Source organism: Aedes albopictus, chromosome 2, assembly GCF_035046485.1.
Source record: "Aedes albopictus strain Foshan chromosome 2, AalbF5, whole genome shotgun sequence".
NCBI lineage: Eukaryota > Metazoa > Arthropoda > Insecta > Diptera > Culicidae > Aedes > Aedes albopictus.
The window spans coordinates 431,628,052-431,700,140 of NC_085137.1; the positions used below are offsets into that span (position 1 = coordinate 431,628,052).

Sequence of the window (72,089 nt, forward strand, 5' to 3'; positions counted from 1 at the left end):
TGCCCGCTCAAGCTTCCTGAAATGCTATGTAACTTCCCGAAATCTACTGAAATGCCTTGAAACCCATGTGAATAGCTTTTGAAACTGCCAAAAGCCCCTGTAAACTACTTTTAAACTTTTCTAAAGCCCGCTGACACTCTTCGATACTCTTTGAAACGCCCCTATGACCCCCGTAAACATCTTTTAAAGTCTCTCAACCTTCCGGCAGTCACGCGGTTGGCCACTACCGCCAGCACCGCGCTAATGCGAAGTACAAAAAGCTTGATTTTTTCATCGTGTTGTACAAAATACAACAGCGCGATCGCTCGTGGGTTAAAATCCTCTGGAGCCAGCTGTAAAACTATGAAACCTTTATGAACCCCAAAACCCTTTTAATTTCTATCAAACTCTCACAAATCCTCTGAATGTCCCCGAAACCTCACCCAACCCACTGAAACGCCTTGCAGCCCCTCTGAAACCCCTTTTAAGCCCACTGAATATTGCTGAAACCTCCCTGGAACGCCTTCAAAATCACTCTGAAACTCCCTTTGAATCCATCTGAAACTCTGCCGATATTACTTCAAAATTTCCTAGCCATTTACTCTCCTTTAACTTATTTGTAAGTATGAAATTCAATAAGGTATTGTATTTTTCAATCATTGATAGACTTTCTAGCAAATCTTCGAAGAGAAAAAAAAAAATAAATAATCACACGTCAGTTTGCATGACAGTTAGCAGCTGAACGAACCATGAATACATGGTTACATGCACCAATTAAGAGTGTTCTTTCAATGTTGCTTTCGTTAGCGGTAGCAAAACTCAACCTATGGCAAAAGCGGTGTGAGAATATTTTGGTGGGAACAAATGTTTCAGGTGTGAATCTATTACATACGAGGTAAAATTACGAATAAAATTAGAGAATGAGCCTACACAAATGAATTTGTGTTCTTTCGACCCATTACCAAAATGAAGGTTTAAGTGTATTCTCGGACTTCCACACCGCGGTTTTTGAACTTCATCGAACGATATTTTCGGGATCCTGCTGTCGATTTTGATTCTTTTTGCACAAAAATGAAGATAATTACTTATATTCTTCTACTCGAAACTTTGAAAAATCTTTCGGAAAAGTAGTAGATTTCTTGACAATCAGTCAAAATTTGTCACTTTTTGCGGTGGTGTCCCGTTACGCGGTATTTTTTATTTTTGTTTTTCGATGTAAAAAGGATCAATTCCCAAGTAGAAATCATAAATTAATTCTTCTATTAAAATCTGATCTACACAACAATTTTTGGAAACAAACGTTTGATTCTTGTGCAAAACGTAACGCGTGGAGTGTGTCATATGGTTTTCAAAGGTTTCTAAAAGTATATTTATTGATAATCCTTTTATGATTTCTTTATCGAATCAGACTGTTGCAGAGAAACCATCCATTGAAAATTTCAATTTGATTCTCCAGTATCAGTCCAGGAGGTGGTATTGAAGGATCTCTCAAAATTACTCAAAGAATTTACAGTACTGTTCCTAAAGATATACATAAAGATATTCTAGCACAATACGTCAGTTGTCCAAAGCTCCAAATCTGTTGAACAAAAAAACAAAACCAAAATAATCCTTAGCGATGTTTCTTATTAAACACCGAAATAAAAATTTGAAAGTCCCAACAACACTCATGTGAATATTTCAAGTAGTTCCTGAATAGATGATGTACAAGGCATTCAAAATTCATGGTTTCGGTATACTACTTACTTGATACTTGGTGGACTACAACTCGTAGCGGTGAGTCCACGCCGAATAACAGATTCTCCTCCACTGGTCTCCATCCAGGACCAATCGCAGTTGCCCTGAACAATCAAGGTCCTCAGGTCTCAACTACAAAAAGCTAACGTATGAGCGGCCTTCAACTAACCCGACGCGACGGCCCCTGCCTGATGGTTGTCATGGTTTTAGCCCACTGCAGCCTACCAAAACGTAGTTCATGCAACGCCGCGCCGCCAGATACCGTCCTCCAGTTTATCTCCGAGTATTGTTCGCGGCATATGAGAGCATCCAACCAACTAACAGAGGCCCTGTTCCACATCTTGAAAATGGCTTTTTCAGTCTCGACAAAATTCAAATACTGCTATTTAATTTCGTCCAACGGTTCGGTCGCATATAGGACCTTCATCGAAGACCGCAAAACAATTGGATGCTTGTGGAAAAAGTTATTGCTTTATTACCGATTAGTGATCCAACGAACGGCTTTTTGTTTTGTTTTATCAGCAGCACTGCAGCTGCTGCCTTGGCTGCTGCTGTTTCTGGGGTGGTGATGCCGAAGGAAAGTTTCACAAATGATGTTTCTACAAGAAGCGCTGATCGATTTGAATTAAGGAGACAAGGAGCGACCTCTGGGATTTTTTGTTTGAAAGTGTAACTTTTCCCATAGTAAATCCTATGTAAACTTTGAACCGCTTGCGCTAAATTATAGTTTCACCGATTGCGCTGAAATTTTGTACTGTTCATATGGAACCTAAATGGGATCGAAAAAGTCAACTGGAGTGAGAATTTGATGTTTGTCCCATACTAATGCTCAGTCGGAAGATCGTTCTTCCCAGCAGCCCTGTTGATCTCGTCGCGTTGGAGGTTCCAGCCACAGCTTGTCCGTCGTTGTTGAGTCGAATTCTGTCCCACCGTTCAACAATGTCTCGAAGTGCTCACTTTTCTTGGCTGCTACCATTGTTTTATTTGTCAGCAAGTGACACATGGGGTCATTGTGCATGACGGAAGAAGGCGCAGTTTTTCTCCGCGTACCATTGACACTTTTAAAAAAAACCTCCGCATATCATTCTGTTCCATCCTCTCTTGCACCTGAGCAATCAAATTTTTCTCATACTATCTTTTCTTTTTACGGTGGATTCGTTATTCGACCACATCGCTCCTGGCTCTGCCGGTTCCATGACACTGGCGCGGCATCCGGCTTCTGGCAGCATTTTTCTCCTGCGGTACCTACTATCGAACACTCCTCGTCGAACCACTTGTTCCTAAAGTCGTCTATAAGCAGCACCTAAGTCCTCCAGCGCTGCTCTACTCATAGCTTCGTGGATAGACTCGCACAGAGTGTTGAGATTATCGCTCTAGTTGATCTAATGTATCCACTCGTCCAGTTGGATATCCTAAGTCAGCTACCCAACCGTCTGCTGAATGTTGAACCGCACGATCGCCCAGTTCCTAAAATCCGACACAGGTAATAATCAAGCTTGAATCTTACTAACTAGGATATAGTTATCTGAGGCTATGTTGGGGCCCCTAAAAGTTCTAACGTCAATGACGTCCGAGAATTCGACCAGCCCTTGGTTGATTTGGTTGCAAACTTTACCGTTTGGATTGGCCGCAGGTTTGTACTTGTAGGTATCCCTGCGTGCAAAGAAGGTAAGAAGGTGAAATCTCTTTTTATGCATGTTTTTTTATATACTTTTAATTTATGCACCTTTTTATGTCCTGCATAAAAAGAGGAAAATCTACTCAGAACCAATATTGTGCATAAGAATATTCAATAATGACGGAAACTATTGCAACGGTGGCCAGAGGGTGTTTATAGTGGAGTGCAAAGGAAGGTTATAGGGGCGTTGAGGGGGTCTCAAGGGGTTTCAGCAGGGTACCAGGAGATCAGGAGAGTTTTCAAGGGTTTTCGGAGGAGTTTTCGGGGATTTCGGAGCCTCTCAGGTGCGTTACATGGAGTCCGAGGGGGTTTAAGTTTAAGGAGGATTTTGGAGGCATTTCAGGATGTTTCAGAGCATTTTCGGATTCAGAGGCGTTACGAAAGCGTTACGGAGGAGTTTTTGGGGTTTCGGAGTCTCTCAGGTGCATTGAATGGGGTGCGAAGGAGTTTAAGGGGGATTTCAGAGGCATTTCAGGAAGTTTCAGAGCATTTTTGGCGTGCTTCAAAGGTGTTACGGAAGCTTTACGCATGTGCTTTCGGGGGTTTCGGAGCCTCTCAGGTGCGATACATGGGGTCCGAGGGGTTCAAAGGGTCATATTTCACGCCTGATATGGTTGTCAGGAAAATCACACGTATAAGAATTCCTCCACTTTCTCGATGATATATTTATCTATCACGACCTTGAACGTGATACTACTTCTTGGAGGAATCCTGTCGTGCTCGGTTCCTCAGGTCATCAGCATGTGCATAAGGTACTTTATTTTTTACTCATTAACCTCCAGTCTGACAATTCATTGCTCTTTAGAGTTTCAGGCGAATGTGTAGTTCTGTAACCGTTTCAAATGTCCTGGCGATGAATTCGTCCGCAAAGTAAATAAATCGACCGGATTCCGGGAAAATCGTACACCGATGTTGAGCCCTGCTCGATGCACTACACCTTCCAGTGAGATGGGGCAAGATGGAGCCAGACATGTCCAAACACTGCACTGCACGAGGAGTCGATGCTCAAACACACCACCGTGGGTGCCAAGCCACCACCTAGCTCTCCGTGTTTCAGAACGAACACGCACCGTGTCTGGCTCAACACCGGTGTCGGTGGCGGTGCTCAGGCACTGGGCACGGTGTTTGACGCTTCGGGTAACACGGAGCCCGAGTGTTTCCGATTATGCAAAACACTCGTGCGAGTTCAAGCGCTCGGTGCCGTTCATTCTCCAGCACCAGTTGCAAATGCTGTTGGTCGACGACGAGAGTGAAGTACTTGGCGGCTCCTTTTGTGTCTTTCTCGTCCCTTCTGACTCAGTGGCTCTGATGCAGCCAAGCTACCAGGCACTGTGGCCAAGCTCACTGCCTCGGTGTTTCATACAATCGGAAACACTCGGCCTCCGTGTCCAACCAAAACTGAAACACGGGGCCGAAACTGAGGCTCGAGTTATAACACCGACACGAGTGTTTCGCCAGTCGCACTGCGTGTTCATCAGTAGAAGCTGAACGAATGTGGTGATATGAACACACACGGTGGTGTGTTTACGGGCAAACACGCCACCGGTGCGGCACGGTTTGGTGTTTTGCCCATGTCTGACCTAAGGTGGCAGCCTCTCCAACGCGATGTAGGCAGCGCGACCCCGGTAAGGTAGCCACCACGAAAAATGAAGATAACAGAAGAAAATGCGAACGATACTTTCAGAATTCGAAATTACCATCGTGAGGCGAAATTACCATTGTTAGAAAGAGAGGAAAGATACTTAAAATAGGCGTCCCGTATCACCTTAAGGTTCTTCCATTAACCCTCCTAGGATGTAAGGTTTGGTGCACCTCGCTGGCGTAGTGCACACCCAGCGTACCCCAACATCTTAATAGGGTTAAAAATCATACGGGCCGTTTTCAAAGTATCTCATACAGCTAAGTGGATCTAATCAGTAAGCATAGGCCTGCTCAAACTTTTTCCTGTTTCACTTCTTGATTTATGAATGAACGTGGGCTCAACGTGTCATCTTCTGCGTTGCCATTTCCAACGTCATCATGGGATGTAATTTTGTTTCAACTGCGTGGTATTTGCCTTTTTCCCGCTCTCGATGACTGACTTGAACGTACCTTTCTCATGGTGGCAACTTTTAAGAAAGCCGTCCGCCGGCCAAATAAATATTGGCTGAAAAGTCTGGAAACTCTCACGGCGCGCGTCTTGATGAACTCCAAAACCGACGACGACGACGGTGACGTTCAGTCAGAACTCGACCGCGCCGCGTGGCGGCACGTGACATCGGTGGATGGGCAATAACCGTTGGTTCCGTTGGGCAGGGATGGCAGGCTGCTGGATAACAGTGAGGGAACGTCTCCAGACAAGCTGGGATACTTTGCTCGCTTGTTTGTTTGTTTGCTGTGTAATAATACAGCGCAATGTACCGCGAATAACTCTCGGCGAGTCAAGTCGAGTGAGTGAGTGCACCTACATGGTGTGCAGACTGTAGGTAAAAGAAATGGATCTTCGAAGTCGAGAAACAGCGAGAGAGAGCGGGACACGAGGCAAACAACACGAAATATGCAATTTCATAAATCTGAAACTTTAAATTGGACGAGTATCTGTTTCCATGAACTTGATATCAGAGCAGCAGAACCGGGATGGTGGCCGGCCATGCTACAGAGCGGTTGTTTGTTGGCAGTAAACGGCAGGATGATCGTGATGGACTGTTATTCACCGGAGGGCAATCACGGGTTGGGAAACTTTCCTCCAACTATAACAAGATGATGGGATCAAACATTCTTTATGGCATTGCTGTGCTATTACGAAAAAATGGAACCCATGTAAAACTCTTTTTAACTGTCACGTGCGATGTATTTGCTAATCATATGATTGCTAACGATTTTTACCTTTCTCGCACACTAACTTTTTTTAAATAAATATTAAGGGACATTTGTTTTGAGATTTCCAGAATCAATTTGTAAAAAAAATCTGAAATTTTGCAATAAAACATAGGGTGAATTTTCTAAAGACTTATGGAATAGGAATCATTTCTACAGTACCGCTATGCAAGAACACTAATAAATATGAACAGAAAATTAAATGTCTAAATTAACAAATCACCATACCTGTAATTTGTTACCGTTCACTTGTTCGATTGGAAAAACAATCTCATATGGGGCGGCTAATGACAACGCAACAGCAGCCTCTCTCGGGTCGTCGGGCGAGTGTCAGGCCAGCGTGTGTCGGTCGCAACAAATTGGTACACTAAGGTCTTTTTTTACACGGGGGATACGTCCCGTGTAAAAAAAAACCGTGTAAAAAAAAACCGTGTTAATTCGCGAATCCGTGTAAAAAAAAACCGTGTTAATTCGCGAATCCGTGTAAAAAAAACCGTGTTAATTCGCGAAACCGTGTAAAAAAATACCGTGCTAATTCGGGAATCCGTGTAAAAAAAAACTGAGGGAAATCTGAAAATATTTGAAATGTCCTCACCTTCAGATATCCGAGGTTTGTTTTAGAGAGTAATAAGAAAAGGGGGGGGGGGTAGTAGTAAGGGTTGAATCTAGGGGTTAGTGGGGAAGGAGACAAGGGATGGGCTATGGGGAGCAGAGTGCATACTGTTTCCAAGAAAGATCGTAGAGGATATTTTGATAAGGACTGTCTAGACGGACGAAACGAAGGATCAAGGAGACTGTCAACACTCTACAGGTCCACGGAGCTAGGTGGTGTAGAGAAACATGTTCCAGGACACTCAGGGACTTTCGCGAGTAAAGGCTTTGATATCTACGAGCGTAATCGATTGATTGTTGTTACATCGCTGATACTGTTCTACATCCTACAGGTATACGGAGCATTGTTCTGTAAATAAATCATTTTCAAACATGACCTCCAATTTTGATCTCCAAGAACTTCCGCGAGTAAAGGCCAGAAGATCCACAAACATAGCCAATAATTTCTTGCTACATGCGTTGTAATATCCCAAAGGTCCATTGAGCGTTGTACTGAAGAGTATTCATTTCTAAAGACATACTAGGTCTTCCTTGAACTTCCGCGAGTAAAGGCCTTAAGATCTATAAGCGTACTCAATGAATTGTTGTTACATTTCTAATACGTTGTTACATGCTACAGGTCCAAGAACAATTTTTCTGTAAGGAACTAATTGTCATAGATGTTCTAGGTCCTCCAAGAACTTCCACGAGTAAAGTCCTGAAGATCTACAATCGTTGTCAATGGTTTGTTGTCACATTACTGATACAGTGTAGCGTCCTACAGGTCCAGGGAGCATAGTTGTGTAGAGAAATAATTTCCACAGATGATCTAGGACCTCCAAGAACTTCCGCGAGTAAAGGCCTTAAGATCTACAAGCGTTATCAATGGTTTGTTGCCACATTACTGATATAGTGTAGCGTCCTACAGGTCAAGGGAGCATAGTTCTATAGAGAAATAATTTCCACAGATGATCTAGTACCTCCAAGAACTTCCGCTAGTGAAGGCCTTAAGATCTACAAGCGTAATCAATGGATTGTTGTTACATTTCTAATACGTTGTAACATGCTACAAGTCCATGAACCATTTTTCTGTATAGAAATAATTTCCACAGATGTTCTAGGTCCTCCAAGAACTTCCATGAGTAAAGACCTGAATATCTACAAGCGTTATTAATGTTTTGTTGTCACAATACTAATACATTGTAGCGTCCTACAGGTCCAGGGAGCCTAGTTCTGTAGAGAAATAATTTCCAATGATAATCTAGGACCTCCAAGAACTTCCGCGAGTAAAGGCCTTAAGATCTACAAACGTTATCAATGGTGTGTTGCCACATTACTGTTACAGTGTAGCGTCCTACAGGTCCAGGGAGCATAGTTCTGTAGAGAAATAAATTCCAAAGATAATCTAGAAGGTCCAAGAACTTCCGCGAGTAAAGGCCTTAAGATCTACAAGCGTAATCAATGGATTGTTGTTACATTTCTTATACGTTGTAACATGCTACAGGTCCATGAACCATTTTTCTGTAAAGAATTAATTTCCACAGATGTTCTAGGTCCTCCAAGAACTTCCATGAGTAAAGACCTAAGATTTATAAGCGCAATCAATACAAGTTACCAAGACCTTCCGCGAGTTTAGACCTGAAGATCTACAAGCGTTATCAATGGTTTGTTGTCACATTACTGATACAGTATAGCGTCCTAAAGGTCCAGGGAGCATAGTTCTGTTGAGAAATAATTGCCAAACATCTTCTAGGTACTCCAAGAACTTCCATGAGCCGCAAGAGTACTTGGAAGACATAAAGCATTCTTGGAAATCAAGACTCTACAGAACTGTCTTCCATGGACCTGTAGGATGTTGCACCGCATCAGTAATGCAACAGAAGGCCATTGATAATGCTTATTGATCTTAAGGCCTTAACTCGTGAAAGATCTTGGATTAACTAGAAAATCTTTGAAAATAACTTCTCTATAGAACCGTGATCCATAAATCTGTATAACATCATATAAGTAATGTAAAAGCAATTGATTAATTACGCTAGTAGATTCAGGCCTTTACTTGCGGAAGTTCTGGATGACCTAGAACACGTTAACGGAATCTTGCGCCAAGGACCTGTAGTAGACGTGTGCGCCGAAGCAATTTTCACCGGCGGCGGCGTGTATAGTAATTCGAGGCAGCGGCGGCGCACGCCGTTCGTCCTATACGGCGGCGGCGGCGGCGGCGTAATCGGCGTGACCAAAATTTTAAATTATTTTTTTTAGTAAAGAGCAAATTCTAGTCATTAAAAAACGTCAATACAGAACAATTTCTTTCTTGTATCTAAATTACAATTTTCATCTATTTTGTGTAAACGGTTTAAACGTATGTCAATCAGAGGTTTCAATAAAAACTATCCTCATAAGAACTATGCTATAAATTTCAGATAGTACCCTTGAGGACGTTTACCAGGAAATTTATAAAGGATTCCTCTAGATAGAAATTCACAACATCGCACGTCTCGTCTAAGGATATTCTTTAATAAAACTCATTTTAGACCAGTATAGTCATGGTAAAATTCGAAATGTTTGTAGGTGTTCTGTTAGGGTGCTTTTCAGGAATTACTCCAGGGATTCTATTAGGAGTTTCTCCAAAAAATTCTGAATAGGGTTCCTCTAAGGGGCTTCCTAGAAGATCCTTAGATATTCCTCCACAAGTGGGATCGTAAACTTCTCTAGAGATTTTTAGAAACCTTTCTTCAGGGATTCTTTAGAATTCACTTCAGGATTTATTTCTTAACGTTTCTCCAAGAATATCTTCAGAAATTCTTTTCGGAATTATTGCACAGAATTCTCCAAATTTCAGAGACTCCTTGAAAAAAAAAATAACAATTTTAGAAAATTCTTTGGTGATTCCCTTACGAATACTTCACGAGCTCCTCTATTTAGAAGTATGTCCATGAGTTCTTTCAGGGTTTGTTCCAAATCACCCTTCAAAAAATCATTAGGAGATTTATTTAAGAATTCTTCTAGTATTTTTGTCTGTAATTTCTTTATGGATTTCCGAAGATTTTTTTCAAAGATTCTTTCAGAAACTTATCAGAGGTGTCCTTTAGAAATGCCTTCAAGGATTTTTAGAAAGTTCTTCAGTATATTTTCCTTGATTTTTCCCAAAAATTTCTCATAAAATTCTACTTAAAAATCCTCTAAATCCATCTCAGGACTTTTTTTTCCTACCCCTCTATTGGGGAAATTAAGCCACTTCGTCCAATTAACTGAACTTTTGTGTCGAATCTCAGGAGTTCCTCCAGGTATTCCCCAAGGACTTCTCCAGGAGCTATAAACGATTGATTCTAAAATAGTTTCAATAAAATTTAATCTCATCAGAAATTTATTTAAATATTTCCTTCAGGTAACCCTCGAAGAGTAACTCCAACATGATTTATGTTATTTCATAAAATAATTCTGTAAAAATCTGTGGAGGAATATCTCAAACCGCTGAGAATTCTTCGAAAATTCTGAAAATGAAAATAACAAAAAATCCATGGAAAAGGTAATCTTTTACTGAAAATTATGGAAAACGCTTAAACTACTGAAGGAGTCTCAAGTAATATTTCAAAAGGAATTCCTTAGTAAGATTTAAATGGAGTTCATGGAAGAATTTCTGAAAAAAACCCTTGGAGGAATTTCTGAATAAATTGTCTTTCTAATTCTTGAAGAAATCCCAGAAAATATTCTTGAGCCCTTCAAGATTATGTGAAACTATCTTAGGGATTTTTCTGAAATGGTTCTAGAAAGATTTGCTAAAGAAAATGCTGAAAACTCTCCCTCGGAAACCCATGATTGAACTCCTACAAGGATTTATTAAAAAATATATAGAAACATTCCAAGAGAAATGTCTTACCAAAATTCATGGAGGATGTTCTGAAAGAATTCCAGGAGGAGTTCATGAACATATTTTTAAAGGGATTCCTAAAAGACTGTCTGAAGAAAAACTTGAACAGTAAAGGAAATTTCCAAAGAAATTACCTATGTAACAACAATTGATTGAATACGCTAGAAAATGTAACAACACTTGATTGAATACGCTAGTAGATCTTCAGGCCTATACTCGCGGAAGTTCTTGGAGGTCCTACAATATCTTGGAAAAGTACGTCTCTACAGAACTATGCTCTAAAGACCGTATCAGTAATGTAACTACAATCCATCGATCACGCTTGTAGATCTTATTAAGGCCACTACTCGCGGAAATTCTTGGATGCCCTAAGATATCCTTGAAAATTACTTATCTTCAGAACTATGTTCCATGGACCTGTAGGATGTTACACCGTATCAGTAATTTTACAAAAATCCATTTATTACGGTTGTAGATCTTGAATTCTTTATTCGCGGAAATTGCTTGGATGACCTAGAGCATATTTGGGGAGTTTTTTTTCTACAGAATTATGCTCCATGGACCTGTAGGATAAAACACCGCATCAATAATATAGCAAAAATAATTGATTACGCTCGTAGATTTTCAGGCCTGTATTCTCGGAAGTTCTTGGAGGTCCTAGAATATCTTTGAAAACTACGTCTCTACAGAACTATACTCTAAGGACCTGTAGAATGTTGCACCGTATTAGTAATATGACTACAATCCATCGATTACGCTTGAAGATCTTAAGGTCTTTATTCGCGGAAGTTCTTGGATGCCCTAGAATATCCTTGAAAACAACATCTCTTCAGAACTATGCTGCATAGACATGTAGGATGTTACACCGTATCAGTAATGTAACTGCAATCCAAAGATTACGCTTGTAGATCTTAAGGCCACTACTAGCGAAAGTTCTTAGATGCCCTAAGATATCCTTGGAAATAACTTCTCTTCAGAACTATGCTCCATGGACCTGTAGGATGTTACACCGTATCAGTAATTTAACAAAAATCCATTCATTACGGTTGTAGATCTTGAATTCTTTATTCGTGGAAATTCTTGGATGACCTAGAGCATATTTGGGAAGTTTCTTTTCCACAGAACTATGCTCCATGGATCAGTAGGATATTACACCGCATCAATAATATAGAACAAATAATTGATTACGCTCGTAGATTTTCAGGCCTGAACTTTCGGAAGTTCTTGGAGGTCCTAGAATATCTTTGAAAACTACGTCTCTATAGAACTATGCTCTAAGGACCTGTAAGATGTTGCACCGTATTAGTAATGTGACTACAGTCCAACGATTACGCTTGTAGATCTTAAGGTCTTTATTCGCGGAAGTTCTTGGATGCCCAAGAATATCCTTGAAAACAACATCTCTTCAGAACTGTGCTGCATAGACATGTAGGATGTTACACCGTATCAGTAATGTAACTGCAATCCATAGATTACGCCTGTAGATCTTAAGGCCACTACTCGCGGAAGTTCTTGGATGCCCTAAGATATCCTTGAAAATAACATCTCTTCAGAACTATACTCCATGGACCTGTAGGATGTTACACCGTATCAGTAATTTAACAAAAACCCATTTTTTTGCGGTTGTAGATCTTGAATTCTTTATTCGTGGAAATTCTTGGATGACCTAGAGCATATTTGGGAAGTTTCTTTTCCACAGAACTATACTCCATGGATCTGTAGGATATTATACCGCATCAATAATATAGCAAAAATAATTGATTACGCTCGTAGATTTTCAGGCCTGAACTTTCGGAAGTTCTTGGAGGTCCTAGAATATCTTTGAAAACTACGTCTCTACAGAACTATGCTCTAAGGACCTGTAAGATGTTGCACCGTATTAGTAATGTGACTACAGTCCAACGATTACGCTTGTAGATCTTAAGGTATTTATTCGCGGAAGTTCTTGGATGCCCTAGAATATCCTTGAAAACAACATCTCTTCAGAACTATGCTGCATGGACATGTAGGATGTTACACCGTATCAGTAATGTAACTACAATCCATCGATTACGCTTGTAGATCTTAAGGCCACTACTCGCGGAAGTTCTTAGATGCCCTAAGATATCCTTGGAAATAACTTCTCTTCAGAACTATGCTCCATGGACCTGTAGGATGTTACACCCCATCAATAATATAGCAAAAATTAATTGATAACGCTCGTAGATTTTCAGGCCTGAACTCTCGGAAGTTCTTGGAGGTCCTAGAATATCTTTAAAAACTACGTCTCTACAGAACTAGACTCTAAAGACCTGTATGATGTTGCACCGTATCAGTAATGTAGCTAATTACGCTTGTAGATCTGAAGGCCTTTATTCGCGGAAGTTCTTGGATGCCCTAGAATATCCTTGAAAACAATATCTCTTCAGAACTATGCTCCATGGACATGTAGGATGTTGCACCGTATCAGTAATGTGACTACAATCCATCGATTACGCTTGTAGATCTTAAGGTCTTTATTCGCGAAAGTTCTTGGATGCCCTAGAATATCCTTGAAAACAACATCTCTTTAGAACTATGCTTCATGGACATGTAGGATGTTGCACCGTATTAGTAATGTGACTACAATCTATCGATTACGCTTGTAGATCTTAAGGTCTTTATTCGCAAAAGTTCTTGGATGCCCTAGAATATCCTTGAAAACAACATCTCTTCAGAACTATGCTGCATGGACCTGTAGGGTGTTACACCGCATCAATAATATAGAAACAATTAATTGATTACGCTCGTAGATTTTCAGGCCTGAACTCTCGGAAGTTCTAGGAGGTCCTAGAATATCTAGAAACTACGTCTCTACAGAACTTTGCTCTGAGGACCTTTAGGATGTTGCACCGTATCAGTAATGTGACTACAACCCATCCATTACGCTTATAGATCTTAAGGCCTTTATTTGCGGAAGTTCTTGGATGCCTTAGAATATCCTTGAATAAAATTACTTCTCTTCAGAACTATGTTCCATGGACCTGTAGGACGCTGAACCATACTCCAAAAATCACCTTTAGGAAACCTCCCATTTAACCCCTCCTAGCCCCCCATATATTAACCCCCCCCCCCCTCCTTCAAGAAACAGACCCCCCACACATCCCTTTCCAGCAGACCTCTTACATCATCATCCGCCTTCACCTCATACCACTTTTCAACTCCCTTGCAACCCTTTCCCATAAATCCCATTTCTTCCTTATAGTAAAAGTTCCCTTCTAGACACTTAGCGCGAGAAAGTTGAAAAAACCGTGTTAATTCGCGAATCCGTGTAAAAAAAAACCGTGTTAATTCGCGAAACCGTGTAAAAAAAGCCGTGTAAAAAAAACCGTGTAAAAAAAAACCGTGTAAAAAAAGACCTTAGTGTATTCCGGCGTCGGCCGTTCAATTACGCCACCGGAGGAATTAATAAATTTAAACACATGTAACCAATCAAAACTCCTGCCAGATTGGTTCCATCGCCACCCGCCATCCATTCATTGCGTCGTCGTCGTCGGCTAGGGCCTAGAGGCCGTAAATCACTCCCGCCTTTGATTCCAATAAACATTTACTATTATTATAACTGAACCTCGTTAAATCTATTTTCCTTCGCGCGGCTACGGCGTGCCCTTTTTTCCTGGGCCCATTTCGGTACAACCGGCTACAAGTTGGCAGCCGCCGCAGCGGACAGTGGGCAATTCAATAGAAGCGGGCATTACGTGCTACAACTGTTATTATTGTTATTGCGCTACACACAGCACAACACATCCATAAAATACGCGCGAGCGATCGTCATCATCGAGTGATGCTGGGACCAGCCGAGCCGAATCCCTGACAAGAATGCTGCTACTTCCATAGGTTAGGTAAATGTATGGATACAGATAGCTTCAACGACCAGTTTCAGTACTAAGTTCCTAGGACCCTGAGTTACATTTGCCACACAGAGGTCCAGTTGGCTTGAAAACTTATTGAACACATATTATTATTATCATTATTAATATAATCTGTCATCAACTGTACGGTACCGATGATCGCCTCAGCATGACCTAGGGCAACTGAAGTCAGGATATATGTAAGACGGGTATACAGATAGCATGGTCGTGTGCGTGGCCGACGGCTGGTGAATTTTCCCGTTTTTCGGTGAACTTTCTGAGTTTCTTATTCTTTTTCTGTTCTTTCGGTTCACGATTGGAATTTATTATGGAAACTTTTTGCACCATAAAACAGAAAATTTCTTTAAATGTGCAAATAAATCAGGAAATTGCAGGGCAATTACTAGCAAGTATCCCTCTGATGCGATCTGGTAGCAAATACTGTCGATGTTTGCTACTTTTCAGTGATGTTTCGACACTTTCAGAAAACTCACCAGCAGCCGACTCGGTTTGCTATAAGAAATTTCGGCTCAACTTCGGGTCTCTTCGGGTAAACTTGTTCCGTTGCTAACGAAAAAATTCTCACTCATACGCGAACGTTCGTGTACATCTTCCCCCCCTGAACTGAAGTACCGTCTACCCCCGTTGGTTTGACCGCATGTAATCTGAACACTTTTTAGTTTGACCCCCTCTAATCTGCACATCGTTCAAACTAAAAATGGTACAAACGTCATTCTGCTAATGGAACGGTGTGAAACGGAACGAAGAATCAAAACAAAACACCAAATCAGGTTGCCAGTAGTGTGTTTTTCAATGCAAACAGGGTTGCTGAAAGTTCAAATTAAAAATGAACCCCGTTGGTTTGCATGAGGTGTCGTTCAAACCAACGGGGGTAGACGGTAACCGGATTTCGCCTTAACATACGCACAGATGCTAGGAGCACCGTCGATCGGACACGTGGAACGGAGTCATAAAGATTTACGGTGAACCACTCCATCGGAGTGCTCCATCCAGACATGGGCAAAACACCAAACCGTGCCGCACCGGTGGCGTGTTTGCCCGTAAACACACCACCGTGTGTGTTCATATCACCACATTCGTTCAGCTTCTACTGATGAACACGCAGTGCGACTGGCGAAACACTCGTGTCGGTGTTATAATTCGAGCCTCAGTTTCGGCCCCGTGTTTCAGTTTTGGTTGGACACGGAGGCCGAGTGTTTCCGATTGTATGAAACACCGAGGCAGTGAGCTTGGCCACAGTGCCTGGTAGCTTGGCTGCATCAGAGCCACTGAGTCAGAAGGGACGAGAAAGACACAAAAGGAGCCGCCAAGTACTTCACTCTCGTCGTCGACCAACAGCCAGGGGGGGAAGATGTACACGAACGTTCGCGTATGAGTGAGAATTTTTTCGTTAGCAACGGAACAAGTTTACCCGAAGAGACCCGAAGTTGAGCCGAAATTTCTTATAGCAAACCGAGTCGGCTGCTGGTGAGTTTTCTGAAAGTGTCGAAACATCACTGAAAAGTAGCAAACATCGACAGTATTTGCTACCAGATCGCATCAGAGGGATACTTGCTAGTAATTGCCCTGCAATTTCCTGATTTATTTGCACATTTAAAGAAATTTTCTGTTTTATGGTGCAAAAAGTTTCCATAATAAATTCCAATCGTGAACCGAAAGAACAGAAAAAGAATAAGAAACTCAGAAAGTTCACCGAAAAACGGGAAAATTCACCAGCCGTCGGCCACGCACACGACCATGCTATCTGTATACCCGTCTTACATATATCCTGACCAACAGCATTTGCAACTGGTGCTGGAGAATGAACGGCACCGAGCGCTTGAACTCGCACGAGTGTTTTGCATAATCGGAAACACTCGGGCTCCGTGTTACCCGAAGCGTCAAACACCGTGCCCAGTGCCTGAGCACCGCCCAGGGGGGGAAGATGTACACGAACGTTCGCGTATGAGTGAGAATTTTTTCGTTAGCAACGGAACAAGTTTACCCGAAGAGACCCGAAGTTGAGCCGAAATTTCTTATAGCAAACCGAGTCGGCTGCTGGTGAGTTTTCTGAAAGTGTCGAAACATCACTGAAAAGTAGCAAACATCGACAGTATTTGCTACCAGATCGCATCAGAGGGATACTTGCTAGTAATTGCCCTGCAATTTCCTGATTTATTTGCACATTTAAAGAAATTTTCTGTTTTATGGTGCAAAAAGTTTCCATAATAAATTCCAATCGTGAACCGAAAGAACAGAAAAAGAATAAGAAACTCAGAAAGTTCACCGAAAAACGGGAAAATTCACCAGCCGTCGGCCACGCACACGACCATGCTATCTGTATACCCGTCTTACATATATCCTGAGCACCGCCACCGACACCGGTGTTGAGCCAGACACGGTGCGTGTTCGTTCTGAAACACGGAGAGCTAGGTGGTGGCTTGGCACCCACGGTGGTGTGTTTGAGCATCGACTCCTCGTGCAGTGCAGTGTTTGGACATGTCTGCCTTAGGTATAGCTGACGTGATACAGTGTTTAGCCGCTGGATGCCAGAGCAGCCGCACCTCCTTGGTGAACAGACGCTTGGGACGTACCTCCTCAATCTAGCTGAAGTCAGAAGGACAACAGTGCCCAGGCTGCACTACCAGCTAAGCACACAACTCTTAGCTGGCTGTCTTTTTCATCGATTGACCCGTGGAAGCATGAGGTAGGAACTTGTGAGGGTCAGAGCTATGTTAGACGCTCTCCTTATCGACTCACCGTTTTGCAGCCCATGGTCTCATTTGCCCTCTATACAAAAAAGGGCATCGACGGGAGTACGCGAATTACAGAGGAATAACACTTCTCAATTCAGCGTACAAAGTTTTGTCCGGAATTTTGTTTAACAGGCTGAGGCCGATTGAGGAGTCCTTCGTCGGCGAATATCAGGCGGGTTTTCGTGAGGGCCGATCAACGACGAATCAGATGTTCACCCTGCGGCAGATTCTCGATAAATTTCGGGAGTACAACTTGCAGACCCATCATCTGCTTATTGATTTCAAGGCGGCGTACGATTCAGTGAAGAGTGAAACGAGTTATGGCAGATTATGATCGAACATGGTTTTCCGGCGAAGCTGATTAGACTGATTCGTGCGACGCATGACGGTTCGAAATCAAGTTTACGGGTTGCGGATGAAATTTCGTCATCGTTCGTAACCATAGACGGGCTGAAGCAGGGCAATGCTCTTTCGAACTTACTGTTCAACATCGCGCTGGAAGGAGCGATAAGGAGAGCTGGTGTGCAAAGGAGCGGAACCATTGTCACGAGGTCGCATATGCTCCTGGGCTTCGCGGATGATATCGATTTCAACGGGAGCGACCGTCAGGCCGTGGAAGAGGTGTTCATACCTTTTAAAGGGGAGACTGCGAAGATTGGACTAACAATTAACACCACAAAGACCAAGTACATGATTGCTGGTGGTCAACGTCGGTCCAGGTCCAGGTCCGGTCGTGGTAGTGGTGACGAAGTGGTGCTAGGTGGTGCTAGGTGGTAAAAAGTTGAAGTGGACGAATTTGTTTATCTTGGTACTCTAGTAACGTACGTAACCAAAAGTTCAGATAAAAAGGTACTTCATAAGCTAAGCAGCTTGTTCGAGGTTGCTCATTAGCCTTCTAAGCAGCTTCATTTTTAAGTAATTTTGGAACTTGAAAGTTCACATAAGCACGCCGGATAGCCTTCTAAGCAGCTTCTGACAGAGCTTTGACAAAATTCATGCAGAAACAAAAATGTGTTTTTCAGAATCACAACCCTGTTGGTGAATTTGTGATTCATGGTCTGGAAATTGCTTCTTATAATTATATTTTCACATATGTAGCTGCTATGTAGAATTGAACTGGATCCTCCTGCATGAGGATTCGCTACTGTACAAATGTGCAAAACTAACTGCCGACTTAACGCTGCGCTGCTGAAGACACTTGACAAAGTCAAGCTAATTCCACTACTGTACAAATGTGCAAAACTAGCTGCCGACAGAAAATCGATTCAAGTCAGACTTTACCTGCTGTTCATTCAATCGCAACTGTAGTACTGTGGTAGAGTGTAGGGTTTCCACACAGCGACTATCCGTTCGAATCCGATGGGCGTCAACTTTTTTTTCTCAAGCCTAGTATTCATTGATTTGATAAATTCATATTTGTCATTTATTCGTGTATGCTTAAACAGTTGTTTTCTGTGAAAGAAATAAATTTAATGTTCATTGAAACACAATGCTACTGAACTGAACTTCTATGAACTTGAAAGTTCCGACAAGCAGCTTTAAAGTTCCGCAAAGTTCAGATAAAGTTCCGAATGGAACTTTCTGGCTGCTTAAGAAGCTAACAATGAGCCTTGCTGGAACTTGTGACCGAAGTTCCAGCAAGGCTCATCGTTAGCACCTTAAGCAGCCAGAACGTTCCATTTGGAATTTTATCTGAACTTCGCGGAACTTGAAAGTGTATTTTGTCATGGGAAGCAGGACTTTTGGTTACTTGGGATGCGATCGGGCCTTTTTCGGTCTGCGAAACAAGCTGAAGTCTTGTAGGCTGCAAACGAATACAAAACTCGCGTTGCACAAGACTCTGATACTTCCGGTCGCTTTATACGGCCATGAATCGTGGACGTTGAAAGAAGCTGATCGGAAAGCCTTTGGAGTCTTCGAACGTAAAGTGCTGCGAACAATACTCGGCGGTAAACTGGAGGACGGCATCTGGTAGCGTCCCATGAACCACGAATTGTACCAAGTATATTAAGAGATGAATATAGTGAAGCGAATAAAACATGGCAGGCTGCCCGGCATACAAGCAACGTGCCCAGCTCACCGCAGCCTTCCGATTTTCGCGGTATGGACGATGGTTCTCTGAATGGCTGAGTTGATGCAGCCCGTGATGCATTCGCCTTCTCCACGTTCCGTCTTTCATCTGCACTCCGCCGAAGATAGTACGCGGCATCTTTCGTTCGAAAACTCCAAGGGCGCGTTGGTCCCGTGCACGCATAGTCAATGCTTCGTGCCCATACAGGACTATCGGTCTAATCAGTGTTTTGTAGATAGTTAACTTCGTGTGACAGCGTAATTTTCTCGATCGTAGAGTTCTGTGGGATTCAAAGTAAGCTCGCTTTCCTACCACAATATGTCTCTGAATTTCTCTGCTGGTCTCGTTGCCGCCGATCACCAGTGAGCCCAAGCACACAAATTCCTCTAGCCCCTCGATTTCATCAACGTCAATAGATATTCGGGGTGGCTGGCGCGATAGAACCCCTGTTTAGTAATGAACACAAGAAATTTAGGCACTGGACTGTATTGGGATATAGATAGTGCAGCAGATAGAGAATAGCCCAAGAAACAGTACTAGCTAACAGCAATTTCGTAAGCTAAAGTTTGCTTAAGAGTCGTTTGTTCAACTTTTGTACAGCAAAAATGTTTGTTGGGAAGGGTTTCGGATAGGGAGGGGAAAACGCTTGATCACTTTAACGCTTTCACTTCTTTATTCTCTAGCTGTCTCTATTTACATTTTTACACTTTGATTAGTTTCACTCCGGGTTGTTCAAACCATGCAAACGCTTTTAACTATTTTGACCCCACATGGGTGGGGTGGTTATCTATGCAAGCAGGGAGCCCTTTTGGCCCTTATGGGACCTGAGCTCAGAGTCAGGATCAGTGCTAATCAGGATACTTCAACTGAACCTATCTCCACCCAGTTAGTTTCCTAAGCTGGGTACAGATCGGGAACGTACTCTGAGGCCTTGCCAAGGTTTTATGGGACGGAAGGCAGCTCCGACATTAGCCCATCCGTCGTTTCAGGTCAGTATCACCCGGCCCTACTAAGAGGATAGAATGCCGTCGCCACCAGCACACCTCTACTCCGCGATCATCTAAGGCACCCTACACACTACTCAAACCGTTTGACCAACATTGCCACCGCCCCCAGGTTGGTCGAACCAGCAAATGTTTCTGCAACCGTACGACGAACTGCCAAATCGTGTTGCACCAACATATCACTTTGGTTGCACCAACATCATCTCCCATTTGAAATCGCGCTATGTTTGTGCAACAACACTGCACACGGTACGATCGGTTCGTCAAACGTTGGCTCCGCCCACCGTTGGTTTGAGTAAAATCAAACTGGTTTGATTTTTGCCAACCAAACCATCAACCGTCAAATCGGTTTGACGAACTGCCAAATCGGTTCGTCAAACAGCATCACACACGGTCAAACACAGCACCAACTCAACCACCAACCTGGGGGCGGAGTCAATGTTGGTCATACCGTTTGAGTAGTGTGTAGGGTGCCTAAAAGTGTACCATATCATTAATCAATTCCATCGCGCGCGCCAGTACATATACACTGTAATCAGGAACTTACTGGCGTTGCTCCTGATGTGCCCGAGGCACCCCTGACCAGGCTAGGGCACTTTGGAAGCGATGCCGATTCGCTTGTACAGAGTTTATGCTGCCGGATGTGTGGTATTTCTGAAGAGGCCAAGCAGAGCCCACTGCTGAACCCCCGCCACGCCTAGGCAAACTCCTCTTGAACTATTCGTGTGCAGTGCACATGATGCTCGGTCACCTTACGATGCCAAAGGTGGTGAGTCCTCACAAGCGTTCGAACCCCAAGTAACATTTTAAGTTTTGTTCGGATCTACAAGAGATCTTCATGACCAATTTTATAAAACTTGCAATAAAACTGAATCATACATCAAAACCTCTTGATAACCTCTTTAAGAGTATCTTCCGGCTAAGTGGACCACTCTCGGAGAGGTTTTTCAAACCGCATTAAGAGTAGCAATAAACCCGTTTTAAAACCTAGTTGAAAAATTTTCCATTCCCGATTGTTGTTGTTTCTTTTTTCAAAAAAAAACTATGACAGCTCATGATCAGGGTGCAAAATGTTCATAGTCATTGACTGAAAACAGCACGAATTTGAGTGATTCTGCGCTGAATATTCAAAACAAACAAGTTCATTTTCGCTCTTCCTCTTCACACAGTCAGTCAGTTCGTAGTCATTGAATATGAACCCGATCGAGAAATTATAATTACCTACGTTTATGGGTACGATTCCTTCCAAAAACACTCTACAACAATGAAATAGGAAAAGATCTGTGTAAATCACCGTTAAATGTAATCTAAATGTCAATATTTTATCAGCAATTTAACACTTTGTAAGATGTTTACAAATATTCATTGACTTTCATTCAGCAGAGAGAGATTTATTTATGTGAGCATGTTATAAAAATGGTGGTAAACTATCAATTCATTGCTAATTTAAGCAAAATTAACTATTTTCCATTCACGTTAGCTAATTCTTCAATATGGCGACGACCATAATCAGCGAAAATAAAACGAAAGCAAGTTTACTTTTATGATGACCGCAATAAACCTAGCAGTGTCGTAGTTCTGCTTTTCCACCAAAAAATGTCGTTAGGGTAGGTAATCAAAATTTGAACCAAATTGCGGCTTTCTGAAGCAGTGCAAATTTTAAGTTATTTTTTGTCCCACATGGAAATAATTTACTACGGCAAAATCGTATGTACATAAAAGCCACGGGTATAAGCTTCCTGTTAAATGGTAAAAAGTTTGTATTTGCACCGAATTTCATTGAAATATTCGATTTTTCATCAACAATGATTTTAATCTTAATTTGAACCATCGTAGGGGGATTAGGGGCATAATGGACACCCTAAGCAAATGAGTACGTTAGGCCTGTATAACAGAGAAAAACTTAACATATTATCAGTTCACTTACAACTTTAACTTGTTTCCCACGTATTTCAATCATTTACAGCAGGTAGAATCTCTTTATTGTGAAGAAATAATGAATTGTAAACCGTGTGTTTTTCAGGGCTGGCAGGAAAGGTACGGGGCGAAATGGACACCCATCGGGGCATAATGGACACCCCTGTATATTTTATGCTAATTCTTTGGTTACATCGACCAGTTAAGTAATTTGCCTACGGCGATCAATACCACAGATATAATACTCCATCTTAGATGAGTTTACATAACATCAAGTTAATTAAATAAATTTTAGGCTAAAATTATGAGATTGATTTATTCCAAATTATCTAAAACGCCTAACAGTATGCAATGCGCGTACATCCATTCGTATTTGCCAGTGTTCATTTCGCCCCGAATCGACTACAACATTAAAATTTCTATTTTAAGTAAATTCTGATCAAATATAAATTACTTCATCCATTGCTAAATCTCCGTATACTTGTAGATAAGGTAACAATTCACTTGTTTTTTTGGTGGACACACTCCACCACTCTTAATATCTTATTTGAAGCTGCTTCGAAATTATAAAAATTTCACCATATGAAAAACATATTTCAATTTCAATGATATTTTGATTATTTTGGAGGAATATAAATGGTAGTTTTGCAAAATAGAACCATGACTTGTTCCTTTACACTTATGCATTAAAAGTTTAGCATGAAAGTCAACGGTTTCGGCAAAAACAGGGGTGTCCATTTCGCCCCGGGTGTCCATTATGCCCCTAATCCCCCTAATCATAATTTGAACCAATTTTAATCTTAATTTGAACTACTGGCGGCAGCAGCTCGAGCAACTCACAAAACAGCCAATTCCATGCTAAACAATTAAAAATCACATGAATCTGCTAATTTTCATACCTATTTTTCATTAGGCAGTGGAATCTCAACTCAGAATGTTCGAAATTCTTTAGGAATTTGGAAACTAAATTTGGAATTTTTCATCCCCGAAGAGTAAACAAAGCAACCACTAGCGCAATCTACAGGCCAACACTAGAAGTTCACCCCCGTTTACTAGTTCAAATTTAGATTACAAATTCTAGATTAAGTTTAAATAAGGGCCAAAGTAACATGAGAGAGTTCTCTTCATCGACTCTCTCTTCTTCAAATTAAAGTGACAAGATGCAAGTATGGTTGCATTTTTTGGTCATAAATCGCTAGGTTGCGATGCAATCTAGCGTCTAAGTGTAAAAAAGTTCGATTGAATTTGCATCTTGTCACTTTAATTTGCAGAAGAGAGAGTCGATGAAGAGAACTCTCTCATGTTACTTTCGCCCTTGTTTAAACTCAATCTAGAAATGGTTCAACTTAAGATAACATTCTCCAAGTAAGAATCACTTAAATTTGATAATTTTATGACAAATAATGCGGAATATTACTTGGTTGGTCGATTCTACGATAAATAAGCTTTCATTTGACGTATTCACTTAGGGGCTGTTCATAAACCACGTAGACCGAAATTTGGCCATCTCAGACTCCCCCTCCCCCCTTGTAGACTTTTGTCCATACAAAAATTTTGAAATTTGTATGGAGCGTAGACTTTGGCCAGACCCCCCCCCCTCCCCCCAAAAAGTCTACGTGGTTTATGAACAGCCCCTTATTGTGTGTGATGCAATGCTTGACCTGTATGGGTGCACCGAAAATGGGATTTCTCTGGGGGGAAATAGGTGAAATCACAGTGATTTTTCAATTGCTTATTTTCGATGGCAATAACGTTTTTTTTTTTCAATGCTTTTAAAGCTTATGTTATCAGATTATATTACGGAAAACTGTTTAACATCTTTTTCGGGACAATATTTGCCCAAAAAGTACGTCATTTCAATGAATTTCAAAATAGTTCAAATTAAAATTACATTTTGACTAGTTCAAATTTTGATTTCTTACCCTACTAATCGAACGGATCGCAATCTGTTGAGAGTTTTAACAGTTTTATTGTGGTAATAATGATTGCCAGAAGGTTTACATATCGTAAAGTTTTGTTTACTCTTATAATCTTTCTTTATGGATATCTTAAAGTATACTATAAAACATTTTATCAATGGTTTTCATAAAAGCAATCATAAAACAGCGAGTTTTAATTATTGCTGTAATAAAACCCTAATAATAATCAAACAAAACCAATCAGCAATGAAATTGTTACTTGGGACATGCTTCGCCTAAGAAAAGTCGTCTGATGAGTCTATACCAATCGATTTGTATCAGAAAAATTCTGAATAATACCATGTTTATTTTGTTTAATCCAATATACCTAGGCTCTTTATTATGTTGGGTCTAGGACGGGTTTTCCTCTGTGCGCCCATTTGTAAGTAGAGTATGCATGGCTCCACGACACACGTCAGCCATACAACCAACCTGTTGAACTCGGTTGGTTTGAAGCCCACAAAAACAGTCTGAATGAGAGGGTAACGACCGTTCATACGTGGACCAGTACATGCCGTACTTCTTTAGAGTAAAGCACGTGGTGGCTATCCATCAACCATCTCATCTCATCTCTCGGAGGGAACTTGTTCAGGCATCAACAGTTCATAAAGGGTCCTGGAATGACGAAGAGTTCAAGCATATCATCTTGGTTTGAGATTATCATTAACATAAGTTTATACTTCATTGGAGACCGAAATATACATACAGTCGGAGTGGTCGGAGTGCATTCGTTCGAGCTCAACAAGTTTTTGGGAAAGACTTCATACGGAGGGCTGTTGGTCGGCGTGGGTGGAACTCCGGTATCTACCTTCAAGATGTCTGACTGATGCTGCATCAAGAGAGTCTAGGAAAAAAGGGCCACTTTTGAAGATTTCGGTGGAGCAGCTGCTGCTGGTCGAAGGCAAAAACAACATACACAACTTGAAACTGTCGTCGCTTGACTCGACCTCGACGACAAACGGACGGATGGATGATGTGGATTGACTTGCCCCTTCGTTTGATGCTTCGGAGCTGACAGAGCCGTTGAGGTGGGGAACTTTTTTCCTCAAACTTCACCAGAAAGTGCGCGGTGATGATGGGATAAGAAAGGGAAAGCTGCTCCCGTAAACTTTTAAGAATGCCATCCCCTAACTGGGGTTCACATTTCTTTTTCGGCGGTTGTCAGGGGATACCTGCTGGCTTGATGCTGGCTGCTTGAACTCTAGAGTCTGCTTTGGAGAAGAATGGCTCGTGAGACAGCTTAACTAACCAGTTATGGTTTGTTCTTGAACGAACAGTTTGGAATATTTTTGCTCATGTCTCGATGGAATGTTGCGGGCATGTTAAGTTGATCTAAAATGAGAACCTCATTAGTAGCGAAGTAATTTCACCTTTAGCGTTGGTTTCTTATCTCGGTTTGTTTTATGTATGTATGAGACTTGCCAGAAGGGTGGATAAACATTTTATTTAAAACTTTATTCGGAAATCAGGTGATGCGCAAAAGATGAGTGTTTCTGATTTTGATGTAATAAGAGCAAAAAAGAAACATACTCACTGCAGTAAGAAAGAACCGTCATGAAGAGAGCGTAATGGCTAAAGCGTAGTAAAGCTAGGATGGAAGACATATGCGGATACGGTGCAACATCCTACCGCTCCATGGAGCGTTGTTCTGTAAAGCACCAATTTCCAGGTTGTATTTCTAGGTCATCCAAGAACTTCCGTGAGTAAGGCCTGAAGATCTACAGCGTAATTAATGAACTGTTATTACATTACTGATACGGTGTAACATCGTACAGCTCCATGGACCATTTCTTCGTGGCGAATCAATTTGCAAAGATGTTCTGGGACCCCTAAGAACGTTCGTGAATAAAGACCTAAAGACCTGCAACCGTATTCAATAGATTCTTGTTACATTACTGATGCCATGTAACATCCTACTAGCCCATTACACATTGTGCTGAAGAAAACTATATTCCAAAAATGTTCCAGGTCATCCAAGAACTTTCGTGAGTGAAGACCTTAAGATCTACAAGTATCATTAATGGATTGTTGTTACATTACTGGTTGTAACATCCTATAGGTCCATCAACCATTTTCGAACTAACATCGAAAGATGTTCTAGGTGCCCAAGAACTTCAGGGAAAAAGACTTTAAGATCTATAAGCGTATAATCAATAGATTGTTCTTCCATTACTGGTGTGGTGCAACATCCTACAGTTCCATTAGGCATTGTGCAGAAGAAAACTAATTTTCAAAGATATTCGGCTCCTCCAAGATCTTCTGCGAGGTCAGGCCTTAAGATCTATAAACGTAATCGATAGATTGTAGTTAAATTACAAATACGCTGCAACATTTTAAAGCTTCATGGAGCATGGTTCTGTAAAGAACCAATTCCCAAAGAAGTTCTTCCTCGTATTGGTAAAGAATCCAGCAGTGAGATGAGTGGCTAATGGGAGTCTCCTGTTAGCCTTGTGGATAAGGCTATGGATCGCCAATACGGACACTGCGGTTTCGATTCCCGTTCCGATCAAAAAAATTTCTCGACTTCCATGGGCCTTGTGCATCATTGTACTTGTCTCACAAATACAAACTCATGCAATGGCAGGCACAGGAAGCCGTTCAGTTAATAACTGTGAGCACTTAAAAAAAACACTAAGATAAAGAGAGACAGACCTAGTTCCAGTGAGAACGTAGAGTCACATAGAAGCAGAAGAAGATGGATGGGTAATTTCTGTTTGGGCTTGGTCGCTGTGAAAAATAAATGTTCTTAGATTATCTAGAATATCTCTGGAAATCACTGCTCTACAAAACAAAACCTGTAGAATATTGTAATGTGATAACAACCCATTGATCACGCTTGTAAATATTAAGACCTTTATTCGCGAAAGTACTTAATTGACCTAAAACATCTTTGGAAATCACTGCTCTACAAAATCTTCCCCTAAACCGCAAATATAACCATCTCTGTTGTACATATGTACGACGAGCGAAAGCGATTTATTTATTGTAGCTTAGTTGGTAAAGCACTTGTCTAGCGAATAAGGGTCGTGAGTTCAAATCTCACCTGAGCTGTGGATTTTTTCCCAATTTAATCAATAATTTACCCATCTGTACATATGTACGTTGAGTTATTTGAAAATCATAATTGACCACACGGATTGGTATTACCGAAAATTTGCACTTTGAGTGGGTACTCTACAAAAAATTCTTCCTTTGACCTATGGAATGTTGCATCGTAATCACAACCTATTGTTAACGATTGTGGATCATAAGCCATACATTTCTTGGGTGGCCTATCAGTAGATCGGCTCCAGAGGCACGTTCTCCTCCATTTGAGAAATTTGTGCCATATGGTAGAGTTCTTGGATGGCCTAGAACATCTTTGGAAATGTCTACTCTACATAGCTCTCCTAGATCCTAAGGTTTATATTCACGAGAGTTCTTAGAGGACCTTGAATATGTTTGGTAATCAGCATTCTACCCTTCCCCAGAAATCACCTATCATCCTTTTCGGAAGAGTTCCCTTCTGGACATTTAGTGCGCGATAAATTTGAAAAAAAAAAACATGATTATGATGATGTACCTGGGTTTGTTACTCGAGTCGAGTCATGTACAAGACGCTGAAGACGACCTTACAATTGAGGTCGAAATACGTATCTGTCAAAGGATGCAAATTCTTAGTGGAATTAAAAGGAACTTAACTATTTAACAACTTTTTACTTAAAAAAAACATGTTAATTCCGTGCACTTCGGTGCTTTCTTCGACGATTCCTTCAGGAATTTCTTCAAGGATTCCCATAGGAATTTGACCAGAGATTTTTTTAGATATTTCCACAGGTATTTTTTCAGAGATTTTTTCAGGATTGCTTCAATAGGAGCATCTGAAATTATTCAAAGTATTTTTGTAGGATTTTTTTCAGGAATTCTTTCCGAAAGTTTTACAAGAGATTTTTCAAAAAAACAGATCCAAGATTTCCTTAAATTATGTACTAAAAATCTTTTAGGAGTTCATCCAAGGATTCTTTCAATAATTCGTCCAGAAATTACTGCAGACATGGATTCATTCAGACTATTCCCAGGGATCCCTACAGAAATTTATCCAGAAATTTGTTAAAATAGTTCTCCTGGGATTTCCTAAAGAATACCTCATGGGATTTTTTTCCAGGATTCCTCATAGGGGTTTCTTTATTTCAGGAGTTTATTCAAAAATTCCTACAAGAATTCCTTCAGGAACTCTTCTTGGGATTTCTTCAGGAATTTCTACTGTAATTCTTTCAAAAACTCCTCCAAGAAATAATACAGGGCATCCTCCAGGAATTGTTTAGGGGTAACCTTAGGAATTACTCTTATGATTGCTTCCCGGATTTCTCCTGAGGTTTCTCCAGAAATTCCTTCAGGAACTGCTACAGGGATTCCTTCAGGTGTTCATCTCCAAAAGCGTTTTAAGATTCCTTCGGGATTTCCCCAAGAATTTTTCTGCGATTTCTCCAGTACTTCCTCCTAAGATTTCTTCAGAAATTATTCCTTGAGATTCCTCCACGAATTCATCAAGGGAATACTCCAAAGATTCCTTCAGGAGTTATTCCAGGGATTTCTCTGGAAACTTCCTCCTAGCGTTCATCCAGGTTCTCCAAAAATCAGTTATTCCTCCAAGAATTTGTCTAGGCGTTTCTCCAGAATTTCATCCAGGATTTTTTCGATGGACTCCACCAGGAATTCCTTCAGAAATTCCTACAGCAATTCCTCCAGAAATCCTCCAGGGATTCCTACAGAAGTTCTTACAGGAATTTCTTCCACCGGGAATTCTTGAAGGTATCTATCAAGAAATTTCATCTCCAAGAATTCCTCCAGGGATTGATCTAGGGATTCCCCTTGTGATTTCGCCTGCGATTCTTCCAGGGACTCCTCTTGGGTTTCCTCTAGACATTCTTCCAGAATTGCTTCAGGGAATCCTCCAGGAATGCTTCCAGTAATTGGCCTTCAAAATTAAGAACTCCTTCAAGAATACCATCTGCTGCTCCTGCAGAGGAATTCCTTTTGAAATTCGTCCGGTGATTTTTTTCAGGAATATGTATATCCTGATCTGTTTTTCTCGAAGAACTCCCTCAAGAAGTTATCCTTTGATTTTTTCAACAATCCCTGCAGAGATTATTCTAGGAATTTTTCCAGGGATGCTTTGAGAGTGTTCCTCTAAAAAATCCTTCAAGGATTCTTCCAAAAGTTTGTCAAGGGACTTCTTCATAAATTCACTCGGGAATATCTGAAGGATTTCCTCCAACGATTGCTTTAGGACTTCTTAGGATTTCTTCGAGAACTCTACCAGGGGTCTGCTTTCGAGTTTTGCGTAGAGATTTGTACAGAAATTTCTCTTGGAATTTTTCAAAGAAGTCGCCTAAAAATGTTCCAGATATTCCTTCAGGAATCCCTCCATCAGTTTCTTCTGGGGTTCCATAGGGAATACTTACAATAAGTCCTCCAGGGATTCTTCCGAGCATCACGCATATCTCAGAAGAATCAGACTGTAAACATACTTTAAACAAACAAATAAATACTTACATGCTAGAAGCGCTTTCAGAACTTTTTAAAGAGAATCCTTCAACTTTTTAAAGAGAATTCACCCAGGGAAAACCTTTTCGAAGTTCTCTCAGTGTTCGCTTCCCTTCTTTAGCAAATGCACCAGGAATTTTTCTAGGAATTGCTTCTTAAATTCCTCTTGACATTCATTCCAGGGATTCGTCAAGAAATTCCTTCCGGTGAATTCCAGGATTTTTCCAAGAATTCCATTATTTGAGAGTTATCCGGTAATACGTCCAGGAAATTCATCAAGAATTTCTGTAGGGATTCCTTTCAGGAATTCTTACAGGAATACCTCGAGGGGTTTACTCCAGTGAAGAATTCTTCTAAGGATTCTTCCGGAAATACGTTCTTCAATATTTCTATAGGATTATGCTCTGCGATGAATATATGCAGTATATGAGTATATCAAGCTGCCTTTGTGCAAATTCCGACAAGGATGTACGATTAATTACTGAAAGAACTCTAGTTAGTCATGAAAAACAATATGTAGATATTGAAAAAAATCGGATTGATTTCCATTATGCTCTAACGGAGAAAATGTTGAATGAAATCATGAAGAAAAATTTTGGGTTAGTTCTAATTTTCCAGAAATTAGTCATTACGCCGATTTGTGTACACACAAAGAAATTCTGAAAACTATTAATTTAACTATATAATAACACTCTGCGGAGTTTCTCGCACGATTTTATTTGAATTCCCTCGAATATTTCACCAAGAATTTCCTATAAGGTAAGTTATCGCAGGAGACATTCTGAGGAAACCCCGTACACAGCTAATTGCATTCGGTAATTTTTACCGAAATCTCAACCGCTGAGCATTCGATAATGGGGTTTTGATGAAATTTTGTAAAAAAAATACCAAATTTCGGTAAAATGTTATCGTTTATCTGTCAAACTCTAACGAATTTCGGTGATAGTTACTACTTTTATCGATTTTTTTTCCTGTAAAACACACTTAATGGTTGAGATTTCGGTAAAACATTACCGAAGTCGGTGATTTTTTCTAACTGTGTAGAAGAATCCCTGCAATAACTTTGGAAGAAATCTCTAAAAATCCAGAATCTCGGGACAATTTCTGGTAAAGTCGGAATTTTGGGAATAATGCAGAGAAAATCTGTAAAAAAGATCCAGGGTGATCACTCCCAAGAAACATTTTTGCTGTATAAGAGTGGAATAAACCACTCATAAGCAAACTTCAGCTTAAGAAATCATTGTTCAGCTACTTATGTTTCTTGGGCTGCAAAACATCCGGTACAACTACAAGGAACAGCCTGGCTTTGAAAGAATGCAAGAGACGAATTCTATGAGAAATATAAGCAATAACTCCTGTGGAAATCCCAGAAGGCACTCTGGAAAAAAATCTTAGGAGAAAGTCCAGGGTAAACTAAGAAAAACTCTGAGAGACATCTCATGACCAACATCGGAAGGAATATTGTAAGAGAAGTTCCAGGTGATACTCCGAGAGAAATCTCAGGTGAAACTTCAAAATAAACTTCGCGAAAACTTTTAGGAAATTCTCTCCCACAGGAAGAACATCTTGAAGAAAGCCCAAAGCAGTTGTTTGAAGATATCACAGGAAAAAAAATTAAAGAAATCTCTTGAGGAACTCTTGCAGTAAATTCGTGAGAACTCGTTCAGAAACCCTTGGAGGAACTTTAGTAGAAACCCCAGGAATAACTCCTTTAGCAACTTCGAAAGAAATTCTGGGGAAGTCCCAAGAGGAACACCGGAAGGAATCGTGTAAAATTTCCATGAGGAATGCCGAAAGAAATTCCACGATTTATCCCGACAGAAGTTCTTATAGAGATTCCGGGATAAATTCTGGTAGAAATCCTAGAAAGATTTCTTTGAGCAAAACACTGGAGGAACTCCGGGAAGAAATAGCATCCCCGTGAAAAACTACAGGAGAAATCAGTTGGAATTCAGGAATCCTGGAAGGAATCCGAAAGCATACCTTTCCGGAAAAAATCAAGTAGGAATACCAAGAAAAAATAGCATCAAAATGCGGAAGGAATTTTATAAGAAATCCTGGAAGACATTCCAGAAGGTATTAATAAAGAAGTTCCAGAAAGAAACCTTGATAGAATTTCTGGAAAAAAATCCTTGTAGCGAAATTTCTATATGGATTTTTACTACCAGGTTTTTCGTTTTTATTCATACGACCCAATGTTTTTTTATCGGAGTAAAATTTTCCTGAGTACTCAAGATATTCCCTGAGTATTCCAGATTTGTCCCTGTTAAATAGAGTTCCCTGAAATCCCCGGTTTTCTAGGTTTTTCCAGGTAATACACCCTGATCTTCTTTTCTTTCCGCGTTCCTGACTTCCAGTTTTGCTGTCTTTTTGTCTTACTGCCTTCATATCTTCTTGTCTTTATGCTTCCTAGTCTTTCTGGAATACTGTCTTCTTGTGACTCAAATTTCGAAATATTCGTATGGACTAAAGGGGTCGTTCATAAACCACGTAGACTTTTTGGCGGGAGGGGGGCTAAGGTCTACGCTCCATACAGATTTTAAAATTTTTGTATGGACGAAAGTCTACGAGGGGGAGGAGTGTGTAACGGAAAAAAAGTTTTGCGAAACACTACAAATGCATTGCGCTCCCGATGGGTACCACAATGTAGACAACTGCTAAAAGAACCCTACAAATGCGCATTTTATTTTCCGCATCGAGCCCCACATTTTGAAGCTAGTGGGATACGAAAAGTAAAATATAACGAATACATTGGAACCTTACAAATGCACATTTTATTTTCCGTATCGGGCCCCACGTCTGGGAACTTAGATACGCAAAATAAAATGGAACATTACAAATGCACAAAACACAAACATGCAACACATAACATTAATTTGTGCCCAGTCATCCATATGGAAAACGAAGTCCAAACCCAGGATGACGAGGTTTCATTATTGTTCTTGGTCCATCAGTCATCCTAGAAAAGTATTTTGTTTGGCAGTTCGCCTTTTAGTTCGCAGCATCTGTTGCTGCATTCATAGCTTGTTCTAGTCTAGGAATTTCTAATCCTAAGGGGCATCCAGATTCGGGCAACAACACAAGACCGTCTACAATTTGATGTCCGTGTTAGGGGACGGCTTGTGCGTTTTGTACTGGATCGCTCCTGAAATTTTTGGAGTGCTACAAATGCACATTAAATTTCAGGGACAAATGTACAAACCTTAGTAAAACATACAAAATAAACAGACAAAATGTTCACAACAATTTACAAATGTAACACACTCCATGCAACAATCGAAGAATTTTCCATGAATTGGAGAATGCAATCCATGGAAAATTCATAAAACTACTTTACAACGTATTAACTATATTACAAACGTAACAAGTGTCTGAGATGGCGAAAAATTAGTCTACGTAGTTTATGGACAGCGCCTAAGTACAGGTATTCTTCGATATAACGTACCCTCGATATAGCGTACCCTCGATATAGCGAATTCGATATAACGTACATTTTGCTTCGATATAACGTACCGTGACCGGCCATAATTCTGCGCAGTCCCTAATTCGGCGCACTTTCTTGAATGTACCACAAAATTATGGACGCTAATACAATATTAGCTACAAATACATTTTTTGAATATTGTTTCAATAGTAAGGAAAAAGTTTGTGAAGAAAAATTTTTCAAATCAACGACCATTATTTTGTAAAAAAAATAAAATGGTGTTGCAAGTACTGGAAATTGCCTGAAATCTGTGTCCGTTAGCGAAGCTGCTAAAAAGTTGCCTCAAGAGCTGAAGCATTTTGCGACATAAATATTTAAGATAATGTCTGCTTTTCCATGCGCATCCTGTACTGCTGTCTTCGAGGAATCAGAATCGGCAAAAAACAATTGAGTTTTCTTCTTATTTTTTTAATCTTCTTGTTCTTCTTAGGTGCGCAGAATTAGGAACCGGTAATGAATGTTGGTCCTAATTCTGCGCAGACATTTCAACACTAAGTTTTGAACATATAATTAGTGAACAAACATCATATAAATGCCACCATAGTTAGAACTAGGATATTCTATGTTTCTAGCAATACGGTGAATGTAATTACGTCTCAACAAATTAGTTTATAAATTTAAAGGCTAATTTACGATTCTTGCATTATTGATCTGATAGTTCGGCCGAACTAACCACTTGTTTTAAACATTTGCTATCAACCTCGGGAGAAATTTTATGTATTCATGCAAGCATTCGTCAAATGCGACATATGATGTGAGTTTACATGGAATTTTCTTAAACAGAGGAATCCCTGGAGTTGGAAAAGAATGAAGTCTCAGTTTGCAAACAAAGATTGTGCCACCTTGTCATGGTGAAAAAGTTTATATTGCCTTTAGAAATGAACGTAAATTTTACTAATATGTACATATGCGGATAACTAAAAAGCTTTACATAGTAGTTTTCGATAATGCTACAAAATCCTTTTGGGTATTATGTTTTAAATTCCCTTTGATTATTAATCAAAGTAGGTAGTATCAATGTTGGGGACATGCAAAGTTCCAATATGGTCGTAATGTCGTATAAAAGTTGAAAATGAAGAATTCAATTAAATTTCATCTATGAATCATGTTCTCATTACAATATGTTATCTTTTTAGAGTTTTTCCCATGTGCGCAGAATTAGGAACATCAGTGCGCAGAATAAGGAACATTCCAAAAAAGGGTGCGCAGAATTAGTAACAAAAACATACTTTAGAATTTTCATGATTTTAATATAAAGTAAGTGTTTAGTATGAGAATTATATTTTTCCCTGATTAACAAAGCCGATAACTATGCGCGGTCAAAAATTCAGTCAAATCGGTTCGATTTGGAATTTATTACAGCTGATTGAAATTGAAAAAGTCTTAGGTGCGCAGAATATGGGCCATCCACGGTACAACATTGAAATTTTTTACTTTTTCCCAGCAATAACTTTCAGACAAACTACGAAATCACTCAAATCAATGTTTTGTTGCAGCATTAGCCTTTTTACTCAAAATTAGCGCAATTTACGTTATATCGAAGCACAAAAAACGAAATGAGTTTTTCATGAAAACTCATGTTTTTCATTATTCGTTTTGTGTTTTTTTTTCTGAAATCCTTGATTGGGGATAATTTCACGTCGAATACATCAACACTAGCATAAACAATATTATTTTTTTCTCTGCTTCGATATAACGTACAAAGAGAATTTTTTTTGTACGTTATATCGAAGAATACCTGTATAGGGGAATCCCGTACAAAGAAGGAGTGAGAGGTCTAAATTCCCCATTTTGGCGTGACGTACTTGAGGGATGCTCTCTTATGCTGTACGTTTTTCAACAACCACTAAGGGTTGTCAAAATTCCACGAATTCCCACGACTATGAATAATTCATCCAAAACAGCATAACATTGCCACTGATATTAATATGTACACAACATCTGCTAAACGTCTGCTCCACATACAGTCCTTTTCTCAGCCTCCAACCCAGCCAACCACCAAGTAAGAGGACGTCGACGGTCTCCCTCGTATCTGGCGGTTAATTCAATTGACTTTCTTCCAACTCTTCGCTACTCCCATCGTCGCAACTAAAGACACTGTATGCTAAAGACACGAAATCTGATGATAGTTGCTGTTGATGATGATTGTCGCGTCATGACGATGATGCTGTCGAGCAATGCTTTTAAAGCGCGTTTGACAGGTCTCCTGCTCGATTGGAACGACATTGACAGCAAATTTGGAATTCCAATTGGAACATTTCGTGTCTTTGCATAGAGTGTCTTTAGGGTAGGCGGGGCATAATGAGCAGGTGGGGCATAATGAGCACCTTGTATTTTCACTGTATATCTTCAAATTTACAAAACATATTGCTTAATTGTAGCTTTATTAACTAAAATCCAATGAATTGATGATGAAACATTAGTAAAAAAAGCCGTTTACCTTGAAAAATTAATCAAAATGCGTAAAGTGGTCATGCATCGGGAAAATATTATAAGATTCAGGTGACCTAAAATAAGGTTTTGGGAATCGAAATAACAATTTTGTGGGTATCTATCAAGTTTCTTGATATTCCCTGGGCCAATGAAATGCATTCGTAACACTTTTCAACTAATTGTAAAATTATTTTGTTGAAAAAATATGCTTCAAAGAGTTGGTAGTAGGGTGGGGCAAAATGAGCAACTGGTGAAAAAATGATGAAAATGGTACACATCTTCAACCAACGAATTTTTATTTTGGTTTTCTTTGTTTTGATGCATATAGTAATGTTTTGCCATTAACTTTCAATTTATTAGCTTGAAAATGTCAGTATCTATATATTAACACCGTATAAAAACTCTTCAATAGTAGACTCTTTGGAACCCCACAGCCCCCTACAAATTAAACCCCGTAATACCTTTAAATTCTCGTTGTTTGATGCCGGTATGCTTTTTCATTGACAAGAATAGTCAATTAGCATTTGATTGTGTACAAAACTGGGATTGATCATCCTGCCCCACCTAGGGTGCTCATTATGCCCCACCCCCAAAACGCACCTCGCGATTTTATACGTTTTTAAAAACAAAAAATTTTACAACATTTATAACTTTATTCGGAATTTCAACGATTAGCTTTTGTCAGTTAAGGTTCAAATGAGGATTGAACGTTAAAATTACACATTGATTGCACTTAATTTACTGGATTTGGTGGTAAAATGCTTAAGCTGCTCATTATGCCCCGCCTACCCCTAGGTATAATATTTATCATCATCCCCGACGAAAAACATCGACATCGTTCGTTGTCGTTGCTCGCTCGTATCCAACGTTTGATTGGGAGAGAAAAAACAAAACCGTACGGCGATATCGATATGAGCATCCTTTTTGTTCTTTCGTTCTTCTCGATACTTCAAAGGATGGCTATACTACCCCCATTCGCACAACAGTCTCATGTGAATAGGAAACCCAGCAAACTTGGGACTGTTATGCGAATAGGGGCAGTATAGCTATATGGCTATATATATGCAACGGAAAACGTAACTTTTGTTGACCGTGTTGGTAACATTTACGTGGCAAATATCAAGCAAGCAGTGCATATAGCATCACAAGTCTTTCAAATTTTGTAGCAATTTCCACAAAATTTCGTTTTTTCAGTCTTTGGATACATTTTTTTTATTATGGTAAAGAGGACAAGAAATGCCGGTTGAGCACGTGCTGCTCGACGAGCGACATGATTAAACTTAATGGTTGATTCGACGAGGAGTGCCAATGATAAGTGACGAATGAGAAGAATAATATCCAGGAATCCAATATAACATAAACAGAGAAATGACTTCACTGCGATAAAAAAGGCAGCACGAAGAGAGTGTTATGTGTTACTCACTAGGAAGAGCATATAGATCGGAATGCGGAGATTTTTGCATCCACTTGTAAAAAAAATGGAAAATTGTCATCAAAAACTATGTACTGCTCAGCAATATCGAGTTTTCTTTTAACATATATTTACGACGGAACTATTCCTTCAAAACAGCCCAAGGTGAAATAAATTAAAGTACAATATTTCTACTCAGAATCCGAAGCCTCGAACATATTGATAGCACGGCATTTCTTTTGTTTTTTCTTCCAAATGGTCTTGTTTTTAGCAGTTGCGGCAGTATTTCCCCCGGGTTTAACCAAGGCTTTGCTGCCAAGCCCACTAGTTCCCACGTTGGTCAACATTTTGATGGGTTCCTTTAACCCATCACCTCCCTCTTTACCCAGCGTTTCCCCACTGACCCATCCCAGCTTGGACAGCATTTGAAAACCCTTGTTCTCGCTGTTTATCTGCCGTTCCAGCGAAGCGCCCGGTGGTCTCACACCATCTTCTTCGATCTCAGGACACGCCTTGTAGCGTGCCTGGGTCATCCGCCAAACGTTCATCTTTGCTTCGTCGGGCAAAGCTGTAGGATCGGCCAGGGCTTGGCTACCAAGCCCACTGGTACCGATGTTGGTTGTAAGGCGTATCGGTTCCGATATTCCGTGTTCCCTGACACCGAGTGAAGTACCTTCGCTCCAACCGAGCTTCGATAGCATCTTGAAGCCTTTGTTCTTACTGCTAATCTGTTCGTTTAGCGAAGCCACCTCCGTCTTGGCATGCTCGTTTGAGCTTCCTTTGATCTTCCTGCGGTGGGCTGCTCGGTCGTTGTACTCTGGTTGAGATTTATCGGCGTTTTCCGCGTATTCTGTAAATAAATATTTAAACAATGATTGATTTAGGAAACGAATATTCTACAATACCAAAGCGTATCCTAAGCAGCTTTGTAGCTGAATTACTAAATTGACAAAAACACTGTTTCGATTCGTGAAACGCTTAACACTTACTTTCCTCCTCCAAGCCGTAGCGACGTTGTAGCAACTTTTTGCCCTCCTGGTAGCTGACTGGCTTGGTGATGCGTTCATCGTCCGAATCCTGGCCCTTTTTGGACATCAACAGGCCCGGTTCACAGTTGCGACAGGTATGGTTTCCATCGTGAATGTGGCACAGCAATTTGGTCTTCGTCAGATCGATAACATCGCCATGGACGATGTCGAAGAGGTCACTTTCCTGCATGGTCGGTGCCATGCGGGTCCCATTCAGGAAGGTGCCATTGCGGGAACCAAGATCCAGCAGCTGGTACGAACTCGTACGGGTGTTGTAGTTGAACTTGAGGTGATACTAGAATGGAATCGAGAATAATGGATTTTATCAGCGTAAGAAGAAGCAACTGTGATGATAAAGATGATTTCAGGACAAATCAAGATCATGTTGTCTGCCACTAAAATTGTTGGAATTTCCAACTAAGAAATATTATTTCAACCAATGCAATCCTTGCTTTTTCACTGCGAATATCGCAGAGGATAACTAAACAGGGATGGTCTTTCGCTTTACTCACGAAGTCCGTCCAGAAGGTTTCACCGATGTTATTGAACAAACAAATCGTATACATATTTAGTTATCAACTGGAACTCAACGATAATTACTATTATTGTGAACATAAGTTGCCATAGCTCGTTTCTCTTCACTGAATCGTACGCCGCCTCGAAATCAATAAACAAATGACCCATGCAAGTTGTACTTCCGAAATTTAACGAGAATCTGCCGCAGGGTGAACATCTAATCCGTTGGTAATCGTCCCTCACGAAAACCCGCCTGATATTGTTCGACGAAGAACTAATCAAACAGAACTCCGGACAAAATTGTGTACGCTGAATGAAAAAGTGTTATTCCTTCTTCGTCCTATTCAGTGCTTCATTGTTTTTCTTCAACCCTCTAATGGCTGCCTTGACCACGTCTAGCATTCGAGGTTTCACAGCATGTCCGTCGTCATCAATTTGAATTCTGTGTGCCGCTTTTCCGCTCCCATCGTTCAATTATACCTCGAAGTGCTCTCTCCTCCTGGTAGCCACCATTGTTTTGTCTGTCAGCAAGTGTCCATCACGGTCGTTGCACAATGCACATGACGACAAAAGGTGCTGTATTTCTCCTAACGCCATTGGTAGGTTCGTAAAATCTCTGCATATCATTCTGTTCTATAATCTTTTGCAACTGAGCAATCACATTTTCCTCATGCTCTCTTCTTTTTTTTTTCGGTGGATTCGTATTTCAACTGCTTTTGTTTCTCTATATAGCTCCCTGCTCTGCCAGGTTCCCGACACCAGCATTCAGTTTCTGGCAACAATCTTCTCCTCCGTTGCCCTATGTCAAACCACCCATTGACCCATTCCAACGTCGTCTTTGAGCTGTGCCTATCACCCTCTGTGCTGCCGTGCTCATCGCTTTTTGGATAGAACCCCACATAGTGTGGAGATTATTGCTCGTTAGTTCGTACAGTCCGACACGGTTGATGACTGAACTCGAATCTTACTAACTACGATATAGTGATCTGAGTCGATGTGGGGATCCCTAAAAGTTCTAACATAAATGACGTCCAAAAAGTGTCGGCCATCTGACAACGCATGGTCGATTTGGTTGCAAAATTTTATCTCAGAGATAACCTTAACTATCCTGTATACGGCGGCAAAATTCTCGGATGTTGGTTCCAAAACTAATAGAACCATCCTGATTAAATCAAATTTTGTTCCCAAGTGTGTGTGTAGCAGAGTACTGTGTTAGGGACAACTTTCTCGGAAACGAGGATACCTCTCGATAGCAGCTTTCTATTGCAGCAGCTTTGAGACTGCAAGAAATCAACATTTATTTCAAGAATTCACCACTATTATCAATATAACTAGAGTAACTTACATCATAGTATCAGCACTTAGTTTTCCGAGACGTGGCTCTCCTTACGGTATAATTCATGAACTTAGTTTCATCAAACACTTCAACTATGTATGATAGGGCAATCTAACTACCTGCATTCCGTAGACTACAATGGGCTCCTATTATCTAAGAGGAACTCGGAGCTCACAAAACACTGAAGGAAATCATAGAGTGTAAAATTTCCAACAGTGCTGTTTCGATGGGTTTCCCCGTGATCTTCAATCCCAAGTCAACTTTGATGGCTTTGAACAGTCTTGGAATTTTCCCAGTTGTTCTAGCGCATCTTGCTTAACGTTTCCCATGCTGCTGCCACTACTCTTATTGTAAGTTAAATCATCCGCATATTTGAAAGCGTCAATGAAAGAACACCACTATGTAGTAAACCGGGTCTCCAGTTAGCCTAGTGGTTAAGGCTATGGAACGCCAATTAATAACTGTAGAAGTGCTCAAAGAACACTAAGTTGAAGCGAGGCAGGCCAAGTCTCATTTGGGACGTAGAGCCATTAAGAAGAAGAAGTAAACCGCTACTTATGATCGCCTGGAAGTCCTCTTATCTACATCTTAACACTCCTAAAAGTTCTTCTAGTTTGTTCGTACGGTACACATTGAAAGCGTTACTTAGGTTAGCAATGCGTGGTTGATCCTTTCGGTTTATTACATTGGATGAGGTTCACAATATATGATGTGCATATGGTTTCGACTGTCCTTTTCGGAATCCAAGACAGTTTGGGCAGCATCTGCCGGCTATCGATGATCTGAGTTCAGTTTATCTAGTACCTTGTCGGGCTTTGGTACTGCTATGATACCGATTTCCTTTAGTTGCTGTGGTAGACTTTCAATAACTGTTAAGATCGATCACAATGAGTTGCGACATTTGAGGCATCAGTGACTTCAGCATTTCATACGTTATGCGATCTGTTCCAGAGGGGGCGATGATTTCGTACGATTGAGGATATTGCTCCATTTGGTTCGATAGATAATGTTGAAAGAAGCTCGTTCCATAGACGTCGTTTGGGTCTAGGTGTAGATTCATGAGCTCCTTAGCCAGTTCTGGATAGTCCTGGATGATGTTGTTTAGCGTAGCTGTTTTCTTCTTAGACATCGTATTTCTGAACCACAGTTCCCCTAAATTAGTTTGCGGGTCCACTTCCACAGCAAATTTGTTCATGCTCTCCTTTATATTTTAGCTTTTTCTTCCTGATGAAAACGGCTGCGTACCGTTTGAGCTAAATTAGGTTGTCTATTGTGCTATTCTTGTTGAATTCGTGGAGCCTCGAGCCGTGCGGTTAGCGTCATCAAGCGTATAAACGTACCATGCCATGGGGTGAGGGTTCGATTCCCGCTCCGAGTGATAAAACTTTTCGCAAGAAATGTTTCTACCTCGTATCCACTGGTGCTCGTAATGTGTATCGTGTCCGTTGTCTAGTGTTAAGTTTCGTTCAGTCTGTACAGCCTCTGGCTGAAGACGGTGTCCGTGTCTTTCAAAATATCGCCAAAGCCCGCTGCTTGGCACACCAAGCCGACTCCATCAATATTTTGGTTCGTATCGGTGTTGATTATTCGATTCCTTTTTATTATGACTCCTGTTTCCCGAGTGAGGTCACCGTTACCGTTGATTGTATTAGTATCTACCTTGGCCAAGTCTGATTCGATCTGTATTTTGTTGAACACGTACATTTCTTTATCCCGGAAGCCTGCTTTGCACTTTATCTCAATTATCAAGTGATGGCTACCTACTGTTTCGTCGAGGACCATCCAAGAACAGTTCAACACAATGCTACTAGAGGCCACCGTAAGGTCGATAGTGACTATTTTTATTTGTTCAACTGCTGCGGTCGATAAGTTGGGCTACTATCATTTAGCATTAACATGTCTGAATTGTTGGTTTCCACTTACATACTACCACTCTTCTCGGCGATGTTTTTTTTATGTTTCTTCACTGTGTGTGAAGGCTGTTTAGATGTTCGCCCAAAATTGTATTGGGGTATTTTTCTAGTTTTATTTAGTGATGTACCGAATATTCAGCCACCCGAATATTCGGGAAGAATATCAGCGATTTTTGGATTTCGCCGAATATTCGTTTAGCCGAATAACACATGTATTACTCAGCCGAATATACCGAATAGGCCGAATAATGACTAAATACAGTCTCTTACCGATTTTGGCAACACCCGTTTTTGGGAACAATATTTTACCGATTTTGGCAACATAGATTTTTGACAAAAAAAATTACAGTTGAACAATTCGTAATTGAAACCATCGCCATTAACAAACATTTGAAGGCAGTTTTCAAAACAAAAGTTTTTGCTATGAAATATGCTCACGGTACTCCACGCACGCAGAACGCAGTGAATATATTTTCATGGTCGATTTTTTTATTATAGCGAGAAAACTGGCGCAGTATCATAACGTCCGAGGCCATAAAGTCCCAGGACTTTATGGCGCATTTTTCCGGGGCATAACGTCCGAACTTGCAGATACGCCACGAAGTCCAAGGAAAGAAGGCACATAGGATATTATGACGCATCCAAACTTTTGGACGCTATTTCGCAAAAAAACGCGACTTAATGTCCGGGACTGTATGGCCTCGGACGTTGTGACCCGGCCCCGAGAAAACTGTGAAAAAATTGGTTTTTCGGTGAAGTAGAAAAAAGGAGTCTATGGCCAAAAGACATTTGGCATAATGGACACTTGGCACAATAAAGAACGGTGCATTTCGATTATGTCAAATGTCCATTATGCCAAATGACCGATATACCAAATGTCTTTATGCCAAGTGAGCTTATGCAAAACTACCTTATTCCAAATGACTTTATGCCAAATGTCCCGCTCTCGAAAAAAAGTTACATTAGTTTGAAAGTGGCACAATAGTTATCGACTCACCCTTTACATACATTCATGCAAACCATGCAAACCTGTGTCGGACCGGAGCTACGCGAAAACTAGGAAGATATAGGTCGCCGTTAAGGTACGGCTAGAGTAGACGCGTCACGCGACGCGACGCGGATTTCCAATACGATTTGACAGCTCCTTATTGTTGATTGTTATTCCTCTGCGTGCAAATTTGCGCGCCGCGTCACGTTGCGCGTCTACTCTGGCCGGTACCTTATAGTTGCTGCGCTGCCTTAGTACCGCGTCAAAGTGAAAGTGCGAAAGGAAAAGCTTTCTTTAAATTTTATTCTATGATTTGACTTTTATATAAAACCCGGCACTAAAATGAGGAGGAAAATAAGTTGACATCGGTCGAAAGTTACGCTATAGTGACGCCTTGTAGTCACACATACAAGACTTGGTTGTTATGGACCATCAAAGGTCTGCGCCAAAAGCGAGAAAGAAAAAAAAAGAGTGGAAGTGCGCGTCCAAAGGATTTGCATGGATTTGCTGTTGTTAATAGGGGTAGGCGGGGCATAATTAGCAGCCTAAGCATTTTGCCACCAAATCAAGTAAATTAAATGCAACCAATGTGTAATTTTAACGTTCAATCCTCATTTGAACCTTAACTGACAAAAGCTAATCGTTGAAATTCCAAATAAAGTTATAAATGTTGTAGAATTTTATGTTTTTAAAAACGTATAAAATCGCGAGTTGCGTTTTGGGGGTGGGGCATAATGAGCACCCTAGGTGGGGCAGGATGATCAATATTAGTTTTGTACACAATCAAATGCTAATTGACTATTCTTGTCAATGATAAAGCATACCGGCAACAATCAATGAGAATTTGAAGGGATTACGGGGTTTAATTTGTAGGGAACTGTGGGGTTTCAATGAGTCTTCTATTGAGGAATTTTTAAACGGTGATAATTTACAGATACTGAAATTTTCAAGTGATTACCCAACTAACATTTATTGTGAATGTAAACGTCAACAAAGCGTCGTTAATACGGCTTGATGCTGAGTTACTGTGTTGTACATATGGACGGGAGCTTCTATGCAAGCCCTATACCAATGAATCTGGCGAACTTAATCAGCTTGTACATGCTGTGCGATCAGCTTCTATGCCACCTAGTCATAGCTCTTTTCTCGGCTCCTATGTAACCACTAACTGAATAACATCTTGAGAAGGCGCTTTTTCAGCCTTTTCGCAGTTGTTAAATAATAGTTTTACGGCATCCCCAAATTAAACGATTAAATATAATTAGGTTATGGATACCGTGACGCAATACATGTGGAACTGGAATTATCACTTTTAAAATTGAATAATTAAAGTACTTGCCGCTACTTGGAATCGAACTCCCGATCTCCGTATCCACTGGTCCCGATGATGTCCTCGCTGCCACACTGCTATATATGAATAACATAGAAAATAGCCCGTTTTGTTTTACTCCAGACAAGGTTTCATAATTGTGCCATAAGAAACCTTACCCAACTTCATCTTGCTGTAAAAGCTTGTGAAACGTCAAACGCTATAATGTTTACATTGAACAAGCTGTGTGGTTGCGCCAACAGATTCTTCTTCACAGCTTCTAGCTGAAAGAGTGTTCATTAAACGGCTACGAAGCGCTGCTGTTTTGTGTTTTGGCAACATTACAAAACGTACTGTATAAAAGCAGCTGTGGTAGTGGCTGGGACTCTTACTCGATTTGCACATCTTCCGGCAAATATTCCGGCATTGAATTAAAGTGCAATAAAAGCAACCCAAATAATTTCACAGCACATACATGGATAGCTGTAAAGAATTTGTGTAGTAGCTATATATCCCGCTTAAAGTTTGTTTTGACAATAATGTTTATATCCGACAAGCCGTGTTGGTAAACCAACAGTTTCTTTATTACAGCTTCTAGCCGTAATGAAATCGCATAACGGCCTTTAAAGCGCTGCTGGTTTGGAGATTTGTCAGTATAACGAATTGTTCTGTATAGTAGCAGCTGTTTTGTTAGTGAGGACTCCTATTCGATGCGTTCAAGTTTTCACATCTTCCGGGAAATCTCCCGGAGTTGGAATACGGTGGAGTGAAGGCAGCCCCAGTGACAAGCAATGAATTTCTGAAAAACGAGTTTGGTAGCTGTATGATGCTTGTTTTGCAGTCGTGTATTAGCTTACGATTTATATTTGACTAGCTTTCCTTTTATTCAGCGTTGACTGCTTTTACTCGATGGTTACACAACAGAAAGCAAATAACTGAAGCTTATAGCGCTGAAAATGTTAGTTGGGAACATCGAGCGAGACACATGAACATACCTTCGAAACATTAATATCCGGAATGATAACATCGTGGTCGCCTTCTCGGCCCAGCGAACCGCCCTTGCAGGTTATTATGAACAGGGAACCAACTTTCAGCGATGCCACACTGCTCTCCTGTACTATTAGCCTCAACGAAGGTGGGTATTTTCTTGAGATATCTGAAAGTATAGAACAAATTAAGGAAAACGCATTAGTAACACGTTCATGGTTCTAATAACTCTCCCCAACAAAATGTAGAAAATGATCCAACCCACGCCCCATGAAGATACCTGAATGTTTCCCAGCATATTTTTCCAGGTCAACCTCTATTCCCGTGTTTTCCCTCTCGGAAGCGCTGGAATCGATCAGGATAACCTTTTTCACGCTTCTATCGCTTTCCCCGCCGCTACTGCTATCCAGTTCCCCCTCTTCCTTATTCTCGTCGGAATGCTCAAATACCCCCTTGGTTTTGCTTCGTTTTTCTTTCCTGCTTTTCTTCTTCTCTTTCTTGTCCTTTTTCTTCCGGCGTCGCTTGCTTTTCTTCCCATCATCTGTGGAGCTGCAGGACGAGGAAGGACTGGACTCCGATCGGCTTCGACGATGTCGCCGACGCCGTCTAGAATCTCGCTCGCGATCCGAACTTGCACTGCGACGACGACGATGACGATCTCGTTCCAGCGACAATCGATCCTCCGGCTGCTGATCGCGCTTCCGTTTCTGCGAATGCAAGGAAAAAGAAGAACAGCGGAAGAACCGCTCTTAACATACGCCGGTCCCGAACAGAAACCTACCTAGAGCGTTCGAACGCATTCGTCCGATCTCCAGGCCAGAGAAGGCAGATACTAGGGAACTAATTGATTGGGTCTGAGTGGAAGGCGTAAAAACCTAAAAGAAAAGTGATAAAGCGTCTCGGATTATAACGGATCATGACCAAGAAGCAACACCGCGAACCTTTTGGTACGTTTTGGGCTTTTCCTTCTCAAGTGTCTCCTCCGGAATAACTTGAGAGTAGAAATCATATTTTCCCGTTTGCTCATTGTACTTCATGTAGCAGCCTTTATCGCCATCGTAATGGAGTCCGTAAATCTGAAAAATAAATTCGAAATAGTTGACAGTGGTTCCACACAGAATCACAAAAAGACCTTACAGCGTTGTAGTAGTATCCGGTTTCCGGATCATAGTACAGCCCACTCGTTGGCTCGTAAATATACCGATTCTGGTAATTAAATTCTTCGGCAGTCTTTTTTATGTCATCGACGAAAGCCTTCACATCCAACGGCTCATTGGCCGCGGAAGCATGCGCTTGCTGTTCTTCGGCTAGTTCCAGCGCTTTCGTCACATCGTCTTCCTCGCCATCCTCGTCTTCCACGACCTCCTCAACTGAACTCTTTTTCTGTTGCTTCCGGAGCTTCCTCTACGAAAAGAGCAATCATCGTTCAATTTAAATCAATCATCCGATCCTAGACTCCATCCATCCATCTTACCAACTGAACGACCTTCCCCCGCAGACGACGAATCTTCGCGTTCTGCTTCCGGATGTGGCTGTGCAGGCTGCGAACATAAGCGTAAATCTGCTTCGCAGTAACGTTGTAGAGGTTGGTAAGACGAATCAACTTCATAGCCGCCGGGTGTTTTGTCATTTTTGGTTTCACTTTATCACACTGTGGAGCAAAGTATAACTAGCGCATGTTTTAACAGAAAAATAACGAAAATTAAGTGCATGAGAAGCGTGAAAATTGCGTAAAATTACGGAATGTGGAAAATTGCGCAGGATTTGTTTACGTTTTACTGATAAAAATTTATCAGTTTGACGTTTCGAAGGCATTCAGTGTTGCCATGTCGAAGGAACAAGAATCGATTAACATGCCTGATCGGCCAAAATATGCTTGAAAATATGGATGTGAAAATTCTAGATTGAGCTTAGATAAGGGCGAAAGCAACATGTGCGAGTTTTGGTCATCGACTCTCTCTCTTCTTCAAATTAAAGTGACAAGATGCAAGTATGGTTGCACTTTTTGGTCATAAATTGCTAGGTTGCGATTAAAGTGTATCGAGTATACCAAAGTGGAGAATCTTTGTCGTTTTGACAGGTCTCCTGCTCGATTGGAACCATGGGGATGACACTATATCGACTATTCCAATTTTGACGTTTCTTCTCTTTGTTTTATCCAGGCTCGTTAGTTGCGATGCAATCTATAGCGCCATGTTACTTACGCCCTTATTTAAACTCAATCTAGATTTTTGATTCTTGAAATTTAGGCCAGTAGTACACAGGGTCAAATTTTGACAAAGAAAGAACTCAAGAAACAGTTTGACACTAATGAAAATTCGATCGAGTCAAACAAGATGTTTCTAGATTGAGTTTATATATGGGCGAAAGTAACATGAGCGAGTTCTCTTCATCGACTCTCTCTTCTTCAAATTAAAGTGACAAGATGCAAGTATGGTTGCATTTTTTGGTCATAAATCGCTAGGTTGCGATGCAATCTAGCGTCTAAGTGTAAAAAAGTTCGATTGAATTTGCATCTTGTCACTTTAATTTGCAGAAGAGAGAGTCGATGAAGAGAACTCTCTCATGTTACTTTCGCCCTCATTTAAACTCAATCTAGAAATATAAGGGCGAAAGCAACATGAGCAAGTTTTCTTCATTGACTCTCTCTTCTTCAAATTAAAGTGGCAAGATGCAAGTACACTGAAAGGCGGCTTCATGGGCGGCTTGCAGTACAGTGACGATTCGTTCGTTGAGAGCTCGTTAGATGGGCTGTCTCGATGATTGAATGTTCACTGGTTGGGGCAAAACCCAACTAAAAAGCACTGTCAATGTCAAAATAGATGTCAAAACGAGTTTGACGTCTGACCGCCGTCGCATCACAGCTCCTGTATACAGAACGTTTACGCAAGTATGTGAGTGTTCCGTGACGTATTTCTCGTCACTTGCGTGTGTCTAGAGCATTTTGATCAGTTGTCAGTTGCCCCAACGAACGAACACGATTCGCTAATCGGGGCGCAGTCGTGACCCAACCAGCGAATCCGGACTGTAATGACAAGCATAACAGTGTTTTTAATTTTACCATGGCAAAACATGATCATCGACTCACCAATGCTTCTTGTGTGCGTTTTGTTTCTTCTCACATCAACCTGTTCAATAGCCGAGTGGTAGCGTGCGAGCCTGGTGATGCCAAGGTTCTTGGTTCGAATCCGGTTGCCAACAGTAACTTTTTAATTGAAAATCGAGTCCATGGTAAAATTGAAAACATAATTCTGTGTTGAATTGAAACGAAAATCAGTCTGCACAAATTTAGTGGCGTTGTGTATTTAAATTGACCCTCAGAATAGTAATGCAATAGAATGCAAGCCGCCGTTCAGTGTATGGTTGCACTTTTTGGTAATAAATCGCTAGGTTGCGATTAAAGTGTCTCGACTATACCAAAGTGGAGAATCTGTCGTTTTGATAGGTCTCCTGCTCGATTGGAATTATGGTGATCTAGTGTCGACTGTTCCAATTTTGACGTTTCTCCTCTTTGTTTTATCCAGGCTCGTTAATTGCGCCATGTTAATTTCGCCCTTATTTAAACTCAATCTAGAATTTTGATTTTTCAAATTTAGGCCAAATATTTGACAAGGAAAGAACTCAAGAAACAGTTTGACACTAATGAAAATTCGATCGAATCAAACCAGTGGGGTGACACAGCACACTCAATCCTGAATTGCCTGTTCAGCATTTTTTTGACGAAAATAGAACAGCATAACTTTTTCAGTAGCTTCGGTAATCGATTTTACTGAGGATCAGTACACCAACTGTCAAAGCCGGGTGCAAAAGGTAAAGCTGTATTCAGCTGTTCTATTTTCGTCAAAAATTTACCGAACACGGTACTCCAAATTAAGTGTGAGCTGTCAAACTCGGTACATCGCCGCTCTACCCATCATCGTTTTTGGTACGGCGAATTTTGGTACCCACTTTTTGTCGGTTTATCCTAATCCTAATTTTCGGGTGTGTAGCTCGTTTGTAGCTAGTGCTTATTTCGGAGATTACACATTTCAAACGAAATCGTTGTTTTTGATAATTCAGTAACAAATTTTGAAAACGACGTATAATCAATGCTACACCATTGATTAAACGTCGTTTTCAAAATTTGTTAGTGGATTGTTTATTTTTCTTTATCACTTTGCACGACAGTATATGTAGCAGTGAAGCAGTGTCGATGTTTCCTGCGAATTTTTTCATGAATTAAGCAATCAAAACAAAAAAAATTGGACGCCATGTTGAATCGAATGCTGGGTTGATGATTCTGGCTCTTCGTCATCCCCCTGAGTCAAACAAGATGTTTATAGATTAAATTTAAATAAGGGCGAAAGTACACGCAGAAAAAAGAGGCTTGTTTAAAACCGAGTTTAAAACAATAAAACGCATGGTTGATTTTCAAACTGAGCAATTGCTTATTCCAAAGTTATATTTTTCTTTGTTCTTGCTTAGAGTTTATCGATCAAAACAATCAATTCTCATCATTCCATATAACGATGAAAACTTCATTTGTTTCAACAAAATGGGGACCATAAACATGGCCCGGATGCACTCACACATCTTTAAAATTCTTACCCCAACATCGCCACAACGAAGAAAGTGTAGCAAATCCATCACTCCAACTTCCAAGTGCAGTTTTGGCCGTGATGGATAACGCGCAGGTACTCAAGACAGCATCCTCAAAAAGTTGGTCGGTTTCGCTTTTTTGCCTTTTTTATTCGTTCTCGCTTCCATCCGCTTGCCGAGTGTCTAAAAATAGATTTCCGAGCTGCCGTCACCAACACAATCACATTCCGGTTTTGTTAGAACCAAAAGTGCAGTCGTTTAAAACAATCTGTCATTTTATGTTGAAACTACCAAATCTCAGTTTGTTCTAACAAACTGCCAAAAATTTCGTCAAATGACAATATTTGTATTATCTAACAATGGGAACAATTCAAGGGGGAGTCGCTGAGCACATCTTTACTTGTGCCAATTATTTTCAGTGTGCCAACGGGTATTGAATTGTGCCTCAGTGTGCCCCGAAGTGCCACTGCTTGATGATTCAGATTTTGCTTGGCAACTACCAAGACAACCAACTGTTTGTTTTTATTTTGCAGGTCAAATGCACATGGTTGCCTAGATTTGTTACCCAAACTCAAGTGTCAAAATTGTGCCTCAGAGTGCCTCGGTGTGCCACACAGCGTATAAGACGGTGTGCTTGGCACCTCTTGGCACAATGTTCCAAGCGACTAGCCCCTTGGAACAATTCAGTTTAAACTAGAAATCAGTTTGTCGCTATAGCAAACTGAAAAATCGGTTGATTTGAACTAGAATTTAATTGTGTTTACAATTATTTTTTCTGCGTGTAACATGAGAGAGTTCTCTTCATCGACTCTGTCTTCCTCAAAATATTATGCTTTTGGTCGAAATCCGAAGTGACCGAACGTGCGAAAATTGATTTTTAACCTACTTAGAAATGTCGCAACTCAATTTGGATTAGTGCATATTGTAGCTCTTAATTAGCTTAATAATGCGCAACAGAAAAACTAGATTCAAATTTACTTCGCAGCTGCATCTTCGCATGTGTCTCAAGCGACGACTTCGATTTGGTGGTGCGACGATAATAAAGTGACAAGATGCGAGTATGGTTGCACTTTATGGTCATAAATCGCTAGGTTGCGATGCAATCTAACGTCTAAGTGTAAAAAAGTTCGATTGAATTTGCATCTTGTCACTTTAATTTGCAGAAGAGAGGGTCGACGAAGAGAACTCTCTCATGTTACTTTTGCCCTTATTTAAACGCAATCTAGAATTTTAATTCGCCAAATTGAAACAGACCCTTCGAATGATCTCTTCTTGATTTCTCGCGTTACATTTGAAAAGGGCCTATCCCTAAAATGTAAACAAATCGATTTTAATACCTTTCCATAGCATCTCCCAACAGTAACATACTGTGCAAACATCACCCGCCTAACCGTTAATCTTATCAGAATAAACCCCACCTTCAAAACGGCCGATCATTGCTTTTTTCTCCAATCATTCATAAGCCCGTGTTCCAAATGGGCCAGTAATGGTAAAATATTGTTTTCATTTGATGGTCCTCTCGTTTAAAGGGCCGACAACCGAAAATTTTCCGAACGGCTCTCGGCCCGAGCGCCGAAAGAGAGAATTTTCTCTCTCAAAAACGGCCAAGCCTTGATACGATGTCAACAACGGCCTCACTCGGGGAACCAATCCACGCTAAGAAAATTTTAGAAAGACTCACAATAAGGCATACACCGGGTGAAACTTTTCAAATTAGCTTAACATGTTCATCTATAATTTTTCAAACTTTTTTGATAATTTTTATTGCAAACTTGATTATTGAAGCACAGATACATCTATTCTTGTGTCATTAAGGTTGAAGGATTCGTCGTTGACATAATCGTCATCATTGATAACTCGAAAGCAGTTTTCTCGTTTAAAACTGGAATTTCCGCAGTGAAATTGTATTCACTGTACAGTAGACGTTCGATCGGTGCAAACGCTTTAACTGCAATGCTTTTTAACTGCAAGTCCGCTAAGTGCAACAATGTTGCAGTTATCGCACCGCTATCCGTCAAAATGAAATGTCAACAGCGATGCGATGTTTTTCACATGCACTTTTGATGCAGTGCGATGTTTTTCGAATGCACTTTCGCTGCATTCTGCAGCAACTGACAGCTCTTTGACGCCTGTCAGTTGTTGCAGTTATCGAATTTCATTCGCTAAGTGAAACGTAAACATGTTGCAGTTATCGGACGTCTACTGTAGTGAGGGTGGAGAATGGAGTACAGTGAACACACTTTCACTACGGAAATTTCAGATTTGAACGAGAATAAGCCATTTTACGAGACGTTTCAGAACAGCTGATCGCAGCAGCGGCGTCAACTGACAGAATTCCACGTACGTTTGTTTTGCTGGAATCTCGTGTAATTTTTGAAAAGGTACTTATGCGACAAATTGGAGATATGAGAAATTGGTGCCAAAAAAGGCTCAAAAGCAGTCGCAGAAGCAATACAAATCTCATAAATTAATCAGGTATTTTTTTCGTTGCGATTGACTCGTTAACTTGCCGAAAAGAATTAAAATAAAAATTTCTAATTATTGTATAAGCCAGTTTCAAAAACTACGCTTGACTTGCGCGCAGTCATTAACCATCATCAACCGGATGATGATTGAAAACGTAAACATCAGAGCGCGGAGTTCTGTCGTTTGACTAGCCTCATAAAATAGACTATACTGCTTTCGAATTTTCAATGATTACGATTATGTCAATGACAAATCCTTCAACCTTAAAACGAAAAGCATATTGAAAAATCCGAAAACGGTGAAATACGAATAAGAAATGTGATGGAAAATGTTTGCATCGATTTTTCTCAATGTTCACGGAAAAATATTAAAACCCAAAGAATAAGTTTTAAAAACTCAAATTTGGCTAAACTGCTTTTAGTTTTAACTCAAAGTTGGGTTGTTTTCTCCCTCGCCCCACCGCAATGTTGTCGAAAACAAAGAAAGAAGCACCGACGCATCCGCTGCTCTTCCGTGGAAGAAGCCAAATTTGGGTTTTCTTGAGTTAACCCAAATTTGCGTCATTTAAGGCCTCCGTTGGGTGAAAATAACTTACCAGTGGGTTAATTTTTTTGCCGCTCTCAAACGAAAACTACTCACTCACCACTTTCGCTGTTTGACGCAAATTTGAGTTATTCCACGGAAGACCGGGATTGCGTCAAAACAACTTAAATTTGGGTTGATTTGTAGTTCCGTGTTTACGTTCTGGGGATAGACCCTTTTCAAATGTAACGCGAGATTTATCACCCTTCTCCTCTCTTTTATCACGGAGAAAAATCAAGATAGTTTGAAACAACCAAACTTTTGTTTGTGATTCAAAATCTGATTTTGTTTGCTGCAAGGTAAACAAATATTCATTATTATGTTGGGGTTTCGTTAAAAACAGTTTTTTTTTTCAAGTACTTTTGGCCTAAACGGGTTGATTCTTTCAAAGCCATGTTTGCTTAACTTCAAACTAAAACTACACCTTTTATTAACCGCTAGCTTGCTTGTTTTTACCAAATATTAGGTCGACGATCATGGTTCTTCGTTGGCAAGTTCAAACTATATCTGAGGTTAGATTACATCAAAGAGCTCGGTAAAAATAACCTAATAATTTGGTTGGGAGAAATCCAACCTGAAAAATGGCTCGAAGCAACCTAAATTATTAGTTTGTCTACACCAGCGTCGCTTCAGTCGTACTCCTTCTACATAGTTTCTTTGTTTTCATCCTGTTGCTTGCTGCGCTCTCGTTAAATTAGGTAATTGAAAGATCGACTGGTAATCTGGCGGACTGTATGCGGACATTTTACTGCTTAAATCATTAGAATTGCATCTCCAGGAGGCCAAGAGCCACACAGCGTACGAGTAAGTTTTATTTCATAGTTCAAACATACTATGTATTTTTACACAGTGGCAATGTGTTTTTTCCAGTTTGATGCACGTTTCGGAAAGGAGGGAGCAATCAATGGTCGAAAAATCAAGGTTTACGAGCATCTTATTCTCACCGCAAACTGTCCGGATTCTGTAATATTTACAAAATTCGATAATTCATTGAGTTATTCATGCATGGACTGGCATGTCATTGCATGGACTGTTTTCTTGAAAATAAAAAAAAAATATGGACAGGTTTTTTGATTTATTTCTACACTATTTCCAATAAGAAAAACAAGACAAGAAGAATGGGAAGGGTTGAGGAAGGGTGGACGAAAAATGTAATGTCAACAAATTATTTGTTTATTTTGAACTGCAGTTTTTGTCTGCTGTGAACCATTTGTTGTTAGATTGAAACTTAACATTTTGGTTGAAGTAACAAAAGTACTATTTTGTTCCGCGAGCTGTCAAAACTGAACAACCAATATAATGGTAAATTCAAACAAATGTTGGTTGAATTCAGGTGTTGAACCCTCAAAACAGTAACATAACATTGTAGTTTGTTTTAACCAATGCCAACAGCTGAATGAAGCTAATATTTTGTTTGTGCAAAAATCAACCTAAAGATTTGGTTGAATATTGCTAAATTTTGCTTGTATTTAACAAATATTTTTCTCCGTGTACCTTAATATTATGCCTCTCAAGAAAAATCAGAATATGGCGATTATCTGCCTCTGGCTTCTGATATTAGCGCGACAGTCACTAATCAAAACAGCGTCACCAGATTTAAAAGTATATAATTCCATTATATGGGGTTTGACAGCAAGAACACTCATTCCACTGAGCCACTCTTGCCGTTCGTCACAAATACATTCAAAAACATCTGTCACTTCGCGAAACCCACGTGCTTTTGTTTTTGGCGGGAACACCTTTTCTTTTGTTTTGCCTTGCGACTGTCATGCGGCGGTATGCCTTGCGAGCGTACGACCGCCGCAGGACTCTAATAAAAGATAAGCGCGACAATATTTTGATCGACAGCTTTGGCCGATCAAATCGTTTGATCGACTCTCAACCGTCACATTTCGGCGCACTTCGTGTTGTTTACATCGCGCACTCGGGCTACCGCATCCATCAGTTTCTTCGGAAAGCGAAGCGCGACGACGAGCGGAAAACCGAAGCGAAGCTCGACCTTCTTCTTGAACGGACGTGAAGTTATTTTCCGAAAAAAAGTGTTGCTGTGCAAATCACGCTAGAGAACTGTTGGTGAAAATTTTGAATTTTGTGCCCGAAAATCGCCGAGGAAAATGCGATTTTCCTCGCTGCTGCTAGCGGTGCTGGCTCTGGCCGGCATCGGGACGGCCACAAAGCTGAATTACCCCCGCGTGCTGCTGCCAATCTTCGACCACATTTCGGTCAATTTTACCCTCGAGGTGGTGGAGAAAGGCTGCTTCAAATGGTGAGTGAGCGAGTGACGGGCGGCAACAGGCCGGCTGATTTTCTAACCTCTTTGGGTGGTGTCGGCGGTTGAATTCTGGTCGTTATGGAATCGGAAGTGGATTTTAGAAGCGAATGGTTCTGTTTAAAAGTAAAAACTGTTGGCCAAGGTCGTCGTGACATCATCAGCTGGAATCAAGCTGCTTCTGTCAAGGTCGTTCACTTTGCCGGTCGCGTGGTTGTTGATGTTGTGACGACACGGCTTGTATTTATTTTCGTTCGAATGATGTCACTGCTCATTAGGATTTGGTTTGGACCCCTTGCTAGAAGCACATCTCTGAAACGATAAAAGGGGACATAGCCCCGCTTCCGGATGAATTAGGATTATGGTTAAGGTATGGTTTGCAACATCTTTGTTGCTATGTTTCCCGGACGGCATTCTTTCGGAATTCCATCAGATATCTCCCGCAGAAATTTGGAATTACATTTCAGCAACTCTACGAATAGATCAATAAACTGTAACTTTTTCTCCGCAGGACATCTTCCCGACTGGATCTGATCCAGATCAAACCGGAGTATGACGATTCAAGTGACGATTGTTCCTACCGGGTGACGGTGACCGTGATCAACAAGGAGAAACGCCGTAACACGGCAATCGTGCTGGCAGAGGATACAATGACAGGAGAGGTGCTGAGATGTGACGTGATCTTGGACGTGATCGATCAATTGGGAGTGCTGACGACGACGCGAGAACTCTATCTGGAGGAAGCACCGGAAACATTCGAATTGTGGGCCCAGGATGCCCAGGGTAATGCATTCACTACGCTGGAGGGAATTGAATTCAACTGGCAGGTCGCTTCGCATCGAGCGGTTGATTTTCGCCACGGAGAGACGGACAGTGCCTGGAGTCAGGTTCTGCGGTTTTTAACTTTCTCCGAGAGCAAGTTCCACGTGGTTCCGAAAGCGATCGAGAAGCTGGAGCAATCGCAGGTGCAGGGCTACATGGTCCTGCTAGAAGGTATCAACACCGGTTCGGCAAGAGTGACCGCCAGACTGCCCCATTCGGAATACAGTCACGTGCCTCCAGTTGAGGTGAACATTATGGTTCTGGCCAATTTGATCCTGGATCCGAGCGACGTTTACATCATGACCGGGGACACCGTCAATTTCAAGGTACTGCAACTGAAGCAGGGGAAACTCCATGAAATATCGCTAAACAATCAGTACTATCTGGAAATCGAGAACAGCGCCTTGGCCACCATCAAGGGAAATGAGGCCAAGGGTCTCAAGCTGGGAAGGACCTTCGTACTGTTGAGAGACCGGAATGTTCCGCATGATCTGACCAGTGACGATCAATCGGCCAAAGCTCTGCTGCCGAAAGCATCCATCACAGTGGCGGATCCCAAAAAGCTGACCCTGAACCTCTTGCCGCACTACAACTGGGTGACGGTGGAAGGCGAAAGCCACGAAATTGCTCTGGATCTGTTCACGGCGGACGATCATCAGATTACGCTCGGATCGAAGTATCAGATTCAGTCCAGCTTTGACGAGGCGTTGTTCTATCCGATTCGAAGGACGACCAATGGAAGCCGCATTGCGGGAGAAACGGTGGCCACCGGGACCAGCCCCGTCAATGGACAATTTGATAAGGTGAGTGAAATGATAGATCTGCTGTATCAATCTGGGGGTTTCTGGAGCTATTTACTTATATACAATAATGTTTCGGTTTTATCTCGGGGTCAACAAAGTCGATTTTTCGGAACAAAGCTTTTTCGATTCATTTCAGCGTCCAAAGCAACTGTGCAAAATTTGGGAGCGATTGGTTGCTTCCCCGTATTCCGCATTGCGATTGAAATTTGTATGGAATTTAGTATGGAAAAACATGTTTTATTGCATTTTTCTCATAAATTGAAATTTTTCATCTAAAACAATCTAACTAATGCCGTTAAAATATAGCCTAGGATATGCCGAAAAACCAAGGTTGCGACCATTCATTTGCAAAGATTTACATTCATTTGTTATTATCTCAGTACAGAAGCATGCTATCGAAAAACAATGTATGGATGATTTTAACCTTGTAGTTTTATCTGAAAGTTTGCCAAATAACATTGGGGTCGCACATGCATACCAAAGTCGTGAGCGAACTGTGAAGGCAACTTTCCACAGCGTGAATGAAATTTACATTCACCGCGTGAAGAGTTGCCTTCACAGCTCGCTCACGACTTTGGTATACCTACGTTTGCGACCCCAATGTTATTCGGCAAACTTCAAGATAAAACTACAAGGTTAAATTCATCCATACATTGTTTTTCGATACCATGCTTCTGAACTGAGATAATAGCAAATGAATGGAAATCTTTGCAAATGAATGGTCGCAACCTTGCGAAAAACTTTGTCGAAGACCGCAAGGTGATCGGACACTTGTGAAAAAAGTTATAACGTACATATTGCCCGGTGGTGCTTAACATTTAACATGTAAAGGAATAACATCAACAATAAAATCTCAATTTTTGGCCTAAGTTATCAAGCGAATAATTTATTTCACAAGCGTCGGATCACTTTGCGGTCTTCGGCAAAGTTTTTCGGCATATCCTAGGCTATACTTTAACGTCATTAGTTACATGGTATTAGACAAAAGAATTCAACTTATGAGCAAAATGCAAAAAAGTACGTTTTCCCATACTAACTTCCATACAAATTTCAATTGCAATGCGGAATACGGGGACGCAACCAATCGCTCCCAAATTTTGCACAGTTGTTTTGGACGCTAATATAGATTAAAAAAGCTTTGTTCCGGGTTGATACCATCAAATTTAAAGCTTCTCCATACAACGTTGACCCACTCTAATATACATCATGGCTTTATGCTCTGAGCCCAGTTCTCATAAGGGTTGCGTCTCGGATGGCCTCCATGGCTGCATAAATAACCACTAGAATCACTGGCAACTACTTCAATGGCAGAGAGGGATAGCTGCTTTAATGGCTGAACCAAATTAAGCGTAGGTAACCTCAAATCTACCTGTTCAACGAAAGCAAATTCTTGATTTCTTACAATAAATTCGCTTGTAATTGATAGCAAATGACGATAATAGCCGTTTCCGCCTATTTTCAATTTGATACTAATCCTGAATTCTCCGCAAATGCAACTTTTAGGGTCGTTGAACAGGTAAAAAGTGAGGTTACAAGACGCCACTGGTTAATCTACAACACGCGAGAGGTAGCCTGGCGATATCGCCACCACGAGCGGAGAGGGCGAAGTACCTCCCAGCTTTAAACTAGGATGTACACGTGGTTAGCTGCACCGGCAGAAGAATCGTAGACCTTGCGCGAGTGCTGAATCGCAACAGGATTGGGCTACCAACCTTTAACCGTTGTGTCCGACATAGTGTTGGTAAACTCACACTCAAAGCTGGCTCAGTCATGAGTCGCTCCTGCGTGAGCAAACTCGCGCGCGATTCTGAATCATTTTCTCACGCGCAAAATATTCATGCAAAATCTCGCTCTCACGAGTCAAGCGCCGAAATCTCGTTCGCTTGTAAAACGAATCCAAATCAATTTGAACAACATTCATTATTGTTGTACGTAAGATTTGGTCTTATTCTATCATACAATCCTAAAAACTTCGTTGTAAATAATAAGAACGACAAGATATAAAGTAATGAGTAAAATCACGAGTCAACTCACGCATGATTTTTTCGGCAGTGAGTTTGACGAGTCAAGAATCGCGCGTGAAACAACTCAACCGTGAGATTTGAGAATTTGAGTTTTCAGTATTCGTCCATGCTCGGATACTTTTTCAAAACGACGTATCAACATAGGATTTGCGTGTATTATACGTCGTTTTGAAAAAGTATCCGAGCATGGTAGATTCGTTATGCCGCGTACTGGTGGAATTGAGTTCAGTTATAAATCGATGGAGGCTTCAATGTCCAGGCTGAATGTGAATGTCATGGTTTTTAAAAATACCTATTAGTACGAAAGGTGCAGAGTCTATCATCGATGTTACCTTCTGGGGGTCTGGATCTAAACTCAGACTGGAGGGCGCTTCGCTTTTGTAACATTAGTCCTGTTTTGTGTTACAAAACAGTGTTGTGTTGTTTCGGTTAAATCGAGGTTCCATTTTTCCCCAGTTTCTTCCTTGGCCAGAAGCAAATCGCCACCTACTGTGAGGGAGTTTTGCAGTGTTTGCCGACCTGCTGTTGCTTCTACTGGTGCCTTGTCTGTAGTTTCGCTGCCTTCTATTTCGCAGTGATTGGGTATCTATTGCAGCTTGTATTTGGTGGTTTCTTGTCGTAGCAGCATTTTGAGAATGTTCCACGCGATATATTTAGTTGTTCTTTGATTGATTCTTCTTGGTTTGCAGCAGGCGCTTGTTGATCCCATTAATAAGACCACCTAAGTAAGAGTGTTGTAAGGCCCATTCTACCGCTGCTTCAATAGCCATGAGTTCTGCTTGGTTATAGTGACTTTGGGATTGATTTTGCAAAGGCAAAAGCTGTTCCTTCTTCCGTCTAGCTGCCATCCGTGACGATCCTGTTGAATTTTGCTAGTTGATTCTTGTTGTAAAATTTTCCTTTTTGACAAAATATTCGATTCTTTCCTTCATTGGGATTTGTCCGGTTCCCGATGGATAGTATTACGTGTACTGGTGTTGGTTTTAGAAGCAATTGGGTTGTATAGTGAATAAAATATTGCTATTTTCTATAGCCTAATCGATAGAGCTCATTTTTTGAGTATATCGTGACTTTATTGGATTCCAATAGCTTTGTTGTGATGGTTAAAATAATAAAACAGTTTTAATTTTCGTCGATAGAATGACAGTTCAATCGATAAAATGACTGTTCGACCCGAACAAAAAAATTTTGTCATACAAACTTTGAGTGCATTTTAGAAATAGTTCCCCCACTCCAAAAATTATAAAATTTTGGATTTCGACTAACTTTTGGGTGGAGAATCCGATTATAAAATAATCCGGATACCCCTAAAGAATCCAATTCTAAGGTATCTAAGTTTTTCTGAACTATATGTATATTTTGAATGTTGGTTTCTGCTTTGCCGTGTGCAGCATAGTTGTCCCATGTTCCAAAACAGAAAACTGAGAAAAACGCGTTTTAAGTTTCAGCCTGGTTTGTAGAGCGAGGTGGACCATGACGGATTGGTCGTGCAGCGGAATCTATACCGACGACGGAACAAGGGAACCGATCCGGGGAACTTTCGGTATAACGCGTAATCAGTGGCAAACAACGAACGTACGATTTAGCGATGTGTATTGCACGGACTCTTACAGTGAACTGTATAATGCAGGGCTTCCCAAACTGTGCGCCGTGAACATTTCTCAAGTGCGCCGCAGGCTTTTGGACCAAAAAACACAAAGAACAAAATCTTATTATTGAAGGCGGAAAATCAACATTGTTATTATTTTTTTATTTGTTTCAACTCTAAATTTGGAAAGAGAGAAAAGCCCCCTTGAACGATCTCCATTTGAAATCTCTCTCAAGAAAACACAGAACCTCTTAATCTTATTTTGTTTTGTTTAGTGAAACTTGATTGATTGATTGATTTAACTATATTATAGAGACTCCCAGCCCTTGGCTGGTTCGTCTCTTTTAGTGAAACTTACAGCCTTTTTTTTTGTTTTACATACCAAAATTTAGCCTTTCTAAGGAAACCTTCGAAAGAAAGTCACTCGAAGGGGTTTTTCCTCAAATTTTCAATTAAAAGTTAAACAAGTCCTCGAATGTTTCCTAAGTTTTTGATATCCTGAAATTTCTTTTCAGTTCTTTAGAATTAAAAAAAATAATCTTTAATTTCCGCAGTTTTGATTATTTTTCAACACTCTGAAATTGTTAATTGAACTTTTTTTTAAATATGTTAAGTTTTCGATCTTATCAAAAGCTTGCAATTTAAAGTAAATATTTCAAGGAATTTTTTTGAAGCTCTTTCCATAGAAATTATTGTCAATCTTCCAGTCTTCATGCTGTCTGAAAAGTTCCGGAACGACATTTTCACTTACATCACTATCGAAATTTGTGCTCCTGTTTGTCTTTATTATTGAAATTTTCAGCCCTAGGTTGGTTCATATGAATATCGTAAAAAATATCTGCTACAATTTATAACTTGATTTCGTGAATGATTCAAAAAAACCTCGCCAAAAACCAGCACTGTTATCCGTTCAGGAAAGTTCTGAACAATCCATTATTATATCTATTTTCCCAAAAATGTGGTAAACTACATACTACATAACAAATTTTAAATTTTACAAGACAATCCTTTCAAATGTTTGTAAAGTTCTGTGAATCTTCAAGCATTTTTCCAACAAAAAGCATTTTGGGAACCTATTTTTGGATTATAAGAAAAAAATGACATTTTTACGCTGTTGGTGCGCCGCGACATTTTTGAAAATTTCAAAAGGCGCCGTGGTAGCAAAAAGTTTGGGAACCTCTGGTATAATGCAATGCATATTGTCAAGTGTCTCTCACATTGCCGCCTATAGATAGGGAGACAGATGTCGCACTCTCAACATTGTTTCCTTCTCTACGGACAATTGTAATAAAACACAAAGTAAATCCATCAGCATAGGGTTAGAATTGGTATTTATCATTGAAGTATGAACAAAAAGTTTCATAAACATTCAATTTAATTTGATTAAAAAAAATCTCTGGTGGGACTATAATGTCGATAAGTCTAGCAATTTTCGGGATTTTCTCGGCATACGCTGTCCCATGTCATGTGAGATTTTCAACATAAGCTGTCCCATGTCGAGTTTTGTAGCATAAGCTGTTCCATGTTGAATTTTACAAATGATATTTGGATTTCCGGAGAATGTTCAGCATTCCCTCAGAGATGCTCGGATAGTTTTTTATGCGTATAAATTGAACATGAGATAGCTTTTGAGAAAAAAAAAATGAACATGGGACTGCTTATGCTGCAAAATGGAACATGGGACAATTAATGGTGACAAAACTGAACATGGGACAAATATTGACTTGATATTGTTTTCATGGAGTTTCTGAACAAAGTATACTACAGGGTGGCCACAGACTCGGGAAATATGCGGGAATAAGTCGGAAATTTTGTTTATGATCGGGAATTTTCAAAATGATGTGTAGCGCCTCCAGAATGTAAGCCCAAACCTACCCAACTAACATTTTCAGCGCTATAAGCTTCAGTCATTTGCTTTCTGTTGTGTAATCATCGAGTAAAAGCAGTCAACGCTGAATAAAAGGGAAGCTAGTCAAATATAAATCATAAGCTAATACACAACTGCAAAACAAGCACCATACAGCTACCAAACTCGGTTTTCAGAAATCCATTGCTTGTCACTGGGGCTGCCTTTACTCCACTCTATTCCAACTCCGGGAGATTTCCCGGAAGATGTGAAAACTTGAACACATCGAAAAGGAGTCCCCACTAACAAAACAGCTGCTACTATACAGTACAATTCGTTATACTGACAAATCCCCAAACCAGCAGCGCTTTAAAGGCTGTTATGCGATTTCATTATGGCTAGAAGCTGTAATAAAGAAACTGATGGTTTACCAACACGGCTCGTCGGATGTAAACATTATTGTCAAAACAAACTTTAAGCGGGATATATAGCTACTACACAAATTCTTTACAGCTATCCATCTCTGTGCTGTGAAATTATTTGGGTTGCTTTTATTGCACTTTAATTCAATGCCGAAATATTTGCCGGAAGATGTGCAAATCGAGTAAGAGTCCCAGCCACTACAACAGCTGCTTTTATACAGTACGTTATGTAATGTTGCCAAAACATAAAACAGCAACGCTTTGTAGCCGTTTAAAGAACACTCTTTCAGCTAGAAGCTGTGAAGAAGATCTGTTGGCGCAACCACACAGCTTGTTCAATGTAAACATTATTGCGTTTGACGTTTCACAAGCTTTTGCAGCAAGATGAAGTTGGGTTAGGTTTCTTGTGGCACAATTATGAAGCCTTGTCTGGAGTAAAACAAAACGGGCTATTTTCTATGTTATTTATATACACTACCCGTCAAGTACGGACTCACAAAAAGTATTACAACAATATTGCATCACCCTGACTCACCTCGATATCTCCAAAACCTGAGGAGTTACAAAGATGCTGTCTTCAGGAAAGTTATTCAGAAGAACAAAAGCAACATTTTTTCTGAAGGCGGCATTTTCGCAGATGTTCTGGTTTTAGAGATATCGAAGTGAGTCAGGGTGATGCAATATTGTTGCAATACTTTTTGTGAGTCCGTACTTATGACGGGTAGTGTATAGCAGTGTGGCAGCGAGGACATCATCGGGACCAGTGGATACGGAGATCGGGAGTTGGATTCCAAGTAGCAGCAAGTACTTTAATTATTCAATTTTAAGGTGAAACGGGACGCCGTGTTATTTTTCCTATCTTGCCTCTCTTTCTAACAATTTGCCTCGCGATTTTGATGATGGTAATCTCGAGTTCTATTGCACTGAAGATGATGAAAAACAATCAGCATGTGCAGTGCAAGTGAGCATACACAATGATAGGTTTTTGTTGCAAAATATGAAGTAGAATCTGAGATTACCATCTTATTAGCAACAGAGCAATGGCGGATATTTACCCGACCGTCCCGTCCGCCCTTAAAAGCGATAATTCCAGTTCCATATGTATTGCGTCACGGTATCCATAACCTAATTATATTTAATTGTTTAATTTGGGGATGCCGTATAACTATTATTTAACAACTGCGAAAAGGCTGAAAAAGCGCCTTTTAAAGATGTTATTCAGTTAGTGGTTACATAGGAGCCGAGAAAAGAGCTATGACTTAGTGGCATAGAAGCTGCTCGCACAGCATATACACTACCCGTCATAAGTACGGACTCACAAAAAGTATTGCAACAATATTGCATCACCCTGACTCACCTCGATATCTCCAAAACCTGAGGACTTACAAAGATGCTGTCTTCAGGAAAATTATTCAGAAGACCAAAAGCAACAACTTTTCTGAAGGCGGCATTTTCGTAGGTGTTTTGGTTTTAGAGATATCGAGGTGAGTCAGGGTGATGCAATATTGTTGCAATACTTTTTGTGAGTCCGTACTAATGACGGGTAGTGTACATGTGGATTAAGTTCGCCAGATTCATTGGTATAGGGCTTGCATGGAAGCTTCCGTCCATATGTACAACACAGTAACTCAGCATCAAGCCGTATTGAGGACGCTTTGTTGACGTTTACATTCACAATAAATGTTAGTTGGGTAGTTCACTTGACTTACTTCAAATCTAGATTCTTACACAGTTTTAGATGCTTCACGGAGGAATCTCAAAAATCAAATGATGTAGATGTGTATTAGATTCAGAATTACGAGTGATTTCTTGTCTGATAGAGATTATCCGGGTGACATGTTTTGATTGTCCGTATGCTTGAGTCAACGATTAGACCATATTTTAAATAACAATTTTTCAAAATAAAGTTTTGAACGTCTAAAAAAACCTAAATTACAAAACGTGAAAAAAGTATCACAAAAAATAATTTTGGTAGCCAAATTTTGATTATTTTATCAAAATTGCCATAAAATAATTTTCCAACATTCGTCGAGACATAATAACAGAATACTTTACCAACATTTTCTTAGAAAATTTTTAGTCTGTTACTTGGTACAAATTTCCTAAATGGAGGAAACATTCCTCTGAAGCAGACCTACTGATACATGGTTAATCATAGCTTAATAATGACGTAAACCAGAAATCTTCAAAATCATGCGCAAAAAAACTATTATTTTAACTAGAAGAGTATGAAATTATTTCAATGATTTTCAACAGAATATTTCACAAAGCTATTTGTCGAGAAATACAGTTCGAGTATAATCGAGGAATCACGTAGTTTGCAGAGTTTCGACTGTCTACTGCCAGGAATGAATTAATGTTTTCATTGAAACTTTAAAATTATTTCTTAATTTGCTAGTGAAGGACTTCCTGATATTATTGCTTTGTGGGAGTATTTAACGGTATTTCTAGAAATTTCAGAATGAGTTCATAGAAAAGCTCTGTGCAATCACCAAAGTCATCATACATAGTGGCATTTTATTTTATTTTTTTCTGAATGATTACTAAAACATTGATAATTCAGTCGTCACAGAAGAATTTCTGGTGGATTTTTTATGGAATTATGAATTGATTACGGGAGGAACTCTTAAAGTGCTTTCTGCGTAACGATTTGTAGAGTTACTGGATTAGTTTATTAATTATAATAATTGCTATTTATAGCGGAACGATTTTATCTTCTAATTTATGTTGGCAAAATAAAAGTGGCTCAGAAAATGGTGCTCTTTTGTATAAAATAAAAAAAAAATATTTTTTTTTAATTTAAAAACCCAATTGTGTCCTGACAAACAGGAGACAGTAGACGATAGGTGTGGGCAGCTTGAATCATAATTGAGCGGCAAATAAAAATAAACATCACAAATAACATTTCCCATTTCAGACCAACGGGTGGATCCGTTTTCGGTGCCTTTCCGGGTTATATTACAAAGTATTCTAACCCAGAAAGAGCTTCTGCGCTAAGTCTTTGATACACACGTAGACTGAGAGCGGTGATGTCAATTCCGCAAAAAATACGCTTAATACAAAAACGAACACAATCTCGCTAGATGAATCCTTGTAGAAATCTCTAAAGGAATTCTTTGATTTGCCCCTGGAAAAATTCACTGGAGGAATTCTTAAGGAAGTTTGAAAGAAGTTTCTGAATCACCCCGGAAATGACTGTAATTCATAGAAGATTTCTGTAAACATTTCTTGAAAAATCCCTAGAGGAATCCATGGAAAACATCCTGAAGGTCTATACCCGAGCAGGAACGAATTAGATATCATACCAAGACAAGGTATTGAGTCATTAACAAAGATACCTCAACGAGTTATTGGTTTGGTATTGAGGACTGCTTGAGGTATTATTGAATTACCTAAATATATAAAATCCTTGCAAATCATGACATTAAAACGGAAGCAAAATTGCAGGTTGATAACCAGAAGACATAATTCTCTAGATTTCCTTATAGATACTGTGATATGTTGATTCGGGGTAATGGCTTTCAGTCTGTTTCAATTCAAAACGGATTCTTATGTTTTCATCCGATGTTTCGTACACATTGTGCCTATGCTGCAGGTCTTTAGAATATTTAGAATATCGATTTTTTCCTGAAATTTCTAAAAAGAGCCTTTCAAATTTCGTCAGAAATGTCAAAGTTTTGTTTTTTATGGTTTGAGAATTTCTCTACAAATTCAGCTAGAAATTGTTTATGAATAGAAAACCATTTATGACAATCCCCAGGTATTTCCAAAATTAGATAAAAATTCCACTAAGGAATTCATCGCTAGCTATTTCCACTAAACAGGAATATATCTGAGTTCTACATTTTTTTTTATCTAAATGTATCTTCAGAAGCCAGTTTCTTCCAAGAGTTTTGACATGAATCGCCAGCGAGTCCTTGTAAAAACCCTTTATATATACGAAATATAAAACTATGTGTAATTTAATGGATTTCGGATAAATTGCCACCAGCAGAGTATGTGAGAAAATATCACAGACATTTATTCAGTATTTCTGCAAACTTCTTCCAGAAAATTTGTTAGCAAATTCCTCGAAGAATTTCACCAGAAAACACTCCCATAATTCTGGCTATAGGAATCAAAACAGAATTACGTCAATAATGCCGTCCTTCATACCTTCAGAATTCCTGGGATAGCGTAAAAACTTCTTTAAAGAATTCACCAAAGAGTAATTCAGCTAGCCAACTAGATTTTTTATTGGACCTTCATCAAGGATTTCTTACAGAGTTTATAATCTTTTGGTAATTCCGACAAAAATATTTTCAAGTACAGGTATAGGTTACAGGACATCCGGAATTAGAAGCAAATTTCAAGCATATGTTACATGTAAATTTCTTTCGATGTTAACGTCTCTAAAATATTGTAAAACTGTCACTGCATCACAATGACATTGCAAATATTTCAGTAAGTTTTACAGATCCACTTAGAAGCTTGGATTCTTGAATGTTTTACATGCTCCACAGGTATATAAAGAAAAGTCGGGAAATTTCAAAATCAATGCGGAAAAAAGTCGGCAAAAATGCGGGAATTTCAATTTTGATTTTGTGTGGCCACCCTGATACTAACCGAGAGTAGATTCTGCAGGGTGTCGACTACCTGGAAAAACCTGGAAAGTCAGGGAATTTATTTTTGGAACTGGAAAATCAGGGAAAGTCAGGGAATTTTGTTGATGGTCAGGGAAAAATATTCACGATAAACATAAAACGATATATTTGAGTTATACATATTCCTATCCATAACTAATTTGAAAAACTAGCCAAATTGTTTCTTTAAACTGTTACATTCATGATTCTGATTTACGATCAAATCAATGTATGAACTTCATCCTGAATTTTGTATTATTCAGTTAACATGATGTCGTTCTGAATTTTATCATGAAGACATATTTGACGTAACAATTAAAAGTTAGGGTTAAATCTAGCAAATAAGCTAGAAATTAAAAGTACATCACACTGTACTCAATGTAATGTTTGGTGAAATTTCGGTCGATTCTAGTGATATTGTTTTGTTTGCCCAGAAATTTGTTGTACAGTCCAATGATGATTTTTATTATTCTTTTGTAATAATCTCGGGAAAATGATGATGATTTCATCTGATTCATTCTAGATCTACGCTCTCAGTAGAGCTTGGTCTGCCTCTTCAACTTAGTGTTCTTTAAGCACTTCTAAAGGCAATCAAAGCCTTATGCACTAGAGAACTGGATACCCAAGTTACTTCACAGCTTTCCAATGCATTTTTAACTAATGGTGATATCTAAACCCTAAAAAAGTCCCAGATCCTTGAAATAGTCTATAAAGAATATTTTACAAGATATCTGCAAGATTCTTGGCGAGATTTTTGATGGATTTTCTAAAATTATTTAGCAAACTTTCCTTGCCAAATCCTTACCAGACTTTTGCATGTCTTTTCTAGTGATGTCCTGGCATAGTCCTTACAGGATTCAAATGTTTTGTTTCCGCAGATTACTCGTAACATAATTTGGTAACATCGTGAAACACCTTTTTTTAATGATTCATAATAGTTTTCTGACGTGTTCTCGAACAGACCACTATGGAAAATCTATGGTAATTTACATTTTGGATGAGTTTTTGAAATGTTCATTGGTACGGCAAAATATTTGTGTTGATAACTCAAGGATACATCCGATATCATCAATGATGCGTACCAGATAGTATTACGGTAAGTGTGCCCATCGTTGTGGTATTAAGATAAATTCATTTTAAAAACAATGATCGTACCATCTAATGAAGGGTTGCAAAACGTTAGTTGGTAGTTTTCTATCCAAATTTGCTTGGAAAAATATAAAAACTATCGTTTCTCTCTGTTTTTGATCATAAATCGCTTACCACAACATTTTTATTCTTAATCACTTAACCTAATTTACAGCTCCTTTGTCCACTACGGCACTACGTGAGCGATTCCAATTGGACGCTGCACTTTACACATTGTACAGCGCCTAAATGTATGCTATTCTAATTAAACTATATCGAACTGGTGCCTTTGTGCTGCTTTCATTTTTCTACCCGTCTACAGTAGAATGATGAGCACACGATGATGCTGATGTGCGGCTGCTGTTCCTTTTCCAGTCCAATTGGGGGTCGTCCATTATGAGTTGCGGTTCGCCGATATCCAAGTTTTCCGGGTCCGTTAGAGCACATGCTCCGAAGAGGGTCAGGTGCCAGCTGCTTTCTGGGGGAAGAGCAACTGACGAAAAATTGCAAGTGCCGGGGCTGGGTTCGAACCCATGACCATCCGCTTATGAAGCGAACGTGTGGACCACTGCGCCACGGGCCCCGACATACCACAACATTAGGCACACTGTTCCTATTATGGAGGTAAAATTTAATTTTGGTTCCTATTGTTGCGGTATCCCATTGAAATCATATGGGATACCGCAACAATAGGAACACTACCGCAACAATTGGAACACAACAGTAAAAATTTTAAGGAAAATATTTTTTTAAAATAGGTTTTTGGGCAAATCTTAATCACAAATGGTGCAATCTCATAATTTAAGCATAATACATCTATTAAAAATGCCGTTTGGTAAAATTTCAGTCGAAAAAGTGCTCAATTGCCACTACCGCACTGCCGTATGCAGCATAGTTGTCCCATGTTAATAGGGATTGCTATACATGGGACAACTATGCTGCACACGGCAGCGCAACAATAGGTACTACCACAACAAAGGGAACAATTACCCTATATGCAGGTTTAATTGTTTGATGGAAATAGCTATGTGGGTTAAACTCTGAAAAAAAAAGAATCTTGTTCTGCAAGAAATCCTTCAAAGATCTAAGTCTACAGTAAAGTAATCATCAAGAATTTCGATGAGAATATGGAAAAAATCAAGTTACGAGTTTACCAAAGATCCCAATAAAATTGCAAATTTATTTAGACTTAAGCACAATAAAACAGAAGAAGTCATTCTATTTTATACTGATTGATCCATTCCTGAAAAGCATTTGGAAAGTTGCAGCTATTTCAAGATGATAACTACAGGGGATAGACAAAATGATCGGGACAGGCAAAATTTTCACTTTTTAAAATATGTCCAATTAGCTATAACTTTTCGAAAAGTACATCAAATATTCTCAAACTTTCACTGTAAATTGATCAACTAGTTGCTTGCTTTGGGAAAAATCGGGCCATTCTGCACGAAGCTATAGACATTTTAGAAAAAAGGTAGAATTATCCGATTGCCAACTTTCAGCTGTTATATCTCTGGATTCAATGAACCGAATACAATGAAATTTTGTCCATTTATGACTTATATAATGAGCTCTGAAAAAGTTTGACTCAATTTGAAATTATTAACAAGAGAAAAAGTTATAGCGATTTCAATAATTTTATGATTTTTTAGTAATTTGGTCTATTTTTAATATGCATCCCATTACCTTTTCATTGAATTGCAGCCTATGTTGTTACTTTCTTTCAAAACTTATCTGCATTCAAGATAGTAAGAGGGAATTTAAATAAACTATAATTAGCATGTTGAATTTTGAAACGGTGTTGAAATTTAAGAAAATTTAGTGTTTTATTAAAAAAATAATCAAATCGTTATAATTTTCTTTAGTGTTAAGAATTTTAAGCTAAGTCAAAAGCTTTTCAAAGCTCACTATATAAGTCATAAATGGACAAAATTTCATTGCATTCGGTTCATTGAATCCAGAGATATAACAGCTCAAAGTTGGCTATCGGATAATTCTACCTTTTCTAGAATCTTTATAACTTCGTGCAGAATGGTTCGATCTTTTCCAAATTTTGTCCACTGATACACAACTAGTCGATCAACTTACAGTGAAAATTTGAGAATATTTGATGCATTTTTCGAAAAGTTACAGCTATTTGAAATTGTTTTGAGAAGGGAAACTTTCGCGTGTCCCGATCATTTTGTCTATCCCCTGTATGTAACGAAAACAGGAATATCAATCTTCTAAAAGTTCTTCAAGGGAAATTCATGTTGCAATTCCTAGTTTTGGAAGAATTTCAAAACATAACCTGCTAGACATCCTGTAATCTTATTTTAGGATTCAACAGATTTTCCATCAATGCTTAGAGGCATCAGAAAGTTTAGCAAGAAAATCCGTATGACTTTTCGAAAGTGCTTTATGGAGCTTTTGAAAGTATGGGACATAATTTCTACAAAATAAGTGTGCTGAATTTTCGAGAAAAAAAATCTAAAAGAGTTTGTCAGCATTGTGGCAGACCTCTTAGAGAATTGTCCATGAATTGAATAGTTACACAATTTATGAAGGTCTTTTTGACAAATTAGGAAAGTTTATAAACTGCATTCAGATATTGCCAAAAGTAATAAAACAAAATCAAGATGTCATCCTAATGAGGTTCTGGGGCTATGTCTTTCGAATATTTTTGTTTTGTTTTATTAACGTGTATTTTAACTTATAGCTAATTCTACATTTAAAACGTCTATCGAATATCCTAGCTGTAATTTTGACGTTTTTTTTAAATGTTAGTTGGTCTTCTGAAAGGATTTTCATCTTCATCTAAATTTTGGAGTTTTTGGTGAACGTGTCAAAAGGTTTTTTTACAAAACAGCGTATTAGATAGAAGAATTCTGAAGAAATACTGCCAAAATGCCTTAAATCGATTGGAAAAATATCTGGTTCAGTTTAATTGTTTTTCTTTTTCTATTTTTCCACTACTAGAAAAACCAGAAAAATTCAGAGAATTTTATTTTATCTCATGAGAAGACACCCTTAAGCTTTGAATTACATGACCTGGAATTTTCAGTGAAAATTACTGGAAAGTCAGGGAATTTGATTTTCAAAATTGAGTCGACACCCTGTGAAAGTAATACGCAAAAAAATAGACCTTTTGATGATGAAAAGTAAAAATTGTCAAAAAGTAAAATGGGACAACTATGCTGCACACGGCAGTGCTGCTGAGTCGTATATCGTGACGCCGTGTTCAAATTTGCTTCTTATGCTTTATGCGATTATATATAAATTGCTGATCTTGTTCAGACTTGCCGGATTGTCATGACTCTTTTTTCCCTGCCAACCAAGCGTTACGGCCCATACAAAAATTTTAGGACTTTCATTCAAAAATGCATTACGCTGCCGGTGGACGCATAAATGTCCCATGTGCAAAAACAGACAATCGAGAAAATCGCGTCCAAAGTTCGAAAAAAGTACATTGTCTCAACTATGAAGTATATGTGCTGAATCGTGTTCTAACATCAACCAATTTTTAATTTGAGTACTATTTTTTGTTTTAGAGCGATTTTATAGTTCCATAGGATTTCCAATGAAACGTGATGCTTATGCGTCCACTTTTAAGAATGTTACAAATCGGCCATGCATTTTTTCAACAATTTTCGGAACAAACTATCTATTTTTATTTCCCCATATGATATTACCCCACGATACATGGTCATGGGCTGCAAAATCTCAATATTGCCAAAAATGCACA

The 72,089-nt window shown here is 39.9% G+C and overlaps 2 protein-coding genes and 1 long non-coding RNA gene across 5 annotated transcripts; 1 reads left to right on the plus strand and 2 right to left on the minus strand.

Moving 5' to 3' along the window:
- Positions 1-24,552: 24,552 nt before the first annotated feature.
- LOC134287365 (uncharacterized) lies at positions 24,553-26,225 on the minus strand. The gene is made up of 2 exons (XR_009997250.1): positions 24,991-26,225; positions 24,553-24,899 (listed from the first exon to the last, which is right to left on the minus strand). It is a non-coding gene; the product is annotated as an uncharacterized LOC134287365 (long non-coding RNA).
- Positions 26,226-37,246: 11,021 nt separating this feature from the next.
- Positions 37,247-47,008, minus strand: LOC109426902 (angiogenic factor with G patch and FHA domains 1). 2 transcript variants are annotated; one of them, XM_029869787.2, is made up of 7 exons: positions 46,690-47,008; positions 46,353-46,619; positions 46,157-46,291; positions 45,496-45,922; positions 45,224-45,384; positions 38,128-38,461; positions 37,247-37,988 (listed from the first exon to the last, which is right to left on the minus strand). In XM_029869787.2, the coding sequence occupies exons 1-7, from the start codon at positions 46,843-46,845 to the stop codon at positions 37,330-37,332; spliced, it is 2,139 nt and encodes a 712-aa protein (XP_029725647.2). In that variant the 5' UTR covers positions 46,846-47,008; the 3' UTR covers positions 37,247-37,329. The 2 variants fall into 2 exon arrangements, with proteins under 2 accessions (XP_029725647.2, XP_062709624.1); XM_062853640.1 differs by lacking the exon at positions 45,496-45,922 and adding an exon at positions 45,997-46,090.
- A 7,766-nt stretch (positions 47,009-54,774) lies between these two features.
- On the plus strand, positions 54,775-57,250 carry LOC115265297 (nuclear pore membrane glycoprotein 210-like). 2 transcript variants are annotated; one of them, XM_062853641.1, is made up of 2 exons: positions 54,775-55,107; positions 55,622-57,244. In XM_062853641.1, exons 1-2 carry the CDS (start codon positions 54,956-54,958, stop codon positions 57,009-57,011), a joined length of 1,542 nt encoding a protein of 513 aa, XP_062709625.1. In that variant the 5' UTR covers positions 54,775-54,955; the 3' UTR covers positions 57,012-57,244. The 2 variants fall into 2 exon arrangements, with proteins under 2 accessions (XP_062709625.1, XP_062709626.1); XM_062853642.1 differs by lacking the exon at positions 54,775-55,107 and adding an exon at positions 55,126-55,480 and having other exon boundaries at positions 55,622-57,250.
- Positions 57,251-72,089: the final 14,839 nt, after the last annotated feature.

Bases quoted from the DNA above. Each gene is read 5' to 3' on its own strand.
- LOC109426902 (XM_029869787.2), bottom strand. From the start codon at position 46,845: ATGACAAAACACCCGGCGGCTATGAAGTTGATTCGTCTTACCAACCTC. The intron at 45,385-45,495 runs GTATCTTCATGG...CTATACTTTCAG, and splicing joins ATATGCTGGGAAACATTCAG to ATATCTCAAGAAAATACCCA. The intron at 38,462-45,223 runs GTATGTTCATGT...ATTCCATTCTAG, and splicing joins CGGATATTAATGTTTCGAAG to TATCACCTCAAGTTCAACTA.
- LOC115265297 (XM_062853641.1), top strand. From the start codon at position 54,956: ATGCGATTTTCCTCGCTGCTGCTAGCGGTGCTGGCTCTGGCCGGCATC. The intron at 55,108-55,621 runs GTGAGTGAGCGA...TTTTCTCCGCAG, and splicing joins GAGAAAGGCTGCTTCAAATG to GACATCTTCCCGACTGGATC.